The sequence below is a fragment of the Eubalaena glacialis genome, chromosome 6 (assembly GCF_028564815.1).
Source record: "Eubalaena glacialis isolate mEubGla1 chromosome 6, mEubGla1.1.hap2.+ XY, whole genome shotgun sequence".
NCBI classification, from domain to species: Eukaryota; Metazoa; Chordata; class Mammalia; order Artiodactyla; family Balaenidae; genus Eubalaena; species Eubalaena glacialis.
The window spans coordinates 9,022,752-9,078,677 of NC_083721.1; the positions used below are offsets into that span (position 1 = coordinate 9,022,752).

At 39.1% G+C, this 55,926-nt stretch overlaps 1 protein-coding gene and 2 long non-coding RNA genes across 3 annotated transcripts; 1 reads left to right on the forward strand and 2 right to left on the reverse strand.

The window, feature by feature from the left end:
• Positions 1-5,807: 5,807 nt before the first annotated feature.
• On the reverse strand, positions 5,808-45,048 carry MORC3 (MORC family CW-type zinc finger 3). The gene is made up of 17 exons (XM_061193955.1): positions 44,956-45,048; positions 36,426-36,498; positions 34,560-34,692; positions 33,421-33,635; positions 32,738-32,885; positions 30,937-31,084; positions 28,369-28,497; positions 28,035-28,157; positions 24,850-24,947; positions 19,492-19,596; positions 18,389-18,511; positions 18,208-18,282; positions 17,232-17,277; positions 15,300-15,466; positions 11,321-12,209; positions 9,859-10,013; positions 5,808-7,089 (listed from the first exon to the last, which is right to left on the reverse strand). The coding sequence occupies exons 1-17, from the start codon at positions 44,992-44,994 to the stop codon at positions 6,936-6,938; spliced, it is 2,820 nt and encodes a 939-aa protein (XP_061049938.1). The 5' UTR covers positions 44,995-45,048; the 3' UTR covers positions 5,808-6,935.
• Positions 37,523-44,313, reverse strand: LOC133093864 (uncharacterized). Its single transcript, XR_009701330.1, has 3 exons — positions 44,181-44,313; positions 43,719-43,759; positions 37,523-37,575 (listed from the first exon to the last, which is right to left on the reverse strand). It is a non-coding gene; the product is annotated as an uncharacterized LOC133093864 (long non-coding RNA).
• Positions 44,989-55,007, forward strand: LOC133093863 (uncharacterized). Its single transcript, XR_009701329.1, has 3 exons — positions 44,989-45,165; positions 45,732-45,860; positions 53,783-55,007. It is a non-coding gene; the product is annotated as an uncharacterized LOC133093863 (long non-coding RNA).
• Positions 55,008-55,926: the final 919 nt, after the last annotated feature.

Here is a 55,926-nt window from a genome sequence, read left to right on the forward strand (position 1 = left end):
GCTTAAAATATCTGAAACTGAAAAAAATCAATTTAAGAACACAGTAAATTAGTGGGAAATGAGAAACTACTGGTTAAAGTGATGACGGTGAATATGGTGTATAATACTATTATCATATACTTTATATAACATAATTATATGTAAGTATTATAATATGTAATGATTTTTATTATTGTCCTAGACCCCTGTAATTCTCTGCCCAGGAAAAGAGGTAACAGGTATAGTGAGTTATGTCAGACTGCGTCGCTTCTCTGGCTGTCAGCTGGTTAGACAACTCACACTGTAAAGTCACACAGCAAGTTGGGAAGAGCGCTTTCTAGCGTCTCAGATGTCTGCATGAACACCACAGTTTCACAGATACGCCACCAAGGGAATCGCAAAAACATGGGACAACTGCCTATCCAGAAAAAAGAAAATGAAAAGCCCACATCAAATTACTTCCAGTCAGCCCTGCTTCGGATCACAGTACAAACTTTCAAAACACAGGCCACACAGTTCAAAATACAGGCCACAGTTTTCAACAGCATTTAACAGGAATGAGGAAGACTGATGACTCATGTACTTTGTGAATATAAAGCACCATTACACTTTGCTATGAAGATACAGCTGAATTCTGGATAATATTTACATAATTGAAGACACTCATAACCTAAATATTAGCCAAGTTGGGGCAAAAAGTTCTTTTGAGTCTATTCTATATATCATTACCATAATGAGTCCTGACTGCTTTGCAAGAAATTAATACTGAACCTTGAGGTTAAACTTGTTTTACATGTTTGAAACAGGTAACTGTATTTACTCAGCCCATTCTTATTAGAATGCCTGTGTAGGAAATTTACTTGTGATTCACACTCGTTTTATAATGGTTAATTCATTCTCTATGACCACACTCACCTAAAAACTTCACCTGCATTTGAATGGCTTGAATTTACCAAGACTTGTCTTCACGGGTCTTGACTTTCTCCCTAGAGGCCAGTATATGTAAATTAACTTCATGATCACAAAATTAATGCTAAAAAAGCAATGCATATATATTTTCCTCTATGCCAAGTGGATGGATATTAATGGCATTCTTTTTGTGAGCCGTGACCAATGTCCCAAAGACAAATACAGGGACTTCCCTGGTGGCACATTGGTTAGGAATCCACCTGCCAACGCAGGGGACGCGGGTTCGAGCCCTGGTCCGGGAAGATCCCACATGCCACGGAGCAGCTAAGCCCGTGCGCCACAACTACTGAGCCTGTGCTCTAGAGCCAGCGAGCCACAACTACTGAAGCTCCCATGCCTAGAGCCCGTGCTCCGCAAAAAGAGAAGCCACTGCAATGACAAGCCCGCGCACCGCAACGAAGAGTAGCCCCTGCTCACCGCAACTAGCGAAAGCCCGCGCGCAGCAATGAAGACCCAACCCAGCCAAAAATAAATAAATAAAATAAATCTATAAAAAAACAAAAAGACAAATACAGTTGACCCTTGAACAACACGGGTTTGAACTGGATGGGTTCACTTATATGTGGATTTTTTTCAATATATTGGAAACTTGGGGGGAGATTACGACAATTTAAAAATGCAGATAAGGGCTTCCCTGGTGGCGCAGTGGTTAAGAATCTGCCTGTCAATGCAGGGGACACGGGTTCGAGCCCTGGTCTGGGAAGATCCCACATGCCGCGGAGCAACTAAGCCCGTGCGCAACAACTACTGAGCCTGTGTTCTAGAGCCCGCGAGCCACAACTACTGAAGCCTGTGCGCCTAGAGCCCGTGCTCTGCAACAGGAGAAGGCACCGCAATGAGAAACCCATGCACGGCAACAAAGAGTAGCCCCTGCTCGCCACGACTAGAGAAAGACTGCGTGCAGCAACGAAGACTCAATGCAGCCAAAAATAAATAAATAAATAAAAATAATTAAAAAAATAAAAATGCAGATGAAGTGCATAACCTAGAAATATCTAAAAATTTAAGAAAAAGCTGGGGGGAGGGTTAAATTAGGTGATTGGCATCAACATATACACACTGCTATATATAAAATGGATAACCAACAAGGACCTACTGTATACCACAGGGAGCTATAGTAATATTTTGTAATAACCTATAAGTGAAAAGAATCTGAAAAAAATATATATATATATAACTGAATCACTGTGCTGTACACCTGAAACATGACATTGTAAATCATTTACACTTCAAAATATATATATAATAAAATGCACGATTTCATGTAATAACCAAACATAAGAAAAATTTAGGTGTATCATGAATGCATAGAATATTATGTAGATACTAGTCTATCCTTACATAGGTATAAGGTGAGTGATATTTAATATAAAATTAATGTAAGTTTCCTGTTTTATAACTTTGCTTTCAAAGAATTACATTACCATACAGTATGCTTCTCTCGTAACTGGAGAAACTGCATATCATCACAGGTAAGAGGTTTTTTAAAAAATGTAACGTTTCTAATACTGTATTAAGCATATAACTGTAGGGACTTCCCTGGTGGTCCAGTGGTAAAGAATCCGCCTTGCAATGCAGGGGACATGGGTTCGATCCCTGGTCAGGGAACTAAGATCCCACATGCCGCGGGGCAACTAAGCCAGCATGCCACAACTACTGAGCTCACGCGCCTCAACTAGAGCCTGCATGCTGCAAACTACAGAGCCCATGTGCCACAACTACAGAAGAGAAAACCCACACACCACAGCTAGAGAGAAGCCCGCACGCTGCAACAAAGAACCAACATAGCCAAAAAAAAAAAAATTTATAACGGGCTTCCCTGGTGGCGCAGTGGTTAATAATCCGCCTGCCAATGCAGGGAACATGCGTTTGAGCCCTGGTCCGGGAAGAACCCACATGCCGCGGAGCAACTAAGCCCGTGCACCACTACTGAGCCAGCACTCTAGAGTCTGTGAGCCACAACTACTGAGCCCGTGTGCCACAGCTACTGAAACCCGCGTGCCTAGAGCCTGTGCTCCGCAACAAGAGAAGCCACCGCAATGAGAAGCCTGCACACCGCAACCAAGAGTAACTCCTGCTCGCCACAACTAGGGAAAGCCCGCACGCAGCAACGAAGACCCAATGCAGCCAAAAATAAATTTTAAAAAATTTTATAACGATTAGTGTATAGGCTAGGCAACCGTGAAGCAATTGTATTGATTACACTAGGCTACCAAAAAGCAATCATATTCCTTGCTGCTTCTTCATTACCAGTGCATGAATCATTATACCTGTAAATAAATGAATTTCTTTTTCACATTTTTTCATTTTCAATGGGTACACGTAACATCTAGTGTTGTCTATCATTTAAGACAATACAGATGTACATACTGAGATGGTCCATCTTGTAAACAAGACGACGAATTTGGCAGTACAGTACTGCATTTTCCTTATGATTCTCTAACAATTTTTCTCTAGCTTACTTCATTCTAGGAATACAGTAAATGATACCTGTAACATAGACAAAACATGTTAATTGACTGTTCATTGTTGTAAGGCTTCCGGTCAACAGTTATTAGTAACTTTGGGGGAGTCAAAAGTTATACGTGGATTTTTGACTAAATGGGGGTCGGAACCCACAAGCCCCAAGTTGTTCAAGGGGCAGCCTCATATAAAAAGACACGAATCCAGTGGGTCTCTCACTCCATTCCAATGAGTCTATGTGACACTGTGCAAAGTAAGACTGAACCAACCAACTTGAAAGCTAGGAGTTGTCGGGGTAGTGTTTGTGGCCACATTAACAGGCATTTAGCTTCTTTAAAGCAATAAACCAAAGAACCCAACAGAAAAGAATAGGCAGAGAATATGACAGGGTACTCAGAAAAAGGAATTAAAATGGCCAATAAAACATGAAAACATGTTCAACCTGAGACAAAGAAGTGCAAGCTGCCATTTCCCCACATATCAGTAAGTTTGATGGAGATAGGAAAAAACACACTCATACATCTATTTGTCATAGGAGTATAAATACTCGCAACCATTTTTGGATGGCGACATTTATTAAGATTAACACGGCATACACTCTTTGACCTATCAGTATTCACTACAAGGTATTTACATTCTGGATATGCTTTAAAAAGTATGTGTGGTGTGTATTTTCACAGCAGCATTTTTTGTAGTAATATCAAAAGACAAGAAATAAATGAGGGCTGGGAGCATATTCATGTCATAAAATGCTACTAAAGCTGTTCAAAAGAGTAATATGGAAATGTTACGAATTATATGGTGTGATACCTGTGTAGATTTGATACAAATATATAATCAAATATAAAGATATAAAATTTAATATAAACTGAATGCATATATATATGAATGTGTGTATGTATGCAGCTAATATTTTCTGGAAGGACACAAGAAAACACTTTTCACTTTATACCATTCTGCTGTATTTACATTTCTAACTTGGGCATCAACTCTGCTTCCCTCTCCCTGTCCTTGCTTACCCTAGTGAGAAAGTGGTCATGCAGATCCTGAGTTTGTTTCAGGAACCACTTGAGTTCAACACTTACAAATATTCATCACTGGAGGGTATAGATCAATAGCTCTCAGCTCTGACGGTGCACTGGGAGGCCTTAAAGAAGCCTGACAGTTTGGTCCAACCCCCAAAACTCTTAATTAGTATGGGGTGCATCCTCACACTGGGATTCCTAAGAACCGCCCAAGTGATTCTAAAATGCAGCCAGTGAGTGTTAAGAACCATCAGTACATATCACTTTAATTATTCCTCCGTGACAAATAACGACCTAATGGGCTGTATGATAGCAGGAATCAAGTGTATGAGAGCATGGGCAGAGTCACCAGCACCTCCTGCCCACATTAGGAATTTGAGGCCCAAATAAAGGCCACATCCATATGCCACGCCGCTCCCGCTATGTGAAAATCAGCTTCTACTGATTTTGTGGTCTTGGCTGAGGTCCTGTTTGTAGGGACTGTGGACTATTCTGGTTTACGTCCTCACATTGTTTTTAAGTTTTAAATAATTAGTTTAAGCCACACTATCCTCCCCCACACTAGCCTTTGAACAAATTTAACTTAACAAAAAAAGATAGGTATCGCTACCTCAATAGATGACATGAAAGCCCATGTACGTTCTTCTGTTAAATTTGCTAGCCACAAAGTCATATCTTGGCAACATTTTCTTAAAGAGTGAATATTAGGTAAGTATTTCCAAAGAATCGATTTAGCAAGCAAGTTTCTCTAGTTCTATGATTAACTTTGCCATTAAGCCAGTTAACAGCCATATAAAATATGTATTTTTGCAAGAATATAGCTGACCAAAAGGAAGGGAAAAATAGCAAATTCCAGAAATAAGTGCTACATAAATATTCACAAACTTAGACATGCTATACACAGCTGCTATCATTTAGGCAAGGTTTCTTTAGATTAAATGACTTACACAAATAAAGTTTGAGTGTAAAATGCACGCACACACTCTCAAGGTGAGCCCAGTCTTAGAGCCTTAATGGAAGTAAATATAACTTCTAAATTTTTAGAAGTTATATCTTCTAAATATAACTTCTAATAAATATAGTAAAATGAGCTCAACTTGAGGGTCTTAACACACAGTCTTACTTTTCAAAATATAACTTGAATACAGAATTCCTTAAAAGTAGTATCTGAAGTGTGAGCCATCATATATATTTTTATTTTATTACAAGATATTTTAAAATTTGAGCAGATACAACTGTGACAGAAAACCAGCTTCATACCAAAAATACACTTTCAATTACTTTATCAAGCAAATAAAAATTTCATTTATTTGCTTTTTCTAGTAGTTAATGTACAGTAAAAATTTAATATTGTACAAGACAGACATGTAATTAAGCATACAAAAGGAACATGTATTCAATGTTCAGAAACAAAAGTAAAAATAAATAGCAATGATAAAACTTTGAAAAAAATAATGCACATTTTAGTTGTGGAAAATATGATTCTTAATTATATATACAGTTATACTTAATAGAAAGCCACCTCTTTATAATTGCACAAAACACGGGACCAGTAAAGCATAATTTTTATGGCATGTAATACTATAATCCTAGGTTGTTTGTTGCTTAACTCCAGGATATAAACACTTAGGTATGTAATATAATAAAAGGTATGCAGTACTGTTGGAGAAAGATTGTCTTCCTCGACTCATATTGACCTGTAGTAATCCTACAAAAGGCTGTACAGGAAATTTCACAAAAAGAAATATTGAACAATTACTGTGCCCACTCCATGCGGACTAAGCAGCCAAAAATGGGCTTCAAAGTAAATGCGGTGCGGCATTTACTATTTGTAGACTAAAAGTCATTGTTGTTTTCTGTAAAAACACTGTGTGTTTAATAACCATGATCGGCAATCTCAGCACACACACAAAAATCCTGGCAAAATGGATGGAGTTGCTGCTTAATGTTCATGAATAAAATATTTCAGGAGATAAGAATTTATAGAAAAGAAACATTAATGCTCAATTACTTGCAACTTATCAGGAGTGTTATTCCATTTTTAAAAACCCTGTTTTAAACTTCTCTGTAAGAAAATCAAAGGTAACATTTCCATTTTATTATGGCACAGCCCTCAAGTCAGAGAAAAATACACTTTGGGGAACCAGAAAAGACTGCACAAAGGTTAGGGGCAACCTGAAAACCTCTTGGTGAAAAACACTTGAGTCCTCTAGGGTAATAAAAAAATATGTGTGACTTAATTATAAATATGTACATTTCAAAGCAGAATCATGAGTTAGCTATGTAGCTGCTCAATACCAATGATTCACAGGCATTTCAAAAGGTGTGATAATGTGTCCACAATATTTGTGTCCACACTTGAATGCATAGAATACAGGAAAGATTATGGTTCTTCAGTCTGTTCCATATCATATCTATAACAAAGTTGCTTAAATTTTGAAAGCTATACAACCAGAAAGACGGAGCAAATATATTTTATTATCTCACATAAAATACACTTTAAGTACTACTGATTTCACTCATTTGCTCGACAACTTGTCCTAAGATCTCATCAACTACATCGACATCATAATTCACTTGCTGAAGATCGAGATCAGGTACAATCATGGCCAGGAGCTGTCCTACGTTAACTCGAAGAGATCGAAGTTTGAGGCTGCAAATACAAACATTACACCTATTAGACGAACATTATAACAATACAGTTTAATATTCAGGTAGGTCTTAAAATTTAAGGGAAACATTAAAATGGAATCTCTGTAGAATGATATACAAACTAAATGAAAAGCAAAACTTCCTCAAGAGAACTAGATTTAACAATTCATTTAACTTAATAATTCATAATTTAATAACTAAGTATAATATTTATCTGTTGGTAAGTAGAGTGTTTCATAACACTAGCAGCTCTGTTTGGTTCCAACCAATACAATTTTAATTCAAGATTGGAGAAAAGATGAACTGGTAAAATACATAAATTACAAGATGTTATTTACAATTGAAAATCTTGTTATCACCTGGAAAACAATAATGATACACTAGTGAGAACACTGGTCTAAGAATAAGAATGTGTCGCTTTGAATTTCAGCTTCCTTTTGAGCAAAGTAAATTGAATTGTTCCCTAAAACGTGTTCTATGAGATATAAAAGGAAAAAGAAACGGTCCTGTGGTCAAATTAGCTTATACAACTTTGGGTTAAATAATGGTAAAAAGACTTTTTAAAATGCAGGATTTCTGGGACTTCCCTGGTGGCGCAGTGGATAGGACTCTGCACTCCCAATGCAGGGGGCCTGGGTTCAAACCCCGGTCAGGGAACTAGATCCCACATGCATGCCGCAACTGGGAGTTTGCATGCCACAACTAAGGAGCCGGCGAGCTGCAACTGAGGAGCCCTGGAGCAGCTACTAAGGAGCCCACCTGCTGCAACAAAGGCCCGGTGCAACCAAATAAATAAATATTAAAAAAAAAAAAAAAAAAAGCCTTTTAAAAAAATAAAATGCAGGATTTCTCTGAACCTATCACATGCTAAAGTTCACTAACTATCCGTTTTACTATGCATTTATTATAAACACTGAGAAACCCTGGATTAAATGATCATTATCATTCCTTCCGTTTTCTATACTGTATCTATCTGAATATCCACATTCTAGACTTCAAATGTCTACAACTACACAGCAAGCAGTCTTTGCGTCGAAGATTGAGACGCCTGGGTCAAGAGAATGTTACAGTTGTTTTTGTTCTGCCCCCTCCCAAAATATAAGAAGTCTACATTTAGTTTAGATACTGATCTTTCTAGGGTGGAAATCTCTGAAGGAGCGAGCTGCTCATCCTTGGGTTGACAACGCATAAAAATGTGATTTTAAATGTTTTTTGTGAGCTTATGTTAAGATTCCATTGGACCTTTGATAAAATTTTACATCATCCCCATACCAGCTGTTTTTTGTCCAAGCTTTCCCACTCATCTTCAATCAGAGGCCCATTTCTACACAAAAAATAGAAAAAGACCAGTATGACCCTACAACCATCTTTGACCTATCCTATCCTTTAAGTCTTTTGACTGTCCTGGCTAATTCCTCCTCTCTACAGGACATACCACAGATCCCTATTTTAGTACACAGAACAGGACTGAGAGAAATACTGTGAGCTCCATATGCAATTTTAAATATTCAAACAGCCACATTAAAAAGTAAAATGAAACAATAAATTTTAGTTACATATAAAATATCACTTCATCATATAACCAAAATATTGAGGCATTTTATTTATTTATTTCTTCATACCAGGGCGTCAAAATCCAGCATGTATTTTATACTTAAAGCACATCTCAATTCAGACTAGCTAGATTTCAAGTGTCAGTGGCCAAATGTGGCTATACTGTCTTGGAAAGCACAGGTCTAAAAGATCATCAGTTACTCAAAGTTTAGTGTGCAAGTGAATCATCTGGGAGATTGTTTAAAAGTTTCCAATTTAATAAACTGCACTGTGGTCCAAGATCTGCATTTTTACAAGCACCACAGATGCTTGTGGTTCCCATTTTCAGAAACACCAGTTGGGATTTTTTTTTTCTGACCCCTTGCCCCCCCCATGCTTATATGTACTGATGTATTCATTCTATTTCCATGAATAGATTTAACGAAATCCTTTAAAACCTTAAGCTAAAAAACTAAGTCATAATATAATTAATGTCAAGTAAGGATGGTAAATTATTTCTCAACAATAGTACATTTTAGGTATCAAGTTTTATCATATTAGCAGGAAGAGTTGCACAATTTTTAATGACTATTTTTGTGTGTTTTTTTTCTCTCTTGAATGGTTATCAACAGACCACCAACACTGTCAGAACCCCAAGCCCATTTAATATCTTACTGAGAGAGGGTAATCATTCATTTACTGTTTTCTTATTTTCACAGAACTTCTTCCTAATTAATCACCTGTAAATAGGAATCACCTGTAATGGCAATTTTTAGTAATTTTGTGATTTCCTAAAAGTTAAAATTGGGGAAGGCATGTAATAAAATGAGGTAGCAAACCATAAAGAAATGGTGCCAAGTACAGAAATTAAAGAAATCAAGGTGAAAAAGTAAGTTTCATGAAATAGACCCTTGTCTTCTAGTCACTGCCTAATTCAGCCCATCCTTCAATATCTGGCTCAATTTTCACTTTTTCCCAAAAAACATTCCAAACCACTCTGACCAATTAGAGCTTAATTCCTTTGAAATTCCTATTTCATTTAAGTTCACAAAATTGTTAGTTCCTTGAAGGGAAGAATGATGACATGTACTTCTTTTGTATCTCTGTCTATCATAATGTTGGGATCACAGCAGCCAATAACTTCTTTTGCTAGAACAATCTGTTTGATGTGCACTAGCAAGTAAGTATCATGCTAACCAGAACTGCAGCCCTAGCCAAATGCCTCATTTCATGTTACCTTTCCCCATCAGTATAATTTACAGACTCCTCGATGTTACTTGACGTTGACACATCTCCAATTTGTCGACTTGTAGATTTTAATTGTTCGATTTCAGTTTTCAGTTCTTCACACTGCAAACGGATTTGTGATTTTTCCATTTCCAATAATTCAACCTGACAAAAAATTAATTAATTTTATAACTGTACAATTTAAAAATACTAATGTCAAAGTGCAAATTTAAGAAACGTACAAAATCCTGCTTGATGAAAATTACCATCAAAAAATTAGGACACCTCCCTCCTCCAAAAAGAAAACCAACAAAACACACACAAAAAACAATAGCTTTATATAAATAAAGCTTCATTTGTTTAGTTTCAGCTCTGTATCTTTTTATATTAGAAGAATACAAAATGTCAATTAAAGCGTGACTAAAAACAAATGGGACCTAAAAACTGAAAAACCAAGATAAAAATGCCCAAATTATGTTGACGTCATAGTGACTTTCATTCCTTGCACACTCACCAGCAGTAAGTTACAACAGAAAACTTAGTTTTTTATGTATTTTGTCATCTAGCTCCTGAGCCAACACATCAAGCGGAATGTCTGAATGAGCAGTTATGTCGGCAGTATTTCCAGGAAGAAGGGGCAATTCGGTACCATACTGTCGTTTCCAAATTCCTTTTAGCAGAGAAACTCTCCTTTCAAACACCTTGTAAATATAATACGTAAAATATTTTTCAAAGGAGCTACCCAAATTTGAACTGGGGGCTCCTCCTTCCTCAGTAAAAGAACCCCAAATAAAGACTACATTTCCAAGGCATCCACTGGCCAGGTGACTAAGTTCTGACAGATGGCATATAAGCAGCTTTCAGAAACTGCACCCCTTCTCTTTCCTGTTGCCTGGAATGTAGATATATGTTGGCTGGACCTGAAGAGCCATCTCAGACCACAAGCGCAGGTTGAGAAGCAAAGCAACGATGTAGAAGGAGCCTGTGTCTCTGATGACTGTGCAGCTGCTACTGTTATGTGGGGTTTTATTTCACCTTCAAAGGAACCTAATCATAACTAATACAGGGTACCTCTATAAAATGAGGTACTGTCATCTACCCTGTGTGGTTATCTTCAGGCTTATTAATAACGGACGTAGAACTCCCGGCATGTTAGTAACTGAGCGTCTCAGTGGGAATGAGCAGGACGACCCCTCCCTGCACAGCAGTGTCCTGCGCACTGCAGGACATCTACCAGACCTGGTTCCCACCCATTCAATTCCAACAATGCCCATCCCTTCAAGACATTTAAGAACCGAAACTGCCCTACACATTTCCATATGCCCCCAGAAGGACCACTCCCAGTTGAGAACCAGTGGAGTCGGTAAATGGAAATATGATTAAGTGATTTATGCCCATCTAGCAACTGGCAGTTAAGCTTTAGATGCCCCTGGACTCCCACGGCTCTCACTATGCTGAATGACATAACTCACCTCACTTTTATACTGGTCCCTCTCAACACTGCATTTGTCCAGCTGTCTAAATACATCATCAAGCTGCACAACCATCTCGTCCATTTCACTTTTACTCTCGCTATTGGAACACTGACTGCATTCAGCCTTTACATGTTGCAAAGCACTACACTGTTTTTTCAGCCTTTCTATTTCTTCCAAAGCTTGCCGATACTGAGATACCATATGGTCTGGACTTTCAGATTTGCCATTAATACTTTCAAGTAAAAATACAGCATCAGTTTCAGTAGACTGATGGCAAGTTTCCTTCTTCACGTATTTGTCATTCATTTCCAGTATCCTCTGCTGTAACACTTTGATTTGGTCAGTAAACATGTGGCACTGTCTTTTATAATTTTCTTTTTCTTGGGTGACAAGAAGCAGCTCATTTCTTACTTCATTTAATTGGCAACCAGCATCACCAGCAGATTTATCAAAGATTTCCTGGGTTTCATGTGTCTTTCCTTCAGTTTCCACACAGGATGGCAGTATGGCTGTGTCATTTCTCACATCTATCTCATCTTCAATAGTTTCTTCCTTTTTAACGACTAAACTTGGTACTTCAGTCTGGGTGGCTGCAGTGGTTCCCTGATTGCACCTGGATGATGAGGTGCCTGTTGAACTAGTCTGGCCACACGGTTCATTATCACCCATAGGCTCCACCTGAACACCGCTTTGCTCCATGTGACTCTGTTGCAATTTCACTTCAATATCATCGTCTACCGCAGGCTTGGGAGTACTGTTTTCTTCTAAGATGATGACATCTTCATCATCATCATCATCTTTATAAGAATTTTCAAATGCTGGATTACTCAATCTGCGATTCTTTGCATTCAAAATTGAGGAACGAGTAGAGAGTCTCCGTTTCAGGCTGGAAAAAATTTTATATATGAAATATAAGATTATAAAATGTAGATATGGAAAAAATAGACGACCTTGAAGTAATCTAACTATCTTGAAATTCTAAGAAATGCCCATGTTCATTTTTTTAAAAAATGATATATTACACAGTACTGCCCAATGATTTAATGAAGTAAAGATTATTTTCTCCTTTTACAGATAAGGAAACAACTATTGAGACTTCTTTTTAAAAGTACCACATCCTTATACTGCCAAATATCTCTTCATTTGATGTCTTCTGGCATTTCAATGTAACATGTCTGAACAGAATGCCACCACGCACCCCAGGGCAGCTCTCTGAATTCCAGAGCTCAGTGAATGACACTGCCATTCCCGTTTGCCCATCATAATTTTTATCAACATTCAGTGATCAAAGGTGAACCACAAAGTAAACCAGCATGCCCTACCCTTTCATGGAAAACAATTTCCCCTGCATTAAAAATTGCCTCATTTTCTTCATTTGCTTAGTTTTCTGTGAATTTATCACCAATTGATTACTTTTTGCCTCACTTAGAGGGATATTTGTACTGATTTGCTATTTGGGCCTTATGTGTTAAGACCTCATCTCTCAAGAAGGATTTTCCCCGCTCTCAGGCTTACTCTCTCATATGGAGAGGGCATAATCTCTAATAAAATCTTGAGAAAGGGTACATATGACATAAAGAAATGTGAAATTTTGCATGGTGAAAATATCTTTATTCACACCTCTCAAGTTCACTGCTGGCTTGAAAAATATAGACTTCCAGGTTGGGAATTACTTTCTCAAAACTTTAAAAGCATCAATCCACTGTTACCTACCATTCATTGTTCCTGCCATTCTGATTCCTGATCTTTCGAATATAGCCTGTGTTTTTCCTCTCTGAGATATTTCTTACCTTTTCCAGCCACTATGCTGTGTATTTAGTGGCAATTAAGTCTTTCTTATATTATTTCCCCCCCTTTGTTCTCTGATTTCCCACTCTGAAATGTCCTTATTCAGATGTGGGCCCCTCCAGTACGTCACCTCTTCTTTTTTCTATCTTCCAACCATTTATCTTTTCGTTCTAGGAGATTTATCTGTTAAACATCTACCCACCTCTCAATAAATTTCACATGGTTTCTTCTACTCCCTTTGTTTCAGTTTTGTACATCTGGGGATCCTTGGCTATACTTCTATTTCAGACTAGAAGCAGTGAGGTCTGGGCATGTGAAGGATGCTCAGGCTGTCATCATCTTCTAGAGCTTTTCTCTTGGGAGCCCAGTGAGGGAAGGAAGGGAGGGGGATTTCTTGCCATTCAGTATTCAAACTTTCCCTTACTTCTTCTGTTTCCAAAACAGTGGCTCACCCCCATCTTCAGCAGTAGAAACTACTCCAGAAAGTAAACTCCCTCCCTTCTGACAGAGGAAGAGAAGCAGCACTGCTGGACTTCGCAGGCTGGGAAGAGGTCTAGGGAACTACTCTTCCTTAAACTTTCATACAAGCTTCCTGTTCTCACCCCTATTTTCCACCTTCAGAAGTTCCCAATGCTTCCAAGTTCTGAGACTGTCTAGGGATCAGTGGAGTTAAGCATTTAATTGGAAGTTGTCCTATTATTTTTCTTACCAGGCCAATTCCTATTTGTCTCTCTCAAGACTTAGTTTAGGTACACCTTTCCACAGACTTTGGCTCTATGAATTTAAGAATAAATACAGGCTTTAAAAATTAATGAAGGGGACTTCCCTGGTGGTCCAGTGGTAAAGAATCCTCCTTCCAATACAGGGGATGCAGGTTCGATCCCTGGTCGGGGAACTAAGATCCCACATGCCGCGGGGCAACTAAACCCACACACCACAACTACTGAGCCCCCGTGCCTCAACTAGAGAGCCTGCGTGCTGCAAACTATAGAGCCCACGTGCTCTGGAGCCCACACCACAACAAAGAGAGAAAACCCACATGCCACAACTAGAGAGAAGCCCACGCACAGCAGCAAAGAGCCCACGTGCTGCAACTAAGACCCGACACAGCCAAAAATAAAATAAATAAATAAATATTTTTAAAAAATTTAATGAAAAATTTTACTCTCTTCTTCCATTTTGATGGCAGTCACGTCCGAAATTAAATTCCATTATCGCGTCTGTAACATTACAAATTTTACTTTTTCTTACTTTGTCTGGAACCATCTTTATGAAGAAAAGCCAACATTATGGAGACTAGTTAAAAAAAAATTCACACATGTTCTCAGTTAAGTAGCAATCCAGCCACAAAATAAGACCTCAAAATGTAGGCTATAAACAGCAAACTATTTCAAAACATGCCCTGCCTGATGTATATATGTGTGAAGACAATTTCTAATCTTTTCTGAATTTTCAAAAATCCTTTTAAGAATTTAATGAAGGCTACAAAACCTCTGGGAACATCTGGCCTCACTATTTCAGGGAATCTTGTTTCAATGTTTCTCTTTCAATAACAAATATCAGATGGAGTCAGTCTAATGTACAGGTTCACTGGCATCACACTCCTTTTCACCTGTGTTCATTCTATCCCCGTTGAATGGGCCACCCGTGCAGAGTACCGCTTTCAGAATTTCAGGAACCAACCTAAGTACCACCTCATCATAAAGCCTTCCCTGACCATTCCAGTCAAAAGAGCTAACTGTTCAATTCATGTATCACTCACACCTTTCTTTCTCTTCCTTGTCCATCCACTCATCCGAAGTACACAGCATGTCACGGGCTATGCTAAGAACTTATGGGTCACATTTGACATTACAGCGTTGTACTGTTAACTGCTTCAGGTTTTTCTTTACTCAGATACTGATAATCTTAAAAGCAGGAATTTTCATACTATACAGAATTTCAAAGAGGTGACAATTTGATCAATCTCCACAATAAAAACAATTAATATTCTTTTAATTGATTTAAACAGGTAACGTAAGTGGCGTGGGGGTAAGTTCAGACAATGAAAGCAAAGTAACTTGTCCTTAAGGCTTTTCACATGCATGTAAACTACACTTTCTTAGAAGCGTATTACTGCATTGAAGTGTCAAATAAAGGCTGTTTAATATTCATTCCCCAAATGGAAAAACACATTTTAGCCACTGACCTGTTATTCTCAGGTTCAGACTGGGGTGAACCTCGATGATTATTTATAAGTCTCGTTGCGTAAGTATTTGCCGCTTCTGAAAGATGTCCTCTTGGAACATTTTCCTTAATGGGAGGAAAGCTTTGACTTGACACAGGAGTTGTTGGAAACAAGAGTTCAGCAGGAATCTGTTGAAGGCAAAAAAACTGATCTTAAAGAAATTTTTAAAGTGTGTCATGTTCCAAACACAAGATATTCTTTCCCCTTTCCCCCATCCCAGAAGGCACTGAGAACTATCCTAACCACATGAACTCCTTGTGCTATACCAGACCAGGGAGTGACAAACAACAGGCCAAAGAGCCAAATCCAGCCTGCAAGTGAGCTAGGAATGGTTTTACATTTTTAAAGGCATGAACAAAACAACAAAACAAAGAAAGAACATGACACAGAGACTGTATATGGTCCACAAAGCCTAAAACATTTACTATCTGGCCTTTTACTGAAAGATTTGCTGACCTCGGACTATATAGAACGTATAGAGATATAATAAAAACTTATTTTTCGAAGAGAAAGAAATTGAGGATAAAGTCACAAAGACACTGCCTTTAAAAACCAAAGTAAGCCCACTATTCTTTTTCTCCCAGTTCTGTTCTCACCCTCAAACCCTCAGCCTTTATACAAGAAAACATTTCAATGCAATGATAACCACACATACACAACTGCAGCAGACCACAACTTCTGATACAACCAGTACAACTGCCTATTTATACACTCAGAAAAAGCTCAACACCATTAAGCATTAAGAAAGATAGGGGGTATGGAAGGACTTCCCTGGTGGCACAGTGGTTAAGACTCCACGCTCCTGATGCAGGGCACCTGGGTTCGATCCCTGGTCAGGGAACCAGATCCCAAATGCATGCTGCAACTAAGAGTTCGCATGCCACAACTAAGGAGCCGGCAAGGCACAACTAAGGAGCACGCCTGCTGCAACTAAGACCTGGCCCAACCAAATAAATAAAATAAAATATATATATTAAAAAAAAGATAGGGGTATGGATTAAGAGATAAAAACTACTATGTATAAAATAGATATGGGCTTCCCTGGTAGCACAGTGGTTAAGAATCCGCCTGCCAATGCAGGAGACACGGGTTCAAGCCCTGGCCAGGGAAGATCCCACATGCCGCGAAGCAACTAAGCCTGTGTGCCACAACTACTGAGCCTGAGCTCTAGAGCCCACGTGCCACAACTACTGAGCACACGTGCTGCAACTACTGAAGCCCACGCACCTAGAGGCCATGCTCTGCAACAAGAGAAGCCACTGCAATGAGAAGGCCGCACACCGCAACGAAGAGTAGCCCCCGCTCACTGCAACCAGAGAAAGCCCGCGCACAGCAACGAAGGCCCAACACAGCCATACATACATACATACATACATACATACATAAATAAATAAATAAATGCAACAAGGACGTACTGTACAGCACAGGAAATTATAGCCATTATTTTGTAATAACTTTTATTGGAGTATTATCTGTAAAAATTCTGAATCACTATGTTGTACACCTGAAACTAATATAATATTGTAAATCAACCGTACACTATGGTTGAAGGGTCAACACTATAGCTTTGGTCCAGGTTAGTACTAGCATGTAGCTCCCTGGGTCTTCCTATGAACTTTTCCTTGACTGTCTACCTAATAAGATTCTTAAAAGAATATCTGCCTTTCCTCAGAAGATGCCCAACTGAATAATAAAATTGAGAAGTTTGAGTGAAGTTGTGGGTTAGAAGTCAGTATTGGGAAAGAGGGTAAGAAGGGGTACAAGAGAAGAGAAATGTGAACTGAATGAACGAGATGGTTTCAATTTGTTATGTAACTCCTAAGCTTAAAATTGAGTATTAAATTAATCACAACACAATACAAGACACAGCTATAAAATGGAAGGCCTAATTACCCGAGGGATTGCTTCTGGTTGTCTGATCCTGAATTTTTCCTTGTCTCTTAAAAAAAAAAAAAAGAGGAGAGAGAAAAGAAAAAGAAAATTGTATTTAAATTTACTTCATTATGATTTTTCAATTCTGTTTTCGAATGACATACTTGCCATTTCACTACTAAGTCAATAAGATAGGTACACTGAACTTTGCTTCCATTTCGTTATAATCAGTGGTAAGCCCTCAGGCAGGGAAGTACTTTCCACCTCTTATCTCAGCAACACCCTAATGTCTTCCACTCCTGCTACTGGATTTATCTTTAAGAACAGTGCACTATAAATCAAAACCACCCAGAAGATCTTCATCAACTCAGCCTTCCGTGTGCAGTACATAAGCCTAACGTTCACCATGGTTCACTATCGTTCCCCAGCTTCTCTCTCCCACCTCTATTTCCCATTATGCCCATTCACGTATTTACTGTAGTTAAGCTGAACAAACCACTGCTTCCTACCCAACAAATCCTACCTTTCCTTCAAGGCCTATTACAAAAATGTCCTTCATGAATTTTCCTGATCCATTTCCCCATCCCCAACCAGAAGTAATTTCTCCTTATGGGCTTCCTCACAGGATTGGATCATGCCTTTTACGGGAGTCGTCACCTTCAAATTGGTAATACACACATCTCACTTTCCCCGTTACACTATGAGCGCATAAAGGGCAGCATTCACTTTTGATTCATCGGTGTGTAGTCCAAAAGCACAAAACTATACTGCATATTCAAAGTATCTTGCAGATAGGACAGCGATGAACAGCAGGCATCCACAGTATAAACTTTAAAAGCACTTGATGTTATGCGCTCCACATCATATCTTTTTTTTTGGAGTCAATCTTTTTTGGCTATACTGCTTTATCTTGGAGAAATATCAACTAATGCTGCAGACACACCACTGTTGATGATCTGGGTATTATTTTCCCATCATATATTAATATAACACTCACTTCTTTTTGTAGGTTTTTTCATAAGTGGGATGCACCAAATCTTCATCTTCAGGTTCTTCTGGAACATCACAATTTCTAGTCAGAAAAATCACATAGGAATAACACGTCACCAGCGCCTATTCATACACCTTGAACAGTACTTTCTGCCTTTCCAAAAAGGCTACTACCAACTATATGGTACCTGAACTGTGGGTCAGGGTTATTGGAGCAATACCATTTTTCTGGAAGTTGATCTATCCCATCTGGTAATTTTCGCCACTTTAGACAGGAATCACATTGAACCCATGTCTGATCAGGACGTTTCCTGTAACAAAATAGCAACTAAATATTAGCATGGAAATATGGATCTAAGTACTTCACTAGACTTTCCACATCATTTCTACCACAAAATGCCCCTATTATTTAACTCTGTCCCTGAAAATTCTGGAACATTTGACAGTGAGTTAATATTTTAAAAACAACAATTTTGGCTACCACTGAAGGTTAAAAGTGACAGACCAATTTAAATAAAGTGACTTAGTCTTGTTTAATAGCATACTATTACATTTTTTCTATAATAAAAACTAAAAAACTTAGAAAATACTACAAATGCCTTGCCCTGAAATTTATGTAAAGTTAGCATCTGCAGTGTCAAATCTAATATACTTATTAGCACAATAAACCATTCAAAGTACAGAAAATAGGCAAGTTGTATTATTGTAATTTAAGCAATTTTTATAACTGTATTACATTTTACCCTCTATTATAGCACAGCTCTGAATAACTTAAATGTATATATTCTTTTAGTTTATAAAAGGCTTTCGAGTTATGGGATTTATTTCTTACTATGGATTAGATTCAGAAGTTTATGGGCAAGATGGGAATAAAGACACAGACCTACTAGAGAATGGACTTGAGGATATGGGGAGGGGGAGGGGTGAGATGTGACAGGGTGAGAGAGTGTCATGGACATATATACACTACCAAATGTAAAATAGATAGCTAGTGGGAAGCAGCCGCATAGCACAGGGAGATCAGCTCGGTGCTTTGTGACCACCTAGAGGGGTGGGATAGGGAGGGTGGGAGGGAGGGAGATGCAAGAGGGAAGAGATATGGGAACATATGTATATGTATAACTGATTCACTTTGTTATAAAGCAGAAGCTAACACACCATTGTAAAGCAATTATACTTCAATAAAGATGTTTAAAAAAAAAAAAAAGTTTATGAACACTGTAAAATCACCATGCCCTCCAATATCACATCTTGATATTACAGTCACTTATTATTTTTTAAATGTACTTACTGTATATCTTCAACCAGCGAAGTCAGAGGATATTCTGCATTTTTCTTCACTTTCATTTCATTCCAGTAATCATTGAGCTTATCTCCTAGTGCTGTTATTGTAAGCCTTAAAAAAAAAGTAAATTATAAAATCAATTCAAGAAAAAAAAAAGATAAAGATTAAATCTTTGACAAACAGAGAAAGCATACACAACCTGGTACTGATCATGTGAACACGGGGGGAGGGGCCTCCAAAAGGCACAGTTAAGAACACTTAAAGTAATGGAAATTTTCTCTAAGGATGTAGATAAGTTCATAGAACAGAGCCAGGACCATCTAGGAATAAGACAGACAATACTAACACTTTGGGTCCTCTGTTGAGGAAGTGTGTTGCAGACCAGCTACCGGGAGAACCACAGGCTTTCTGAATTTCACCCCAACCAACAAACTTACAAGTTTCAATGCAAACCAGAATGCAGCTGTTTGCTTTATAAAAGTATGCAACCATTACCAGCAAGTATAATTCAAAATAGCTTCTGTCCCAAAATTAAGACTTTCACTTTTCCCACAATAAGGTGTCGGTAAAAAAGCAAATCAACAGGACCTACTGAGATAAACATGACTACGGCCATAATTGAATAATCATTTGTTAATGAGTTAAGTATCTACTGTGCCAGGAACTGTCTGCACACACAAGATACAGTCAGTGTAACATCTTAAATTCAAAACAGACTTAATGTGATCCCTATCAAATTACCCATGATGTTTTTCACAGAACTAGAACAAATATAATCCTAAAATTTTTATGGAACCACAAAAGACCCAGAATTGCCAAAGCAATCCTGAAAAAAAAAAAGAAAAAAGCTGGAGGCACAACCCTTCTGGACTTCAGAAAATACTACAAGGCTACAGCAATAAAAACAGTGTGCTACTGGCACAAAAACAGACATATAGATCAATGGAACAGAATAGAGAGCCCAGAAATAAACTCACACACCTACAGTCAATTAATCTTTGACAAAGGAGGCAAGAATATACAATGGAGAAAAGACAGCCTCTTCAGCAAGTGGTGTTGGGAAAGCTGGACAGTCGCATGTAAATCAATCAAGTTAGAACATTCCCTCACACCACACACAAAAATAAACTTAAAATGGCTTAAAGACTTAAATATAAGACATGACACCATGAGACACCTAGAAGAGAACACAGGCAAAACACTGACATAAATCGTAGCAATGTTTTCTTAGGTCAGTCTCTCAAGGCAAGGGGAAAAAAAAAAGCAAAAATAAACAAAGGGATCTAATCAAACTCACAAGCTTTTGCACAGCAAAGAAAACAAAAAGACAACCTACGGAATGTGAGAAAATATTTGCAAAGGATACAACTGGCAAGGGCTTAATTTCCAAAATATACAAACAGCTCATACAACTCCGTAACAAAAAAACCACCCAATCAAAAATTGGGCAGAAGATCTAAATATACATTTTCCCAAAGAAGACATACAGATGGCCAACAGGTACATGAAAAGATACTCATCATCACTAATTATCAGAGAAATGCAAATCAAAAAGACAATGAGGCATCACCTCACGCCGGTCAGAATGGCCACCATCAAAAAGTCTACAAATAATAAATGCTGGAGAGGGTGTGGAGAAAAGCAAACCCTCCTACACTGCTGCTGGGAATGTAAATTGGTGGAAGCACTGTGAAAAACAGTATGGAGGTTCCTTAAAAAACTAAAAGTAGAGTTACCATATGATCCAGCAGCACCACTCCTGGGCATATATCTAGAGAAACCTATAATTCATAAAGATAGGGCTTCCCTGGTGGCGCAGTGATTAAGAATCTGCCTGCCAATGCTGGGGACATGGGTTCGAGCCCTGGTCTGGGAAGATCCCACATGCCACGGAGCAACTAAGCCCGTGCGCCACAACTACTGAAGCCCGCGCGCCTAGAGCCCGTGCTCCGCGACAAGAGAAGCCACCACAATGAAAAGCCTGCGCACCGCAATGAAGAGTAGCCTCCGCTCGCCGCATCTAGAGAAAGCCCACGCGCAGCAACAAAGACCCAACACAGCCAAAAAAATGATTAAAAAAATTTTTTTAATAAATAAATAAAAATCAAGACTTAAAATTCTGTACTGACAGGTTAATATTAGACATATCTATCCCCATTCATTATCTCTATTTTTCCCCACCAGGAAGCCCCACTATCACAACACATAAACATCCAAATAAGAATGTATCATCTCCCCTCCCAAATATGGTTCTCCTTTCATATCACTTTTTCAGTTCGTCTTTTCTTATCACCTTTATTCCTCAATCCATGAGACTGCACCCATTTCTGTTGAAAATATACCTAGGAGTGGAACTGCGGGGTCATAGGGGTGGGCACTGATGTTCAGCTTTACTCAATACAGTCTAATAACTTTCAAAGATGATCAACAATTTTCACACCCAACAGCACGTACAGGAGTACCAACTGCCCTACATCTTACCAACATTTGCTATATCTTATTCATTTTAGATAATTTTTCCATTTTGATCTAATATATCAATACTTTTTGCATCTTGTTAAAAAAACCCACCTAAATTAAAGGTTATGAAACTATTCTTGTTTTCATTTCATTTTTGCCTTTCTCATTTAGGCTTAAAATCCATCTGGAATTGATTTTTTGCTTCATATAAGAGGGAGAAGTTAACGTTCATTTTGTTCATACAGGTAGCTGAACCATCATTTTTAGAAAGATGATCATTTTCCTACTACACCTTTGTCATAAATCAGCTGACCATATGTATAAAAAGCAGGGATTTGTTTCTGGCTTCTCTATTCTATTTCACTGGACTATTTTTTCATTAATACCACTCTTTCACTACAGCTTTTTAAGTACTGATATTTAGTAGTATGAGTCCTCTTGATTTGTTGTTCTTTGTCTTAACTATCTTTGGTCTTCTGACTTTCCACATAAAGTTTAAATTAAGCTTGTTAACATACACACACACCTGCTGGGACTTTTTTTTAACCTGGAATTGTATTTAATTACTTTGGAGAAAAAAATGACACTTTATAATATTCAGCCTACCAACTCCTGAACCTGGTATATATTTATTCAGATTTGAAATTTCACTCCACAATGTTTTATAGTTTTTAGTGTGTTGAGGTCTTTGCATATTTTATTTACTCCAAAGCACTTGCTTTTTTGATGTTATTATGTATAAAATTTTTTTGAATCTCATGGTTTGTTTTTTTTTTTTTGCTGGTAAACTTCTGAATACTTCTTATCTAGCAACCTTAGACTCCGTATTACATTGCAGATTATTTTGGACTTTCTATATACTTGATACTGTCCCCTACAGAAAATTATTTATTCCTTTCCAACCCTTATACTTTCATTTCTTTTTTGCCTTCTTTGTTCTGGTTATTTCCTCAAGAACAATGGTGAATAGCTGATAACCTTATCTTACTCCCACTCTTAAGGGGAAAACTGTCAATAATTCACCATTAGGAACTGCTGTTTTTTTGCTAGATAGTCAGTATTGCTAATATGCCCTTTCTATTAATGGTTTTGTAAGAGTTCCCTTTTTTCCTACATCACAAATTGATATTGTGGTTTCTCAAGTGCTTTTTCTGTACCTATGAAAATAACCATGAGATTTTTCTTTAACATCAATGTGATGAACTACATTGAATTCTGAATAGTAAAAACCACGCGTGCCATCTTGGAATACAATCCACTTGGTTTTAATGTATTATTCTTTTTACAAGTCACTAAATGGTACCTGCTGTTTAATTAAGATTTTTATATCTTAATCATGAAAGTGACATAAATTTTCTTTCTTGTAATGCATTCGTGAGTTCACTACTAGTTATGTGGTGTCTTAAAACCTTTAATGATTGTGTAAGCTGGCGCCGCCACATCCTTAAATGTTTGAAAGTATGTGGGAAATTTTTAATTTGATTCAGTTTGAAAGGAAGGTGTCCATAACATCTAAAATGGTCTAAAATTGTTCATGCTACCCCTCTAGGTTTTTCTGTCTGTAGATCTGTAGTAATGTCCTCCTTTTCCTTTCTGATATTGATGATTTTTTTTTTCCTTAGTCTTGCCAGATGCTTATAGACTGTTAATCTTACCAAAGAACAAACTTTGGGCTTTTGATTGTGTCAATTATCAACTTATTGTCTTCCAGTTCCAAACAGGGGTTTTTTTGGTTCAGTTTTGTGATAATGGAGCTTGATCCTGTAAACATTCATCCTTTGCCAGCCTGAGGAATGTTACACTGGGTTAACGGGGCAATGAACCTACCAGGTGAGAACAGCAAGACACATGGCCTTCAGGTCTGGTGCTCCATTATTATTTGGCTGGAGCCCATGGCCTCCCAAAGGAGCTCCAGCTGTGCTTTCAGGCCACGCTCTTCCCTCCAGCAGCAGGAACCAGTTCCAGCATATACTCACACCCTTGGGCAAAGACAGGTCTCCTCTACAGAACAGCTCCAGCCCAAGCCCACCCACATACCCTGGCAACAGCAGGCCATGTCTACAGACCCAGACTGGCCAGGCCTTCTGGCAAGCTTTTTGCCATGGCAGGTAGCCTGTTCCTGTGTTTGTTATGACCTCTACAAAGAGATCTGAATCTCCGACATCAGGGACCGGGGACCCTCTCCTAGTTCCTTTATTGTCTACTCTTTTTCAACCTAGACGTAACAGCTGCTCTTTTGTATCAGCTAGTTCTGGACATATACTGTCCTCTTTTACCTCTTTGAGTGATCACCTTCTACTCCCTATATTTTCCCTGTTCAAATAACAGGGGTAGCTTCTGTCTCAGGACTATACTCTGAGTATTTATTGACTTTCTCTATTGCGTGTTTCCTAATTTGCTGATTTTGCTCTTTATCATTTCCCTCCTTCCACTTTGTTTTTATATGAAGTTTGCATTCTTCTTCATAATATACGCTCATTAGGACAACTGTTTGTGCTTCCTAAATTTACAAGTAAAATTGATGGTCATACTTATTTTATGGCTTCTGATCACTCTTAAAAGATATGAGCATTTCTGTCTCAAGTACATAGGACTAAGTTATCTTAAAGTTCCCATCCAAGATCAATGTTTCTGGATTTTATATTACACAAAAAAATGTTACCAAGAAAGCAGGAACTTCCTCTCTTTAGTACAAATCTCAAAAATACTTCATCAGTAAAGACAGAGGAGAATATATTTCTATTTGTGACGGAGTAGAATACAATCCCCAGGGATGAGAAAATGATTACATGTGTTTTCTACGCAAGCTTCCCACAAAACAGAAAGAAATCCAGCTTAGAAAAAGTTATGAAAGTATTTCCAAAATAAATTGTAAGAAGTTAGTCATTTAAATAGGTAACATACCTGTATTCGTTAGTATAATCGAAATCTTGTTTATTATGAGTCGGCTTTAGGAAATAACAGTCTATAATCCCCACTACTCCAACACCCATGTTGTTTGCCTGAAAAATAAAACTGGCATTTTAAACATGAAACATGATGCTCCAAACAATTATCCCTTCACCAAGATTTAAGATCTGTATGAAACATCTTCCTATATTTTATCTCATGAGTCTCATGACATTTAGATTGAAAAACAGTGTCTGGTAGGTAATTTACCTTTCTGGGAGCTAACTCCTAAATATGTAACAACAGCTTTCCTCCAAAACCACTTCCACTGTTATCAAGTATTCATGTAGACAAGTATTATCATTCCCGATTTTACACTAGGGAAAAAAGATCCCCTCTACTGGGATGCAATTTCTTAGCTACTAAAAACCACAACTAACTCCTTCCTGTATCCATAGTGCCTAGCAAAGGCTTTGGCACATAATATTCCGTAAGTTTGTTAGATAAAAATTAAAGACATTTATCCAAAGTTACACATTCAGTTGTTAATTGTGATGAAGTAAAAACTTTAATTCAACTGACCTAGGTTTTTTTTTAAACCTGCTAGCTAAAACACTGAACTCAAAGTATGAGTCATTTTCTGATTATCTACATGTGATTAACACATGTATTTTGTTCACGACTATAGCTGAGTCTAAGTATAAAGAGAAAAAGTGAAATACTGACTTATGAGAATTTTCATAGATACAACTATAGACAAAACCATGAAAACCTAATCATAATGCTACTCCACTAAAAACCATCAGTGGTTCCTCATTTCGTACAACTTGTAAACCACAGAACCCTTCAATCTTAGTTCTTTTTCACCTCCTTTCTGGCCTCATCTTCCTCTCTGCCATTCCCCACTTACCACCTGGTCCAGGCATAATAACTCCCTTAATGATGCCATCCTCTCAGAAGCCTCTTTCTTTTCCTTTGCAGACATTCCTTTCTCTGTCTAGAAAGCTCTTGCCAGACTTTCCAAAACAGTAAATCAACTCAGTCTCATCTCAATCACCACTTTCTCCAAGAAGCCCTTTCTGCTGCTCCAAGGATATACCACATTCCCCTCATCAGAAAGAGCTCTGGGGCTTCCCTGGTGGCGCAGTGGTTGAGAATCTGCCTGCTAATGCAGAGGACACGGGTTTGAGCCCTGGTCTGGGAAGATCCCACATGCCACGGAGCAACTAGGCCCGTGAGCCACAACTACCGAGCCTGCGCGTCTGGAGCCTGTGCTCCGCAACAAGAGAGGCCCGCGCACCACGATGAAGAGTGGCCCCCACTTGCCACAAGTAGAGAAAGCCCTCGCACAGAAATGAAGACCCAACAAGCCAAAAATAAATAAATAAATTAATTAATTTAAAAAGAAAAAAAAAAAAGAGCGAGCTCTGGGGGCATGTGCTGTACCTTTTCATCTTTTTATGCTGAGCATCTAGCGTGGAAAATCATACTAAGTGTTTAATAAATGTTTACTGAATCCAAATACTATGACCAGTCCATCTTCTGGTAAAGAAAAACATTAAAAGTTGGCTGTAGGGCTTCTCTGGTGGCACAGTGGTTAGGAGTCCACCTGCCAATGCAGGGGACACAGGTTCGATCCCTGGTCCGGGAAGATCCCCCATGCCGTGGAGCAACTAAGCCCGTGTGCCACGACTACTGAGTCTGTGCGCCTAGAGCCCGTGCTCTGCAACGAGAAGCCACCGCAATGGGAAGCTCGCGCGCAGCAACGAAGACCCAATGCAGCCAAAAATAAAATACATTAAAAAAAAAAAAAAAAAAAAAGTTGGCTGTAAAAGCTTATTTTTTACAAGGTTAAACTTAACCAGAAATTATATATAATGCAAATTTAACTGGGTTGGAAAAATGGATTATGTGCCTTAAGTCAAAACACTTGAGAAATAAGGCCTATTACCAAAAATACATTTCCAATTACCAGTGAAATTCAGAACTTTATAATTATACAGTATTTCTGGCAAAAATTACTATTCCAATTATAAATAAAACTTAGCATTTTAAATAAAAGTTATTGATACCTTGTATCATGGTTGTCATATTTCTGGATTTATTTTTCTAATTGAAATCAGTGGTTATAAAGAAGAGCCCAACAAAGTTCATTTACTTTTTTAAAAATTGAAATATAGTTGATTTACAATATTATATTAGTTTCAGATGTATGACACCGTGATTCAATATTTTTATATACTCCATTTAAAATTATAAGATATTGGCTATATTCCCTGTGCTGTACAATATATCCTTGTGGCTCACTTATTTTATACATAGTAGTTTGTACCTCTTAATCCCTTACCCCTATCTCCCCCTGCCACCCTGCCCCCACTGGTAACCACCAGTTTGTTCTCCGTGTCTGTGAGTTTGTTTCTGTTTTGTTACATTCATTCACTTGTTTTATTTTTTTGATTCCACATATAAGCGGTAACATACAGTACTTGTCTTTTCCTGACATATTATACTTCATTAAGCATACTATGTTCCAGGTCCATCCATGTTGTTGCAGAGAATTTAGAATGAAATAAAATGAATAGAAAATGAACATCATAGAATTGGAAAACAAAATATGCCTGGACTTAAAACCTTTAACAAAGCTGAATTTCAGAATTTATCACAAATTCTTAACACCCACCACACACACCAAAAAAATTTTCTGTGAAAACAGGTAAAGGATAAACAGATCAACATAGTGGGCAATGTTCACCATCCTAAATTGAATTCTACAACAATGGAAGTGGTTTAGGAGGAAAACTCTGATATATTCAGGAACTAACTCCAGAAAAGTAAATCACCTATCAGATACTATTTTTTAGGCTATTGAGTCAACAACTAATTAAAACCAATCAATTTTATTCTAGCATGAAAAAAATCAAGGATCCTTTTCCAAGTGTAGAGAAAATATCTGCACCTGTGCCTGAAGTCTAAGGCGAGTTACTTATTAGCCCCAATTCCCTCACCTGTAAAACAGAGATAAAATGTTCTGTCCTCAAATTAATATAAAAGTGTTCTAAGGTCAAGTGCCATACCAATGTTATTAAAAACATTGACACTTAAAAGTCATTAGGCAAAAAGCACATTATTTCACATCTGACCCGATAACATGTTATCCTAACTTTTATAAAAGATACAGACATTTTCAGATATAAACTTACCCTTAACTGACATCCAACTTTTTCATAAGCTTTGATGAGTCTATTTCTGTGATACATCATTATCCCATAATGATCTTTATTTCTGCAGTTGAATCCAAAAGTAATTCTCACAGTTTTATTAGTCTTAAATGTTAAGGAAAATTCTGAACACACCACCTCACTCCCTTTAAACCACCCTTCCTATTTCATTATTTATTGAGTCCAAAGGTGCAAAAAAGGGCAAAAGTTGGAGAGGATTAGACTCTATCAGGATAAAAGGAGAAAGGGGGAAGGGAAATACACTTGACTGATACCTATCTATATACAGCATCATAACAAGCAAAATAAAGGATACTAAAAATTTGGGTCGATAAATATCACGTTCAATGTAGGCAAGACTCTTCGAAACTAGCTGTGTCTTCACTTTCTGTCCACGCAAGATGATCTGCATTCGTGGCTTTAGATATAATATACTGCAGTAAGCCTGCAAAGACACACAATTATCTGTCCTTTCCAAATAATTACCTATGGATTTGTTCAACGTTACTTACGCATGTATTTAAAAAGAAAGCTACTGCCTTGCTTTGATAAAAGACGTATTAACTCTTCAATAAAATACTATAGACTATAAAGGTGTATTAGTTAATATCTGAATACTTTTTATTAAAAACAAGCTCAATATACTGTAGCCAGTAAAAATGACTTACAGAAAACAATCTACTGACCTACATAGATGTTAAGTGAAAAAAGTTAAAAAAACAGCATGTATAGTATCATTTCATTTTAATTTTAAAAAAATGTTTATGTGTACAAAAAGGACTGTTTTCTGACTCTCCTGTCAAAACTATATATTGCTATTATAATTTTAAAAGCATCAATAAATTTTATTTGGGCAAAAATAAGCAAAATCTAATATAAACAAAAGGGACTATTATAAGCTTGAAAAAGAAAAAAAATCATAAATAATGCACCAACATTTAAGCAGAGTAGACAAACAGCACTTTTTCCGTATGGAGCTGTAAATATCAGCAGTCATCTAAATGTGTTTTCAAGTCTTTTTTTTTTTTGGCCACGCTGAGGCTTGCGGGATCTTAGTTCCCTGACCAGGGACTGAACACGGGCCATGGCAGTGGAAGTGCCTAGTCCTAATCACTGGACCGCCAGGGAATTCCCTAAACGTGTTTTCAATTCTTAATACATGGAAGTTTAGATACCTTAGAATTGTGACCAAACTTTGCATCCTAAAACATGTTAAAATATGATCTCCTGTGCCTGCCTCCAAGCTATCAGCAATCTCTGAGGGAAATGAATTGAACAATTCAAGAAGGATATATGAAAAGTTCAACACAAAACTAAAATTTGAACATTTCTCTTTTTTTCCCTGACTCCTGATTTCAAAATTAGTGGTGTTTTGCCTGTTTATAAAATTCATTAATGATATTTTAAAACATTTTTTGCACGGTACACTAACATTATACCATCTGCTCTGGCTACCTCTGGATATTCTTGAGTTAAGATTTTCTTAACAACTAGGACATGCTTCACTAACACACTGGGATATATCAAGGAATAGTAATAGCTGCCATTGTAATTGCTAGAATCTCAGAAAAAATTACATAGTATACTTGTAAACGTCAAATGAATCCTTAGCTTGGGGTTATGAAATAATTTTAGCACAAAAAAAGGGAAAAGGGGAATTCCCTGGTGGTCCAGTGGTTAGGACCACTCTCCCTGGTCAGGGAACTAAGATCCCACATGCCGCAGCGCAGCCAAGAAAAACAAAAAGGAGGAGGAAAAAAAGGGAAAAGTTAGTATTATATGTCTTATCATAGTGACTAAGAAACTTAATATTCTTTGTTTTAATTTATTTATTTATTTTGGCTGCGTTGGGTCTTTGTTGCTGCGTGGGCTTTTGCCGGTTGCAGCGAGTGGGGGCTACTCTTTGTCGCGGTGCGCGGGCTTCTCATTGTGGTGGCTTCTCTTGTTGAGGAGCACGGGCTCTAGGCGTGCGGGCTCAGTAGCTGTGGCACGCGGGCTCTAGAGCGCAGGCTCAGTAGTTGTGGCGCATGTTCTTAGTTGCTCCGCGGCATGTGGGATCTTCCCGGACCAGGGCTCGAACCCGTGTCCCCTGCATTGGCAGGCAGATTCTTAACCACTGCGCCACCAGGGAAGCCCGAAACTTAATATTCTTATTATATCAACACTGTTATATTGAGATATTAATTCCTTCAATCTTAAAAACATTCTCATCTCTAAGGTCAAATCTCAAAGATATTTATCACAAAATTATATTAACGTGCATTATGTATAGGCTATACATAATTTATTGCTTTAGGGTATCAATAATGTGTGTGTGTGTTCTAGAGAATATTTTAAATTTTAAAAGACACACTCTGAATCTGGCATTTTGATTGAATCAATCAATATGGCCATCACATAAGGATTCATTTGACGTTTACAAGTATACTATGTAATTTTTTCTGAGATTCTAGCAATTACAATGGCAGCTATTACTATTCCTTGATATACCCCAGTGTGTTAGTGAAGTATGTCCTAGTTGTTAAGAAAATCTTAACTCAAGAATATCCAGAGGTAACCAGAGCAGATGGTATAATGTTAGTGTACCATGAAAAAAATGTTTTAAAATATCATTAATGAATTTTACAAACTGATTCTAGTATTCCCAATTCAAATAATTAACCACACAGTGAAAGAACTTTTACAAGCACTGTTAAGACCTGATGACTTCGCAATTAAAATCTTTTCTAAGCAAATAAAACAAGCAGTGTGCACAAGACAAATTTAATAAATTGGTTCATGTCTGAGATACTTAGAGATTTCTGGCAACATTTATAATACAAGTGGTTAACAATTTCCATTATTTGATGATTTTTCATTCCCAAAAAGAGAGCTGAATACATACCCTCAGAGAATAGTCACTCTCAGGGGCAATTTGGTCCATCCTTTCTTGCTTCTTGTACCCTTTCTTCCCTGCTGTCTCATCTAAATCTTCTGGAATTCTGATGTCATATTTATCCTTATCAAAATCAAACTCTGTTGCACTTTTGTAGCTGCAAAAATAATTTTTTTAAAAGAGCTAAATTTTAACTTCACCATAAGATAAGCAAGCAAATAACTTTTAGTTAGCAAAACAAAACACGAACATGTGGGAGTTAAGGTCAGAGGAGTTGGAGGGAGGGAGGGAGAAAGGAAATCCAGAAGGTACAGAAAAGAACTGTATTCATTCACACATTGCCATTGGGAATGTCAAATGATAGAGCCACATTCTGATAGTTTCTTAAGAAAATAAACATGCAACTACCATATGATGCAGCAATTACACTGCTGGGCATTTACCCCACAAAATGATGACCATACTCCCACAAAAACCTCTATGCACATATTTTATAGCAGGGGTCTCCAGCCCCCGGGCCTGTTAGGAACCCGGCCGCACAGCAGGAGGTGTAAAGCTTCACCTGCTGCTCCCCATCACTGCATTACTGCCTGAACCCCACCCCTCGACCCTGTGGAAAAACTGTCTTCCATGAAACCGGACCCTGATGACAAAAAGGTTGGGAACCCCTGTTTTATAGCTCTATTTGTAATAACTGAAACTTGTAAACAACCAGATTGGTAAACACACTGTGGTCCATCCATATAATGCAATTACCACTCAGCAAGTAAGAGGAAGCAAACGGACACACACAAGAACCTGGATGAATCTTCAAAAAATTATGCTGAATGAAAAAAGCTAATCCCAAAAGGTTTCACACGGTATGATTCCAGTTACAGAATATTCTTGAAATGACAAAGTTATAGAAATGGAGAACATGTTAGAGGTTGCCAGGGATTAAGGAAGGAGTGGGTGTGGATATAAAAGGGATCCTTGAGTTGATGAAATTGTCCTGTACCTTGACTGTATCAATGTCAGTATCAACAGTACTATTGTACTGTAGTGTTCCAAGATGTTATCATTGAGAGAAACTGGGTAAAGGGTACATGAGATTTCTTACAACTACATATGAATCTACAATTATCTCAAATTAAAAGTTGAAGAAAAAATGGTGGTGGGGATGGGAGGGGCAGGGAAGAAAGTAAGAAAAAGAAAATAAAAGAAAAAGGGAATACAGGTGGTCAGAAAAGCACAAGAATTAAAGGATTTTAGGATTATCACTATTTGTGCTTTATTCCCATGGTTCAACAGATCTTAGATCTCTCAATATCACACATTTACCCTAAATTTTAAAACTTTATTTGCAAAGGATTTTATCCTCACAAAGATTTAGCAACACAGAAGTCTCATTTATATTATTTTTCTCAACAGATGCTAAATTGTGCTTAGCTTTATGTAATTAACCAAACAGACAAAGATTTCTCTAACTTACTCTAGTTGGGACTTGTTGGCTGGGCTTTTCGTTTCATTTCATTTTTTTTTTTTTTTGAGGAGAGGGATGGTATAACCAAGAGCGAAAATAGAGTGCTACGGATACAGAATGGCAGGGCTAGGACATTTATTTTTAGTGATATGAAATTATCTCAAATTGAAGCCAAAGTAGCCTCAATAAAATACCCTTGGAAAAGGTAAATCATTAACTATGCCATAAAATGAGGACCTTCCAATATATTTGCACTCTGTGTAACAAAGCATGAATGTAATGAAATTATTCCCGCACATGCACTTTACTTCCCAAATGGTGAACAACTAGCTGAGGTCTACCGTTTACCTTCTGAGATTCCAAATGATGATCCTCGTCCCCTTCTTACCCATGATAGCATCAAGTTCTGCCAGTAATTTCTGTTCCGTAGAAAATAGAGAATGTTCCAGAATTGCAGCAAGACTCGCTTTTGATTCTGTTAAATTAATTATCTGTCGTATATCCTAAGTTAAAGACTTAGACCAACGATGTATTTTTCACAATTACAATATGGAAACCAACTCAAACTAACTGAAAAACCATTTCCTAAATTATTTTCTAAATTTTAAAATGATAGTGTGATTTCAAATGAACACCAAGAAGGATAAGTATGCAGAAGTTTATTATTATTCCTACTTTAATTATTTCCAATATTTGAATGTTTATACAGAAGACATTTTCCTAAGGATATCTTGCTTTTCATGGTTTTTGGTGAAAATTTCAAGCCAGATCATAAGCTTATCAGACCACAAAAAGACTAAAATAAAGAAGCTTAACATAAAATGCAATCGCCTTATGCTAAGGATTTCCATGACACAATTCCAACAGAGAACACAAAGGGACAAACATTTAGCCCAGATGTAGAGTAGAGGCAGTGGATAGGAACAAGAGCTAGAATGAACAAGAGCTAAACAAGAATCTGGAGGAGGGCAGAAGGATGGAATGGTTCAGATTATTTCTTCATAGTTTCAACTTCAAAATCAAAAGGATATGGTCTTTGTTGAATGCCACTATTGGGACAACAACATGTTCTGCTTTTATGACTTCCAAGTAGGTCTGAGACAAGAAGCCCACGCTCATGCTTTCTCCATTTCTGGTAAAAACCATTGCATCTTTACCCAAACGCATAGAACCTGACTTGAAGCCATTCCCATACAATCCAACTGGGACGTGACCATTCATGGTGACTTTGTCACTGAAGCCAAAGCTAAAAAGAAAAAAAAATTTAGTAAGTATGTATAATCTTCATTTATTTTAATTAAAAAACTGTAATACCAAGTAAAGTGCCTAAGTTTGAATGTTAGCCTCATCCTTCCTTGCTGTATAATCTTGGGCAAATTACTTTTAATCTGTATTGATGTGTTTCCCTATCTCTGAAACAAAGGAAACCAAATCCACATTATAGGGATGTAAAGATTACACATACTAAAACAGGAGCTCATTGCCTGGCACATCCTAGCTAAATGGCTGAATTATAATTTAGGCTCCAGGGACCTTGAGATTTCACCCCATGAAATCTCTTCCTCTAAGTGTGAATGATTCTCTTGCTCTCAGCAAGCCTGTCGTACTGTGATTATTGATCGGGTGAACCTGCCTTTTTTATCAATGTAAGGAGTATTTGAGAGACAGTAGAAAGGCCTCTGAGGCAAATCCTCCCTCTACCTCATACCTGTACTATGTATCTTAGCTTCTATTTCAGGCACTTTTGGCTTCATCCTGACATCCTATTCTGTGACCCGAGCCCAAGCCCTTACGACTATGCTACTTCCTCATCCTCTGTGTCACTTTAAAATTACCAGTCCCCATTCCCCAAAGTGGTAAGTTTTATTGGAAACAGTAGCTAAAACTATTTCCACTAAAGCACAAATAACTGATGTCAATGTGCTACAACTCTAAAGGAATGGTGGAATTTTAGATAAGTCAGACATGGGGAGCGGGTGATGAGAATGGCAGGGACTGCTTAATAAGCTAACAGTAGTAGAAAATGACGGACGACTTAAGAGAATAGAGCACACTGTGGGTATAGCATTTCATGTTTAAAAAACAAAAACTACAGGCTCTAAGTATGACACATGAAACACCTGAACCAGGTAAAAGCAATGATTTTAAGGAGTGTGACACTTTTACATACCTCAGCATTTTATGTAATTTGTCTGAAGTCATACCATTCCCATTATCAGTAAATGTCAGGCATATATGGTCATTTATCACTGTTTTGTCAATCCATATCTGTTTAGCATTCACATCAGGATCGTAAGCATTATCTGAGAAATGAAAGTTTTGCGAAATTTTGATTTTGCATTTTAAAGAAGAGCAATTAGTTCAGAACAACACTTTGACAAGCAACAGAATATATTTTAAGGAAATTTAAAAGCTGAAATGTTTCGGAACTCCTAAGATTTGACCATTTGAAATTAAACTGTACTATGCTATATACTGTTCATTGACTATTACAGAATTAACTCTATCTAAAGCCCTCCATTTGTTATATAGAGAGCAGAGACTGGTACCCACTACACTGAAAAGGTGTAAAGCCAGAAGAATCACTGCACTGAAGAGATGATCAAGACAGGAAGGTCTTCTTCTGCCCAAAGAACTAGCCTAGCTATCACAAGGGAAACTGAGAGCTGCGTGTCAACAGCACTGCAAGTTAACATGGAAGGTCCACAACAGTTACTGAATAAATGAGAAAGCAGTATGCTAACCTATACACACAGATGAAGGTTTACTTCTACACAGTTCTTCAAATTGTAGCCCTTTTCAATCTAACAGAAGTTTCTGGTGGCTGGTACATTTTTCTCATCTCTGTACACCTCACCGTTTAACACCCTTGCCTAGCATACTTGTTTCTCTCAGAATAGGTAAGTATGAGGAATATATCAAAGAAAAATAAAAAAATTTTCAACAGTAGTAATAATAAAATCAACTTGTGAACTATCTAAGATCTATCAGAATATCCCTAACTGACTAAAAATACTTTTGAGGTATATTTTGAAGTCTTCATTATAATATAAATAATGGTTCTCAAACTATCTTTCCGTAAGCCTTCAATTAAAATCAAATAATCTTTTTCATCAACCACCTTAGCTTCATAAAAAAACTTAAAAATTCGATACACCACAAAGAGCACCATGACTTTCAGTTGCCCTAACCCAAAGCCAGAGAAGCACTATGTATGAACAACCCCAGGCTACGTAGCCCCTCCGGGTTGCCATGAAAAAGAATGACCGTGAATAGTTGCAAAGTTATCTCATTTGCACTTCAGAGTCTACATCGGAACAGCACATGTTAGCTGAGAGACTCTGGAAAATCTAACTTCACCAAAGAAAAGAAGGGTTCTCAAATTTTCTTTCTTTTCTTTTCCTTGCACATCCAACATAGGACTCTTTCTTGATAATGAATCTAAAGTATATCTAAGAATTCCCAAGAATTCATGTGCATTAATTTTACCAAGAAAAAAAAAACATGACCCATAATGCAAATCTGAACACAACCTTGCCTCTTTTCTCATGTTCATTAAAACACTTTTAAATATAATCCTATACCTTGATCATTCTATCTATTGGAAAAACCAAGAATTTATTATCACAAATCTAATATAATACTCCTAGTTACTAACACCAGAAAAATGAATCCACTGCTATATTTTCCGACTATTAAAAAAAAAACCATAATTCTCACTTTTTGGCAATAGACGTATTTCTTTTATAATGGACTAAAAATATTTTCAACATACATGCTTTAGGAACTTTGCAAATTAAAGTACTTTGATAGTAATATAGGGAAATACTCTGACAACTGTATAGGGAAGGCTGAGCAGTGATTAATTTGACATCAGTTTGAATAGTTGTTATGCTAGGTAACCTTTACCAATGTTATTGCTGAGATACATTTTGGTTTTTTTTAAAAGCACATCTGCATACTATTTTTCAATAAAAAGCTTTTTAGAACTTCAATTGCAAGCAACAGATTATATACGAAACACCAATTTACTTACCTATTAATTCAGCAACCGCACTAAATGGCCAAGTGTGACTAGTAGAATTTGTATGTAAAAACTTCGGGCAAAGCTGAAATAAACCAATGATTCATGTAAATTAATTAAGGTCTTACTTTTGAGAACAGACGCCAAAATAATTTTCTGTCCCAGTATTAAGAGAGACCAAGCAAGAATGACTTAGCTGCTTGTGTCAGGATATACCTGGAAGACATAACCCGGAAAATGAGATTCCTGGAAGATAAGGCTGTAAATCAACTAAATAGTTTCTCATCAAGTTGTGCTGCAAAACCCTTGCCTCCTTGTGTAGACCAATCCAGAGCCATATCATAAAGTGCCCAATCCCAAAGCTATCCACCCTACCAAGACCTACCTCAAAATTACCATGAGATAAAACTAAGACTTTGTCAAATGGGTGTTTTCTCCTTTAGTGCATTAAGCTTAATAAACTTAGCTTTGCTTATTAATCAACAGGCTTTTCTCATGGTCTCTCCAAGTTCATTATATCAACAGTTGAACTTGCAGCACTGGAGCAGTATACATCTATAAATCCTTCAAACAATGTCAAATAACAGTTCAAATGCAACAAACCTTCTTGACCTCCAGAGATTTTATGTCTGATTCATGGTAATACAGTATGGAAGAGTATGTTAATCAACCTCATGCTATAGGGAACTCTCTCAATTCCTGAATAGTGCAGATATCAAATGCCTAAAAATGTACAAATGGTTTAAAAAGGCTGAGGCTTGGAAATTTCAATATGCAGAGTATTTCCATGAAATGAGGACTTTTTTGTGTTCATTTTGAACAGATTATCTCATATTTAAGGGGGGAAAAAAGAGGCACTTTAAGTGTTTCATGTGAAGAGCCCTAGAAATATGATTAGATTATAAATCCAACCAGCTGCATTTACAGTGTTCAGCTGCTGCCACAAGGTGTCAGAAAGAGGTCTACTTTTCCTCTCTCCACCCTCGATTTTAGACAATCCCCAAGCATTTGTTTACTATCAGGTTAAAGTACACATGTGAGAAATGGTATTCTGTAGAGGAGTGGTCTTCAAACTGGACCATATGTAATTCAGACCTTCTATGGCATACCTTCTATAGCATACATCCACGTAATAATGGAGTATAAGGAATTCCCCAACTTCCTAAAACAAGAGTTTTTATAAAGAAAATTAATTTCCAGGCCTTCATCTTCTACAAGAAACCTTTTGTCAAATTAGTCTACCTGAGTCCTGTCCCAGGCCCTCCCCTTGCACAATCATCAGTCCTCCATTTATAAAAGAATACATAGTGTACTCCTCACCCATTCTAAATCTTACTATGGGGCATGGCTTTGGGGTGTAAAGCCTCTGGCTACCAAAGGAGAAAACGATTAATCAACACCAGAAATCCTTAGAATAGTTTCTGTCTTTGCTCTCTATTTTATGAATTTGTTAGGTGTGAAGTCTGGAGTTAGAAATTAGGTATTTTGGCCCACGTTGTAATACTTTGATTTTAGATGTATGGCAGACTGTGGGCAGACTGTCAACTTACTTTTAATGACTTCATCCTATATACCAACTCCAGACTGACATGGTACACATTGTTCTTGAGTAAGAGTCCCGGGGGAACAAAGCAAAGAAGGCATCAGTAAGAAAAGATAAATGCTAAACAGTGGCTTTTTGGGTATTTAAACAAAAGCATTATTTTCAACTACTCTTAATTCTCATCTCTAGAACATGTCATCAGCTGGAAAGAAAAACACCCTTCAACAGCCAACACACACACACACACACACACACACACACACACACACACACACGACATGGACTGTGGAGTATCTTTAACTAGATGTGTGATCCTGGGTAAGCAACTTAACCCTCTGTGCCTCAACTTTTATCATCTGTGAAAATGAGGATGATAATAATATCAGCTTACTAAGACATTAAGAGAATTAAAAAACTTAATATTTGTAAATGCTTAGAAGAAAACCTGGGACATAATAAGCATTATAAGTTTATGTTTTTTTAAAAAAGTAAGTATACCTCTAAAGGCACAACCGAGCTCATATATAAATAAAGAAAATCCTCATGGGCCTCAAGTAAAGAAGGAATTAAAAACTAAAATAAAATTTGAAAATGGGAATTAGAGTGGGGTGCTTAACTGGAATACAAAGGTTTCGATTTTAATGGTGACTCAGGGATAGGAGACATGGCAGAAGAGAAGCACACACTTGAAGTAACTGCCCCCTCTTACCTCCTCAGTAAAAAAGGGGGTGGGGGGAATATGCCCAATGGGAAGCTTTCTGTTTTGGTCTGGACTCTAGGTTAAAAAAAAAAAAAAGTGTAACATGAAATTCTGTAAAGAGGCATGCCTTCACTTGGGTTAAGCATTTCCATTTATATAACCTGCAGAACCACTGTGGAGACACAGCCTCAATCAGACTGCATAGGATTCTCCCAGAGACATTATTTGGGGAATATTTGAGTACACAATCTAAAATAACATTTAAGGAAACAATCCACCAGGAGAAAATATTAGCAGACAAGACACAGTAGTATTAGACATCGCCCCCCAACACTAGGTAAAAGAAATATCAGCCTATAAAACAGGAATACCCTGAAATAACTAGACATTTAAAAAGTAATCCTCCCCTCCAAAAAACACACAAAAATGAGACACAATGAAGACCACACAGATCTTTTAAAGAATCAACAGAGGGACTTCGGACTTCCCTGGTGGCGCAGCGGTTAAGAATCCGCCTGCCAATGCAGGGGACACGGGTTCGAGCCCTGGTCCGGGAAGATCCCACATGCCACGGAGCAACTAAGCCCGTGCACCACAACTACTGAGCCCACGAGCCACAACTACTGAAGCCCACACGCCCAGAGCCCGTGCTCTACAACAAGAGAAGCCACCGCAATGAGAAGCCCACGCACAGCAACGAAGAGTGGCCCCTGCTCACCACAACTAGAGAAAGCCCGCATGCAGCAACGAAGACCCAACGCAGCCAAAAATAAATAAATAAATAATATATATATAAAAAAAATCAATAGAACTTTCAGAGTCAACAAACAGTCACAAATTTTAAAAAATCATTTAAATATAAGATGGAAGCCTGAACACATGGACAGTGTTTACCTCTGCTGCCTCCCGAAGCCACTCTATAACGAAGGGAAAAAAGGGGCATAAACCCAGAAGAACAAAAAGAATCAAAGAAGTGATTACTAATAGCAAACAAAATAGTCAGTAGTTTGCAAACTGGAAAGCACAGACTAATGACAACTGATTTAATAGCCTGGAAAAAGCTAAATCCGAAGCCTGTAGGAGATGAGAAAACCAACCAGAAGCAGGTCAGGAACCTTGGCAACCCCAGAAAGTCTTAGAAATTAGACTTTGTACCTTTGAAGTAAAAGATACTAGAAGTTGTATGAAAACAAGATAGGTTGAAAGTCTTTAAAAGAAGAAAGATTCCCCAGCTCCTTCTTTTACCCTGAGCAGCCCTTCAACTACCCTCAGCAAACCACGTAAGGCTGGAGGTCTGTTCTCTGGAGAAACTGACGGCGGCGGGCTCAGACAATCAAAAGCAGGTGGGTTAAAAGCAGGTCAGCAAATAGACCAGAAATAAACCCTCTCATATATGGTCAAATGATTTTCCACAAGGGTATAAAGACCATTTAATGAGGAAAGGACAGTTTTTTCAACAAATAGTGCTGGGAAAACTGGATATCCATAAAAAGAATGAAGTTGTACCCTTACCCTATACCATAAACAAAAATTAACTCAAAATGGATCAAAGAGCTGAAACCATAAAATTCTTAGAAGAAAACATAGGGGAAACCTTTTATGACATTGGACTTGGCAATGATTTCTTGAAATCACCAAAATTTAAAACTTCTGTACATCAAAGCAGTGGTCCCCAACCTTTTTGGCACCAGGGACCAGTTTCCTGGAAGACAATTTTTCCACGGACTGGGAAGGGGGGGCGATGGAGAAATGGTTCAGGCGGTAATGCAAGCGATGGGGAGCGGCAGATGAAGCTTCACTCGCTTGCCCGCCTCTCACCTCCTGCTGTGCGGCCCAACTCCTAGCGGGCCGTGGACCACTGCATCAAAGGACACAATCTACAGAGTGAAAAGGCAACCTACAGGATGGGGGGAAAAAATCTGCAAATCAAGTACCTGACGAAGGGTTAATATGTAGAATTTACAAAGAACTCCTACAACTCAACAAGAAGACGACTACAAACAGATTAAACAATGGGCAAAGGACTCAGATAGCTATTTCTCCAAAGATGCTCAACGTCTCTAATCATTAGGGAAATGAAAATCAAAACTACAAGGAGATACCGCCTCACACTCAAAGGGTTGGGTATTGTTAAAAATCAAAACAAAAAACACAACAACAAAAGCAGAACGTAAGTGTTGGGGAGGCCGTGGAGGAACTGGAACTCGTGCACACCCTTCGAGGGAATATAAAATGGTGCAGCCACCGTAGAAAACAATATAGAGGGGCCTCAAAAAATTAAATATACATTTGCCATAGGATCCAGCAATTCTAATTCTGGGTATATACTGAAAAGGACTGAAAGCAGGGTTCTTTTTTTTCCTCCTTAATTGAAGTATAGCTGATTTACAATGTTGTGATAGTTTCAGGTGTACACCCAAGCGATTCCATTATACATACATACATACATATATACACACACAAAGATATGTGTGTGTCTGCGTGTGTCTGCGTGTGTATACATACATATATATATATATATGTATATATACACGCACGCATACACACATACTTTTTCCAGATTCTTTTCCAGTATAGGTTATTACAAGACATTGAATATACTTCCCTGTGCTATACAGTAGGTCCTTACTGTTTTTTATTTTGTATAAAATTTATCTATTTTGTATATAGTAGTGAAAGCAGGGGCTTCAAGAGACATCTGCACACCCATGTTCACAGTAGCATTATTCATAATAGCCAAAAGCGGAAGCAACACAAATGTCCATCGATGGATGAATGAATAAACAAAATGTGGTACATTCATAGAGCGGAATATCATTCAGCCTTAAAAAGGAAGGAAAATTTGATACATGCTACAACATGCATGAACCTTGAGGACATTATGCTAAGAGGAACAAGCCAATCACAAAAAGACAAATAATGTATGATTCCACTTATATAATGTACCTAGAGTAGTCAAATTCACAGAAGGTAAAACGGCCAGGAGCTGGTGGAAGGGGGAACGAAGGGTTATTTTTTAATGGGTACAAAGTTTTAGTTTTGCAAGATGAAGAATTCTGGAGATTGGTTGTACAACAATGTGAAAGTACTTAACGTACTGAGTTGCACGCTCAAAAATAGTTAAGATGGTAAATTTTATGTTATGTGTATTTTACTACAATAGTAAACAAATGAAAACCAAATCTGCAAACTGAACAATGGGATACTCCTATCTCCTTTTCCCTGCTTCAGAAGAGCTAGCAGCCAGGATTATATAAGCCATGGCAGGAGACTAGATGTAGAATTCCTCTCTGGAAAACGGAATGATTTCTAAAATTTCTATCTGGTTCTTTTACAATTGTGCCAGGCCATTCTGGATAGCTTTTTCTAACCCTCACTTGAAAAAAAATTATTTTACAAGTTTTCAAAGTTATTTTAAAGATACTTACTTTATGGTCTAACACTTCCATTCTTTAGGGTCACCAGATACTGACAGAGAGTGCTCCAACAACACTGCTGTTTCCTTCTACCTGATCACCCAACACTGAAGCCCACCAAAGGACTAGCTCTACTCGGGTATGAACATCCATTTTTTTAGTGTCTCACTTGGAGATAGAAGTAGAAGGCTGACCATCTCCAGACATTTGAGAATGTGTAAAATTAGAATAAAAAACACACAGTAAAAAGAATGTAAAGAAATGAGAGGCAATGCAGTAAGCAAAAGAAAACTTCAAAAATACTATGATTAATAGACCCAGAGATAAGAACAAATATTTTGTTGAGAAAGATTTTTAAAAGCTATTCAGAGAATAAGACAGTGTTTATAATAATTAAATATATGGTAAGAGAAAGGAAGGAGAAGAAACAGAGGAAATCTCCCAGATAGAAAAAGCAATGGGAAGGAAAACAGGAGACAAAAGAAAACAGAAAAATAAAGGGAAAACTGTCACCAAATAAATGAGAAAATTTTCCATATATTATGGACTTGAGTTTCCAGTCTAAGTACCAGTACAATGCACAGGACTCTATTGAACAATAAAGCATGCCTTTAAAATTCTAAAAAGAAATAATTTCTAATCTAGAATTACAAACCCAGCCAAATTATATGTAAAGAGCAAGGGTAGCAAAAACATATTTCCAAGAAAAGACATAAATTTTCTTCCCATGTACTCTGTTCTCAAGAAGCTACACCTGTTTTTGGAAAAATGGATAGGCTTCACTGCTAACAGTAAAAAAAAAAAAAAAAAAAACAGCAAATATTTACTGAGTATTTATGGCATGCACAGGACCTTTATAAGACTTTTACAGGTACTGGCTCATTTAAACCAACTTTCCAGTGGGTAAGATTATTATTCCCACTCTTCAGGTCACATATACAGTTATCAGTCAGGATTTGAACCCAGGCATGTGAGCTCCAGAACCAATGCTCTAAATCACAAAATGGTATTAGCATTTGAGAGCTATACCAAAGGAATAAGCAAGCGTTTATTCCAATGAAACTTCATATATGGGAAGTGAAATGTCTATTTCACATAATTTTCAGGTTACGAAATATTATTCTTTTATCTTTTTTCCCCCAACCATTTAAGGATCGTGTGCCATACAAAAACAGGTGGCAGGCTGGATTTGGCCCATAAACTGCAGTTTGCCAACTCCTGTCCTAAAGCAAAAGACCAGTGGAAATACACTCCAGAAGCTGCAGATGGGAGATTTCTGTCAATGAGGTTCCAAACGGCCCATTATTACCCACAAAAGAAAGATTTAGCACATGGACAGCTGCTACACCCAGAGAGCCAGCTAACAACAATGCCAGTCTCTCAAGACTGTTTGACCCTTATATGTGCTCCCTCTGTCTTCTCAATCTTGAAGAGACAGAGATAGCAACTTGGGAGGAGCTGGGGAATGGGGAAGAGAATCAAAGTGCAGAAATAGCAAGAAAAAACAAAACAAAACAAACACCCAGTTCACTCCTTTTTCTCACCACAGTTTTCTGGGCCAGAATTTGGCCCAATATGAGGGGAAAGAGCAGGGCTTTAAAATGAATAAGAGCTTTTAAAGTAGTTAAGGTCTGACTTAACTGTACCTGAGGCTAATTGGAAAGCATCAGAATCTGTCCAGATTCACCTAGGCGAATTAGTAAACAATGTTTAAAGCCAGTGGTAAGAAAGAGTAAAGTTCCTCTCTGTCTTCCATCTACTAAATACTATCTCATTCAATAAACCAGTTAGGTAACCAAAGAGCCTTTATTCCGAATATGTAAAGAACACTCATAAATCAATAAAAATACCCCTCAAAAGAAAAAGAAAATAGAAAAATGGGCAAAGGGTATGAAGTTTTTTTTTCTTTTTTAAATCCCAAACCAAAAAGGGTGAAATGTGACAAACTTTCAACTTCACAGTCAAGTAAATGTAAAGTAAGCACAAGATACCATTTCACACTCATCAGGAAAAACGTTAAAGTCTAAAGATACCAGGTGTTGGCAGGAATCTGGCTAAATGGATCCAAGTCAATGGGCAAAATACCATTTTAAAAGCAATGGTATTACCATTCGAATAATGAGACTGCTGCAGCCATTCTTTGGCCAGCACCAACACCCTCCAGAGAAGAGGTACATTTTTGCATAACAACGCCAACTTTTTAAGGAGAATCATGTACGGAGGCCACGCCCACACCTTAGGCTGTGAAATTTTAATTCATATTGTGACCCCTCCCTCCGAAAAAGACTCACAGATACAAAAAACATGCTCAAGGATTCCCAAGAACCCGAGACGCTCCGGAACAGACACGACCCGGAGACTAGAGGGAAGCGGCAGGAATTTAAATGAATCAGGAAGACTACTCCCAGCTCGCAGCACCCCGTCCCACCGCCAGGAGGTCAAGGCCGCTGGGCATTTCTGGCCGCAGACTACCTCTCCCTCCCCCTCCGGGACACCCCGCGGGCCCGCAGGCCAGGATGGGTCAGAGGCCCCGCGGTCCGAGGGGCGGGCGGGCTGGCCGCCGAGGCCTCGCCCTCGGACGACAGCTGCAGGGCAGCCAAGAGGGAGCCAGGAGGAGGGGCCGCGGCCCCGGCCCGCCCCGAAGCCGCAGAGGCAAAACAGAAACTCAGCCCGACGCGCGCCGCCCGGCCCTGCCCTGCCCGCCGCCGAGCAGCTCCGCCGTCGGTAGCGAGATGGCCGCCGCCGCCTCCCCCGGCCCCGCCGCGGCCCCAGCCGCCGCGCCGGGCCGACGAGTCGCCACCGCCCACCGCCGGCCCCCCCCTCGCTTGCCCGCCTGCCCGCCCTCCTGGGACACGGCCCGCTCCACCCCTCGCGGCTGCTCACCGCGCTGAGGCGGATCCCGCTGGGTGGCTGCGCCGCCATCTTGAGCGAGTTACAAAGCCAGGACCGGCCTCAGCCGCAATCCGACTGGGAGGCGGCGGGAGACAAATGTGGAGCCCGCAAGGCCCCTCCCACTTCCGGGGCGGAGCGCGCTGGTGACCCCGCCCACTCACTTCCGCCTCCCGGCGCTGTGGAATTGCGAGTGTAGGGAAGGTAAATCGCCCTGGGGGTTAAGGGAGCCGGGACAGCGGCAGAGGTAGGCTTCAAGCTCCGCGGCCCTGCAGAGTAGGGCGCATGCGTGAGGCACCCGTAGGCTCGAATGGGTGACTGCGGTAACTGAACCTAGAGGCTTTGTCAAACAGTAATCAGCATGGAGGCCGCAAAGAGCTTTATTTGGGACCTTGGGAATTGCAACTGGGGATAGGTGCCAGCAAAACAGTTTGCGAAAGAGAGTCAGAGGCTTATAAAGGCAAAAACCACAAGGTTGTTAAAGTTGTCTTGCAGGAATTATGATTGACTTTGATGCAAAAAGGAAATAGTTGTCCTTAAGGGATAGACTGTCACGAGTTATTTAGGGTAAGGGCCGGATAAGTATCTTGAATTTCTGGAACATCGTGCAGATGTTCTGGATACCTTTGTTAGACGATAGATAAGCGGTCAAAAGGTCAGATTCTTTCTGGGCTGAGACATGCATAAGTCACACTTCTTCAATGGCCTCTGGCTCCATTTTAGAGAGATCTCTTAGCAACACCTACTCCTTTTTGATTTTCCTTTTGCAGCTTGAGGGCCCCAAGTTTGAAGCCGGGTGCCATGGGCGTTGGTGACCCAAAAATGTGCACTTGAGGTGCTTGACCAGTCTGGAGATGAATTACACTGAAGAAAGCCATCACGTGCCCACCAGTGTCAAGGTAATTTGAAATCTTATTAATGAAATGAAGACTGTACTTTTGGGATGTACCTTGAAAATTATCATCCTTCATCCTGATAAAACGAGTCCTTTCTCATATTGCAACTTATTGCGTCCTTTTGCTCGTGCACATTTATTCAGTATCGACTTTGAGCTGGGCCTTGGGCTAAGTTAGTAGTATATAGAAATGAATAAGTTGGGACTTCCCTCGTGGTCCAGTGGTTAAGACGGCAGGGAGCACGGATTACATCCCTGGTCAGGGAACTAAGATTCCGCATGCCATGAGGCGTGGCAAAAAAAAGAAAGAAAGGAAGGAAGGGAGAAAGAAAGAAATGAGTAAGTCAAGGGCTGTCAGATACTGCGGTTAAAGAAACAGTTTAAAGGTTTTTAAAATATTCATTGCGTTTTTATAATTGTAAAAGAAATACATTTTCTTTGTAAAAATTCAAATAATACAGAAATATAAAACATAAAATTTACCCCAATACCTTTACCAGAACATATAAATAATTTGGCGTACATTACTCCAGATTTACTATATGCTAAATATTGGGTTGGCCAAAGAGTTCCTTTGGTTTTTTCTGTAAGATGGCTCTAGTAGCACTTAGTTGTCCTTAACTTCATTTGAAACAATTTTGTTAGATTGCATAGTGACAGCTGTCATATCAGCGTGCATTTAAAAAAAAAAAAAACATCAAAATTGGTGAATTTTTTTTTAAATTTTATTTATTTATTTATTTATTTATGGCTGTGTTGGGTCTTCGTTTCTGTTCGAGGGCTTTCTCTAGTTGCGGCAAGTGGGGGCCACTCTTCATCGCGGTGCGCAGGCCTCTCACTATCGCGGCCTCTCGTTGTGGAGCACAGGCTCCAGACGCGCAAGCTCAGCAATTGTGGCTCACGGGCCCAGTTGCTCCGCGGCATGTGGGATCTTCCCAGACCAGGGCTCGAACCCGCGTTCCCTGCATTGGCAGGCAGATTCTCAACCACTGCGCCACCAGGGAAGCCCAAAATTGGTGAATTTTTGTGTAGCCATTTTAATTGAAGATGGAAAAAAAAAGCAACATTTTTGGCATATTATGCTTTATTATTTCAAGAAAGGTAAAAGCGCAACTGAAATACAAAAAAAGATTTGTGCAGCGTATGGAGAAGGTGCTGTGACTGATCGAACATGTCAAAAGTTGTTTGCGAAGTTTCACGCTGGAGATTTCTCACTGAACGATGCTGCTTGGTCGGGTAGACCAGTTGAAATTGATAGCGATCAAATCGAGACATTCACTGAGAACAATCAACGTTATACCACACGGGAGATAGCCAACATACTCAAAATATCCAAATCAAGCGCTGAAAATCATTTGCACTAGCCTGGTTATGTTCATCACTTTGATGTTTGGGTTCCACATAAGTTAAGCAAAAAACACCTTCTTGACCATATTTCCGTATTTCTGCATGCAATTCTCTACAGAAATGTAACGAAGATGTTCTGTTTTTAAGACAAATTGTGATGGGTGATGAAAAGTGGATGCTGTACAATGATGTGGAATGGACGAGGTTGTGGGGCAAGTGAAATGAACCACCACCAACCACACCAAAGGCCGGTCTTCATCCAAAGAAGGTGATATTGTGTATACGGTGGGATTGGAAGGGAGTCCTCTATTATGAGCTCCTTCCGGAAAACCAAACGATTAATTCCAACAAGTACTATTCCCAGTTAGACCAACTGAAAGCAGCACTCGACAAAAAGTCTGGACTTAGTCAACAGAAAACGCATAGTCTTCCATCAGGATAATGCAAGGCCGCATGTTTCTTTGATGACCAGGCAAAAACTGTTACAGCTTGGCTGGGAAGTTCTGATTCATCCGCCGTATTCACCAGACATTGCACCTTTGGATTTCCATTTATTTCGGTCTTTACAAAATTCTCTTAATGGAAAAAATTTCCATTCCCTGGAAGACTGTAAAAGGCATCTGGAACAGTTCTTTGCTCAAAAAGATAAAATACTTTGGGAAGATGGAATTATGAAGTTGCCTGAAAAATGGCAGAAGGTAGTGGAACAAAACAGTGAATACACTGTTCAATAAAGTTCTTGGTGAAAGTGAAAAATGTGTCTTTTATTTTAAAAACCAAAGGAACTTTTTGGCCAACACAATACTATTTACAATATGGAAGTCTAGTTCCTCTGCAACTTGCGTTTTTGTTTTATCTAATTATTTCAATTTGAGGTTTTTAGGTTCTCAAATATTTTTGAATAAATGAATGAGGAAATGTTAAAAAAAAAAAAAAAAAAAAGCCTGTGTTCTGTTGCCCCCCTTGCTACTGACCACTGGGTTCTCAAATGAAAAAAAAAAAAAAATGCACAACCTAAAATTTGAGAATTATGTTTTATTCGGTGGACATACCGAGGACTTAAGCCAAGGAGACAGCCTCTCATTAGCTCTGAGGGACTGTTCTGAAGATGTAAGGGGGGAGCCAGGATATATAGGGGTTTTTGCAAAAAACCCAGGTAGTCGGAGCATCAAAAGATTACTGTTAATTAAAGAAAACCAGACATCTCAAGTTAGTGATTTTAGCGCTTTTCTAGGTATGGGGAGAGGCAAGAGTCTGGGCTTATTGAAATCACCACTTTGATGTACACTTAACTCTCTAGTGCCAGTATCCTATTATTCTCCATCCTGAATCCCCTCAGTGTGTACACTGGGTGATGGCTTGATGGCCACAACATCCTTTCTTTACTGATATGGCAGATGACATTCTTTGTCCACAGGGTAAATGACATGTGAAACACCTAAGTAAGAGTGCTAGTTAATACCATTTGCAATCCTCTGGACTGGGTAATTTCTCAGTTTCCTCCAGCTTTCAGATTGTATTGTTATGTGAGAGGCTCTTCCATCAACTGTTGAGAACCTACTTTGTGTCTATCAAAGTGAGGGCTCCAAGAATGCAGTGATGAGCAAAATAGAGGATTCCACTCTTGTGGAATCTACAGTCTCTTGGCTGTTTATTCAATAAGTTGTAGCCCATCAGTGAGTTGTGAAATCAATTTGGTGAGTCTCAACTAGCACTTTGCAAAAAAAAAAAAAAAATGAATTTTAATTTAATAGTGTAGTGTAGTGTCTGTCTAAATCCAACTTATTCACTTATTAACTATGTGATGTTCAGCAATGTTGATTTTGAAATGAGATTAGCCTGGAATATCCGGGTGGACCCTAGATGCGATCACAAGTGTCTTTGTAAGACCGAGGCAGAGGGAGATTTGGTCACAGGAGGCTACTTGACCACTGAAGCATCTCTCCAGAGACTTGAAGATGCTATGTGGATGGTTTTGAAAGTGGAGAAAGGCCATGAGCCAAAGGATGCAGGGAATGCAGCTCCAGAAGCTGGAAAAGGCAAGGAAACTCCCTTCTAGGGCCCCTAGAATTTACAGGGAGCACGAGCCCCTGCAGACACCTTGGTTTCAGTTCATTTCGGACATCTGGCCTTCAAACTCGAAGAGAATACATTTCTGCTGGTTTTTTTTTTTTGGCTGCTTTGGGTCTTCGTTGCTATGCACGGGCTTTCTCTAGTTGCAGTGAGCGGGGACTACTCTTCGTTGTGGTGCCCGGGTTTCTCATTGCGGTGGCTTCTCTTGTTGTGGAGCATGGGCTCTAGGTACGTGGGCTTTAATAGTTGTGGCACGCGGGCTCAGTAGTTGTGGCTCGCAGGCTCTAGAGTGCAGGCTCAGTAGTTGTGGTGCACGGGCTTAGTTGCTCCACGGCATGTGGGATCTTCCTGTACCAGGGCTCGAACCCGTGTCCCCTGCATTGGCAGGCGGATTCTTAACCACTACGCCACCAGGGAAGCCCCCTTCTGCAGTTTTTAAGACACTAAATTGTGGTAATTTGTTAGAACAGCAACAGGAATAGACAGTAGTCTATTCATGTACAAGCAAACACTTACCTGTACATACAAATTCTTGCCTCCCCACTCCTAATCTTTTTTAAACACAGTTGAGTATACTGTGGAGTTCTGCATTCTCAAGGGTTACTCATATGGAAGAAATGTGAGGCAAACATGTACAGGCTAAACTTAAACCAGGTTGGTTTAAAAGGGGCTTTTTCAGGAAAGTTAATGCTCTGCTGCACGCCTCTGGTGCTTGTGTTAGAGAAACTCAAGCTGACTTGGAAATCTTTATCTTTAAAAATGTCAAAGCTGAGTTTGATGTGGTTTTTTTATGGTAAAAACTACCTTCTTTGGGGAGTGCTGTTTACTGAATGTTTGTCTCCTCCCCAAATTCATATGTTGACATCCTAACCCCCAATGTGATGGTATTTGGAGGTGGGGCCTTTGGGAGGGTGATTAGGTCAAGAGGGTGGATCCCTCATGAATGCGATTATAGTCCTTATAAAAGAGACCTTACAGAGATCCCTCAACCCTTCTGTTAGGACACAGCAGGTAGAACCAGGAAGGTGCTTTTTTTTTTTTTTTTTTTGGCTGCACCGTGCAGCTTGTGGGATCTTTGTTGCCTGACCAGGGATTGAACCCAGGCCCTCGGCAGACAGAGGGCGGAGTCCTAACCACTGGACCACCAGGGAATTCCCAAGGTGCTCTGACTTTGGACTTCCCTATTACAGAACTGTGAGAAATAAAAGTTTGTTGTTTAAGCCACCCAATCTATGGTATTTTTATTTTAGCAGCCCAAACTAAGACAAGAAAAGAGAAATTTTAAAATTCCATACAAGAGTTAGAATATCTGAAGAAATAAAATCTCTAACCGATTGATCTAAATCAAAAACAACGTGAAGGGGTTTCCCTGGTGGCGCAGTGGTTAAGAATCCGCCTGCCAAGGCAGGGGACACGGGTTTGAGCCCTGGTCCGGGAAGATCCCACATGCCGTGGAGCAACAAAGCCCGTGTGCCACAACTACTGAGCCTGCGCTCTAGAGCCCGTGAGCCACAACTACTGAGCCCGCGTGCCACAACTACTGAAGCCCACGTGCCTACAGCCCGGGCTCCGCAACAGAGAAGCCACTGCGATGAGAAGCCCATGCACCACAAGGAAGAGTAGTCCCCGCTCAATCCAACTAGAGAAAGCTTGTGCGCAGCAACAAAGACCCAGTGCAGCCAAAAATAAATAAATAAAAATAAATTAAAAAAAAAGAAAAAAAACCAACGTGAAAACTGGTTGCTTTCACAAACCTACAGTTACACATCTCGACTTTTACACGGAATATATCTCAGAGAGCCTTCCGTAGTTGTACATGAAAAACTTCATCACATTGTTGTACAGCTTCATAACATTTCATTATATTGATGTATTGCGATTCATGTAGTCAATCTCTTACTGGTGGACACTGAGGTTGTCTCCAAACTTTTTGCTATTATCAATATTTACAATGAATAACTTGTACATAAGTCCTTTTGCACATATGCATGTATATCTGATAAGTTCCTGGAAGTAGAATTGTGAGGTCAAAAATACATCCGTTTTTACTTTCGGTAGAAATTGCCGCATTTTCTCCACAGAGCTTGTACCAACGTATATTCTGTAGCAGTGGAAGGGGGGAGGCTCTTTTCCCTCCATCACTGATATTCCTGAAATGGTCAGTGACTAATATCTCAGAGCAATTTTAATTTTTTTCTCATATTGTAAGTTTGGGTGTCTTTTTACATTTGTAAAAGCCAATTGTGTGTGTGTGTGTGTGTGTGTGTCAGTGTGTGTGTGTGTGTACTCCCTGTTTTTTTTAAATAAATTTACTTATTTATTTATTTATTTTTGGCTGTGTTGGGTCTTCGTTTCTGTGCGAGGGCTTTCTCTAGTTGCAGCAGGTGGGAGCCACTCTTCATTGCGGTGCGTGGGCCTCTTCACTATCGCAGCCTCTCTTGTTGCGGAGCACAGGCTCCAGACGCGCAGGCTCAGTAGTTGTGGCTCACGGGCCCAGTTGCTCCGCGGCATGTGGGATCTTCCCAGACCAGGGCTCGAACCCGTGTCCCCTGCATTGGCAGGCAGATTCTCAACCACTGCACCACCAGGGAAGCCCTGTACTCCCTGTTTATATCTTTTGCCCACTTTTCTGTTCTGTTTCTTTTGATAGTTCTTTCAGTATTGAAGAAATTAGCCCTTTGTAATATGTCTCAAATATTTTTCTGTTTGCCATTTGTCTTTTACTTTGCTTATGATGATTTTTGTTGTGCAGAATTTTAAAAAGAAAATTTATATAGTCAAAATTATAGAACTTTCTCTTAGGCTTCTGGAATTTATGTTCATCTAAGAAATTTCATCTCCATTATTGGCTTATATAAATATCTTTTCCTCAGTTCTTCTAGCATTTTCATGGTTTCTTCATAGTTTCAATCTTTGATTTGTTTGGAATTTATTTTGGTGAAAGATGTGAGATATGAATCCAACTTATTTTCCCCCTGTTGGGTACCCAGTTATCCCAACACCATTTATTGAATAAGACACCTTTCTTTCCCCCTATGGGTTTGAAGTACCACCTTTATTATATGCTAAACTTTTCTATGTGTTTGGGTCCACTGATAGACTTTCATTTTGTTCTATTGACCTCTTGTCCATTCCTGCACTGGTACCAATTATTTTAGCTTTATAATATAAAGATCTGAGGTTAGTTCTCTTCATTACTCTTTAACTTAGAATTTATGCTGTAAGTTAAAATTTACAACTTTATGATGTTGAATTTTCCTCTTCAAGACCTAGTAAACCTTCCCTTTAGCTCCAAGTCTTCTTTTCTGCTTTGGTAGTATTGTCTTCAAGGAGGTCTTATAAAGTTTTTTTTCCCTATTTTATTATTGTTGTTGTTATTGGCAGTGAGAGTTCATCTATCTCATAACTGGTCATAAATATATAGATAGATATTGATGTCAAAAAAACTATACTGATGTGTACATATTAACTTCTGATTGAATTTTCGTGCCTTTAGGCCAATCACACTCTTCATTTGGCCACGAGCTCCACCCCCTGCCCCCAATCATATTAAACAACTTGTCTTTTTTTTTTTAATAAATGTATTTATTTATTTATTTTTGGCTGCATTGGGTCTTCGTTGCTGCACGTGGTGGGCTTTCTTCAGTTGCGGCGAGCAGGGGCGACTTTTTGTTGCGGTGTGCAGGCTTCTCATTGCAGTGGCTTCTCTTGTTGCAAGGCACGGGCTCTAGGTGTGCGGGCTTCAGTAGTTGTGGTGTGCGGGGCTCAGTAGCTGTGGCTTGCGGGCTCTAGAGCGCAGGCTCAGTAGTTGTGGCGCACGGGCTTAGTTGCTTCGCAGCATGTGGAATCTTCCCGGGCCAGGGCTCGAACCCGTGTCCCCTGCATTGGCAGGTGGATTCTTAACCACTGTGCCACCAGGGAAGTCCCCAAACAACTTGTGTTTTTCCTGAGGGAATTTAGATTGATAGGCTAACAGAACAGAAAATAATTGGAAGGAAAACATGGGACAATATACAATCAAGTGCTTATTAGTTACTGTAGTATCTTTAATACAACACAAAGCTCTCTGAGCAGTACGGTTAGTGCACAGAGTCAAGTGTTCCCTCTCCATACAGCACCGAAGTGTTTGGTTGTCAAAGGGTCCAATAAGAATTAAGGACAAGCCAGGTGAAGACAGAATGGGTGGTTCTCACAGAGATGCTTCAGGTGGGTTGGGCTGACTATGTAATCAGGCAGTGCTGGGAGCAGCAGGGCAGAGTGGGGAAAGCACGCCAAGCAGAACACCTCACGTGTCCAAAGTGGTGGTCCGGGAAACCACATGAGTCGCAGGGAGGGGATTCTTAGAGTGACGGAGAGGCCAAGATTGGGGCAGAAAACCCACTGTTCCCTGAGCCCACACTGCCTAGTCCTACAAATCCATTCATTCAAACTTGGTTTTACTCCCCTTTCTTCTTCCATCCAGCACCACCTTGGGCAGATAAATCAACATTTATGTTTTTCATTTAGCTATTTGCTGGCTGCTCATCGATGCCAGACGCCGAAGGAACTGAAGATACAGGCTCTGTCTTTTCCACAAAAGGGCGCTTACCTTGGACCAGTGATCGGCTACTACGTTATCCAGTGCTTTCATACGGCCACAATGGGAAAGTGCCTCGCTGTGAGGTGTTGAAAGAAGCAAGGCCAGGGAGTTTGGATCTCGAAGACGGGCTCCCATATATTTGTTAAATAAACCAACAAACGACTTGAGTAGGACTTCGCCAGGTGAAAGAGGAGGAGAAAATAGTATCAAGTGGATGAAACAACACATGTAAGAAATGCAGGAGAGGGACTTCCCAGGTGGCGCAGTAGTTAAGAATCCGCCTGCTAATGCAGGGAACACGGGTTCGAGACCTGGTCCGAGAATATCCCACATGACGCGGAGCAACTAAGCCCATGTGCCACAGTTACCGAGCCTTCGCTCTAGAGCCTGTGAGCCACAACTACTGAGCCCGCGAGTCACAGCTACTAGAGCCCATGCGCCTAGAGCCAGTGCTCCGCAACAAGAGAAGCCACCGCAATGAGAAGCCTGCGCACCGCAACGAAGAGTAGCCCCCGCTCGCCGCAACTAGAGAAAGCCCTTGCGCAGCAACAAAGACCCAAAGCAGCCAAAAATAAATAAATAAATAAATAAATTTATATTAAAAAAAAAAAAGAAATGCAGGAGATGAGAAACCCCGAGTGGTTGGAGGAGACAGGAGAGGTAGCTGAGGCCTTCAGGAGGATAGAAAACCCCATCAGGCCCCAAGAGTCATAATTACAATTTCAATTTAGGGTAAAATGTTAAGCAACTTCTTTTTCTAAAGCTGAAACATTGAAGGGCGAGTTTCTCCTTAATATTCTACCTCCCATCTGCTTCTGGTTGACTCTGGGGGGAAAACTCAGGATGGCACAGACGCTTGTTCACCAGATAAGGGGGAGCCCCGGCTGTCTCCCCTACCCTCACTTTAAATTCACAGTATTTTTTGGTTTTGTTTTAAAATTTTATTGTGGTATTATATACAAAACATAAAATTTATCATTTTAACCCTTGAGTGTACAATTCAGTGACATTAATGACATTCACATTGTTGTGCAACCGTCACCACCATCCACCTCCAGAACTTTCTCCTCATCCCAAACTGAAATTCTGTACCCATTAAACACTAACTCCTCAGTCCTTTCTCCCCCAGCCCCTGGCCACCACCATTCTATTTCCTGTTTCTATGAATTTGATTATTCAGGCACCTCATGTAAGTGGAATCATATTTGTCCTTTTGTGACTGATTTATTTCGCTTAGCATCATGTCCTCAAGGTTTATCCATGTTGTAGCACGTGTCCGAATTTCATTCCTTTTTAAGGCCGAATAATGTTCCACCGTATGTCTACACCACATACGTTTATCCATTCATCCATTGATGTACATTCAGGTTATTTCCACCTCTTGGCTATTGTGGATAATGCTGCCACGAACATGGGTGTGCAAATATCTCTTTGTGACCCTGCTTTCCGTTTTTAGCGGAATTGCTGGATCATAGGGTAATTATATTTTAAACTCTTTGAGGAACTGCCATACTCTCTTCCTAGATCCAATTTTAAAGTCCATTTCTGCCTTGGCTTAAAGGTAGGCTTATTGATTTAGATGCAGGACCACTTGGAAAGAGCTACCTGTATAGGATGAGAAGTAAGCAGACAAGCCTCCGCCTTGCGGGTTTCCTCATTTGCATCAAAGCCATCATCTCTGTGAACTCATGGCTCTGCAAACTAGTGTTTCTCCAAGAGTGGTCCAGAAAGCACTGGCATCAGAGATAACTTATTACACAAGCAGATTCCCGAATGTCACCCCATTTACTGATTCAGACTTTCTGGAGCGAAGGCTAAGCCTTCTGCAAGTTAGCAAGCTCTCTGGATGATTCTGTGCACACACCAGAGAGAGGACCCCTGTTAAGTAAAGTTGCTTTGCTGGATTCTAACCACAACAGACAGATTTCTAACTGCCGGGTCCTCATAACCATCCTGAAAAAAGGTTGAAGGGGGTCTCTTCACTCAACTTCAGAGACGGCACAAAGTCCGATTGAAGATGATGGAATTCAGCTTATGGAATGATTACTATACGACTTAACAAAACATGTAA

Excerpts from the sequence above, each read along its gene's own strand:
- MORC3 (XM_061193955.1), bottom strand. The coding sequence starts at position 44,994 with ATGGCGGCGCAGCCACCCAGCGGGATCCGCCTCAGCGCG. Across the intron at positions 33,636-34,559 it reads AAATTACATAAAATGCTGAG|CTTTGGCTTCAGTGACAAAG; the intron begins GTATGTAAAAGT and ends TTTTCTTTTTAG. Across the intron at positions 18,512-19,491 it reads TCGCTGGTTGAAGATATACA|GAAACGTCCTGATCAGACAT; the intron begins GTAAGTACATTT and ends ATTTTGTTACAG.